Source organism: Balaenoptera ricei, chromosome 1 (genome assembly GCF_028023285.1).
Source record: "Balaenoptera ricei isolate mBalRic1 chromosome 1, mBalRic1.hap2, whole genome shotgun sequence".
Classification (NCBI taxonomy): Eukaryota; Metazoa; Chordata; class Mammalia; order Artiodactyla; family Balaenopteridae; genus Balaenoptera; species Balaenoptera ricei.
Window position 1 is genome coordinate 17,101,759 of NC_082639.1, and position 69,898 is coordinate 17,171,656.

Sequence of the window (69,898 nt, forward strand, 5' to 3'; positions counted from 1 at the left end):
AGTTTTCCATCCAGACTCCTCATTCTGACTGGGCTCCGATCTTGGAGTTTACTTTTAGCCACAGGCCTTGAATCCTTGTGTGCTTGGGCAGGAACTAAATTCTTTTCTATTTGTCCCCCACCTCCTCAATCTACAACCACTTTACCACACCCTCCTCTGTCATCGTGTCTGTCCCTCCTTTCCAAATCAATGCCCAAGAAGGGTTCTGAGACCTTGGATTAGGCCAAGGTTTGAACAGCTGATCATGGCTCAGTGAAATGCGGATACAGCCTCTGGGTGTTAATGGTGAATTCAAACTAGTTATTGAGAAGGAGAGGGGGCAAGGAGTGTCCCCATATCTAGAATTTGATAATGTTTATCTGCTTTTCCCATGTCCTTCCCCAAGTCTCTCTTCTCCCTCTTCTACAAAAAAGTCACTGCCACAATTGCAAGGTAAAGAAATAATCATTTTATCGTGCACCAGACTATTTCATGGGGACGTCACAAAGGCAAGGTGCCTAGTATAAAAATTGGGATGAGGTGGGGGCAGCAGAGGGGTAGCAGCATCCAGAGCTGGGGCTTGTCCAGCCCTAGGCCTCCGAGGACACCTTTGCCTTGCGTTAAGACTAGTGGAGAGGGTCTCGGGCAGGGCTTGAACCCTCTGGCCAGCTTCCAGGGTGGGTGGCTATGTCAGTCCTGTGCTGGTTCCTCTTTAAACTGTTCTGCTGGACAGTTTAGAGCTGGGTGTGTCCAAGAAAACTCCATTTTCCTGCAGCTGTGGATCCCTTTGGCCTTTGGGGTGCTGGTGGCAGTGGTGGTAGGGCTGGGCAGAGGTTCCTAGAATCTAGTCTCCTTCACCGGGGCTACACCCTTCAGAACCCCGGGAGGATCAGCTTTGAGGAGCCCCCTGGTAGGTGGAGAGGTGAGGCCTATGAATAAGCAGAGATCCTCTCCCTTCTCCCTGGGGCAGTGCCCATCATACCAGCATCCAGCCTGAATCTACTAGTCCTCTGGCTCTGGGGACAGGACTTAGGGGTGGGGGAGGGGTCTCCACTGCTTCCTTTGTGTGGGTCGGGCCTCTGCCAGTGAGGGATAGTATTTTCCCTGGCTCTGAGCAGACAGCTGAACAGAGCCCGCCAGAGGAGCAGTGAGCCCAGCTGGGCAGCTGTGGGGACACTTAGTCGGCTCAGCTTTCATCCACATCAGAGCCTGCCTGCCCCAAGATTATCCCCACATTTGAATGTGGGTCCAGCATCTCACTTGGTTTTGGCCTTCTTCTTGGATGGACACTGAGCAGAGAGCTTGGCTGGGGGCCGAGGGTGTTGACCCTGTCTTCGTGAGGGAGCCAACACCAGGAGGCACAAACCGCAAGGCCTGGAGGAGAGCGTCTACAGGCTGGAGCCCGTATTCTGGATCTGGGACCTTGAATTCAGACGCTGAACCCTGGAGCCAAGAACCTGGAGTCTGAGAACCTGGAGCCTGGAGCTTAAGACCTCAGACCAGGAGCCGAAAGCCCCAGTGTTGGTGCAGCTTGGAGAGAGGGCTGAGAGTGAGGTCCTCTGGTGGTCGGGAGCCCACCTGAGCAGCAGTTGGGTCAGGCCAGGGCTTGCTGTGTGCAGGTCCTGCTCACAGAAGTTTGGGCTGGGCTCCTGATGGTTTGGCTGGTGCACAGGGCCAGGCCCGGGCTGCTGGTGCTGGCTCTGGGGGGCTCTGCTTCAGTACCCACGGTACCTGGGGGCAGGGGTGCCTCTGCTGCGGAGACCTCACTTCGTCAGCCTTCCCACTGTCCACCTCTTCCCTCAGAGCCTGCTCTGCCCTCCCTTGGGAACCAAGTGGGCTCTGGCTCAGCCTGTGGTCTGTGGCTCCTGCTGCTTCCCAGCCCCTTTTCCTCCAGCCAGAGCTCCATCCCCAAGGCTCAGACCCAGGGGGACCTACAGTTTCTGGGCCTTTGGGTACAGGAGTCCAGGAGGAGCCTTGGCTGGGGGGGCTCTTCTGGCTCTGCCTCTGCCTCTACTGGCTCTGGGACCCAGCTGAGCCTTGCCCTTCCTCTTGTAAAATGGGCACAAGCATGCATCCCTGTCTTGTTGGCCTCCCAGGACTGCTGTGGTCATCCAGTGAGATGGCCCAGTACAGGGCCTAGAACAGTATTTGCTCAGTAGATTTGGTTAAGGGAGTGAAATAAAAGTTGGGAGATGGCTTTTTCACGTGGCCCTCTCCTGTGTGCGTGTGGCGTTTCCATTCTTAGTTTCATGGAGGAGCAGCACCGTGGAGTGACGCTCACGGCGTCACCGTGAAGGCCCAGCTGGGGTCTCTGATCCAGGACGCAGCCGTATTCCTGCCTGGGAGGGACCAGGGAGTGAGGGTCTCCCTCTCTGAGGGGAGGCCTGGCGGCTGGGCTAGGGGTGGGGGCACTGCAGCCTTCACCGGCTCTCGCCTCATCTGCTGTTCTTGCCTGGAGGGTCCCACAGAGATTGAACCTCTGGCTGCTCATGGAGGCCTGAAATTAACCCTCTGCCCTGGACCTGGTGTCTGCCCATTCCTTTTCCAGGGGGCTTGAGAGACAAAGCTACCAGGCTGAAGCTGCCCGAGGTGCGTGTGTAAGTGTGGGGTGCAACTGCCGTCAAGATGGCACCATTCCCCTGCCATAGGGCTGCCCCTTTCCCTAGATGGCAGGGTCAGTAGGCATGTGGCTGTAACACTTCGTTACCCACCTTAAGTCTGCAAGTGGAAAAACAGGTACAGATAAAAAGTGAGTGGTCAGCAGTGGCCACATGTGGGCAGCCAGAAGCATGAGCAAAGTCCCTTTGGTCAGTGGCAGCCGCAAAGGCCCAGGCTTCAGGGAGGCCCCAGTTGGTGCCCTTGGGGTCGCCTGGCTGGTTCCGGCAATAAATAACATGAGGACCCAAAAACCAAACCAAAATAAAAAATACAGCCAGTATCTTTTGGGGTGGGTGGTGCGGGACTGTTTAAATTATCGGCCTTCCCTGGGCCACTAGGTGGTTGCGGGCGCAGGGCTGGGCGGCGGTCACCGGCACGTGTGCAGCTCCACGAGCCGCTGGCACTGCCGGCACTTGACGAAGCAGCACCAGTGGAACTTGCAGCTGCAGCGCTCGGCCAGCTCTACCTGTGCTGTGTGGAAGCCGCGGCCGCAGCACAGCAGCTCACAGCCGTCGATGGCCTTGGACGTCTTGTTGCACGTGCGGCCCCTCGTGCCCAGCACGCCGCTGCGCATGTCCTGCTCGCAGAAGTCCGGGCTGGGCTCCAAGTACACCAGGTCCTCATCTGTGTGCGGCTTGAACTGCGCGTTGCGCGGCACCAGCGCCCTGGAGGAGCCCACACGGCGTGGCTCCACCTCCGTGGCGCCGTCAAACTTCTCCTTCAGCGCGTGGCCCACCTGGCGGAAGGGCGGCACGGCTCGCCAGCACGTCTTTACCTCGCAGGAGCCCGACACCCCGTGGCACTTGCACTCCACCCGCATGTGAGTCAGGATAGCCTGCGGGGGGCGGGGAGGGGAGAGGGGCCATCAGGAGATGTCAGGGGAGGCCAGGGAGGGGCTGCTGGGGGGCGGACGAGCGGGGGCAGGGACGGGGGCATGGCGCAGAATTGGAGAAAGATGTACGGTCATGCTTCCTCTGTATTAAGCTCCTGCTGTATGCCACGGTGGGCTGGTAAGCTGTGTTGGGAACAAAGATACTGTCCTTGCCCTTGGGGCACTCGGAGTTGATGGAGGAGAGACATGTTAAAGGGCAGTGTCACACGAAACAGTGAAAAGTGACGTGTTGGGGAAGAACACGGCTGCATTGAACCTGCACAGGAACCTTGACGAGTAGGTACTGAGACAGCAGACGGTACTGCAGTTAAGCACACGGTCTTCGCAGTGACACGGAGAAATCCTAACCCTGCTACTTATTAGGGGTGTGTGTGCGTGACAAAGAGGGATGGAGACACACCTGTGTGCACATATATGTGTGGGTGGGGGCGTGTTGGGGCACGTGTGTGCTACACTGGGGGCCGCTCACACTGTTCTGTGACGCCTGCTTACCTGTCCACTCCCTCCCCGCGTCCCCCGCCCCATAGGAGGTGCCTGGTACTGGAGCCCAACAAGTGTTTTCTGAGGGGCAGGTGGGTGGGGGAGAGTGTCTGGGGACCTTGCCGAGCCCGCCCTTTCCCGGCCGGCCGTGAGGGTGCTAGGGCCGCACGCACTACCTTCCTGCCGGCCTCGTTGTTGTGGAGGTTCATGAGGGCCCGGCTGGACGAGGCCCCCTTGCTCCTCTCCCGCACGTCCACAAATGACTGTGAGAAGGCCACGCCGTAGGCGATGTTGTCCGAGCATCCCGACCACTGGAAGCCTGGGTGGGGTGGGCATGCGGAGTCCGCGGGTGAGTGAGGGCCCGGGCCCCGGCCCCTGCCTTGCCACGCATGCCCTCCCCACCGCCCGCACTTACCCTGTGGGCTGACCCCGTGTACCGTCCGGTCACAGCCGCACTTTTCCAGCTCCCCACTGCTGCACGCCCGCGTCACCGCAAAGGCCACACCTGCCGAAGAGATGGCGTACACGAAGGCCGCCTCCCGAGTCCCTGTGGGAGGGAGGCAGAGGGAGGGCAGGGCTGGGTCCCAGTGCTCCTCCCCGCACCCTCCTTTTTAGAGGAGAGGCATAGATGGGACTCCTAAACGATGGAGGCCCAGGGAGAGAGCAAGGCAGGCTGACTCCTGTGGGGCAGGAGTCACGCTGTGCTGGCGCTTATTCTTACCCACCAATGGCCAACATACTTACACACGCCGGACACTGCCCTGCGGTCTTCACGTGTGCTGGTCATGTATCCTCCCCGCACCCGTCAGGTGAGTACAATTATTATCCCCGCTTTCAGGGGGATCAGCCAACTTGTCCCAGGCCACACAGCATGTGGTTGAGCAGCCAGATGGTGCAGCTTCAGTGCTCTGAGCACCGTCAGTTACTGTTCTCACAACCTCTCCGGGAGGTTAGTGACGTTAACGTCATTTTATGAGAGACAAGACAGGCGTGGGAGAGGTGAATTAACTTACCAAGACTGCAGAAGTAGCAGGCTGGCCTGTCAACCCAGCTCTTTTTTGTGCTTATTCCCCAGCTGGCCCCTCTAGGCTCTGATGGGGTCCCCCGCCCGAGGAACCTGCCCCAGCCCTTCCTGCTGAGGCTGGGCCCATTTCTGAGACCACCTTGCTTCCTTGTACCTCTAAGAGTAAACTGTAATGACAGTGGCCCCACCGCTTACCAGGATCACTGCTGTAGAGGGGGTGCCCTCTACCATCGGAAGCTTTATCCGTGCCCATTTCACAGATGGCACAGTGCAGGTTTGGGGAGGGGAAGTGGGTCGCAGTCGTCCAGTCAGGAAGTGATAGAACCAGGACTCAAACTCCGGTCTGTCCGCCTCTGCTGCCTGTCTTTCCCTTCCGCCCCATGACTTCTTGGTGGTTCTATTTTGGTGCCTGCCCTGTCTCTTGCCTGAATGGGTGTTTTTATCCTCCTAGGAACTGTGCCTCAGGGGGTGTAGCTGCTATGTAGCCCCTTTCTGGGGGTGTGGGTGGTGGGAGGGAGTGTCTTTGTGTGCGTTGTGTGTGTGTGTGTGGTGCGTGTGCACACGGCTGGCTGGGTGTGTGACCAGACGGGCCCTGCTCCTCTCTGGGCCCTGTGAGGGCCTCTGTGTGCCCGTGACTGTCCTTCTGTCTCTTGCTGGAGTGTCTGTGTCCACAGGAGCAGAGGGGGGAGGCTTTGGCCTCGTGGTTGGCAATTACCTCTGTGACACCCAGGCCGGTGCTCTCGGCTGCCCTGGGGAGCAGTCGCCGTGGTCAGACAGAAACAATCACCTCCTCTGTGCCCGTGTCTGTGGACAGGCAGCGGAGCCCGAGCACTGGGGCTGGGGGCAGCTCAGGCCCCCATGGCCCAGGACGCCCTGTTCTCGGTTCGGCCCTTGAGCTGGGGATACTGCCCGCCACCCACTTTCTACGGCCCACCCTCTGCCCTGGCCTGGACACTTTGGGCCGGCATGAGGGGGCTTGGCTGGAGCCACGGGGGCCTTGACAGCCTGAGATGGAATCCTCTCCAAGTTAATCGAGGTTAATAGCAGGATCATGTTGGTTGGTTTTGTGCTGTGGCCGCCCAAAGAGAGACGACTTTAGTTTCTGGTATTTCTGGTATTTCCAGGCCTGAACCAGCACAAATCTTTGCCCCAAAGACCAAGGGGGAAGGGAAAGCAGGAGATAGTAGGGTGGATGGGACTGGCAGTGTGGCCCCAGCTCCTGGCCTGGCATGTTCCTTTCTCCTCTGCTTCTCTGGCCCCTCAGGCAGCCCCCGGCCTGCCCCAAGCTCTGGGCCCACCTCCTCCCCTGAGCGCTAGTAGCCTTGGGTGCAGGGCTCCCTGTGAGGTGGCTCAGGGAGACCCCTGCCTCATCCCCAACCAACACCCATCTGCCAGGACTACAGGCCCCCTTGTCCTGGCCTCGGGAGCAAGGGCGCTATAGTTCTCTCCACTTGGGCCTGAAGGAAGAGGTTCTGGAAGGAAGATAATAACACGAGCTAAAGCTCAGAGAGAGCTCACTCTGTGCTGGGCACTGTCTGAGCACTTGACATAATTTATATACTCTTCACAACAACCCTGCGAAGTAGAGACTTTTACTCCCCATTTTACAGATAAGGAAACTGAGGCACTGAGCCATGAAGCACCTGTCCAAGGACACCCAGCCAGGAAGTGGTGGAGCCAGAATTCGGACTCAGACAGCCTAGCTCCAGAGTTTCAACCTTGACATGATCCTGCCGCCTGGAGCCCCCAGGAATATATGCACATCTCTTCCCACCTCCATGTGTGAAGCCACGAGCTGTGGGACATGTCCAGTTCCTTTTGTGGGTTCTTCACTGGGGGATGGTGAGCAGTGGGCCTGTGCTCAGCACAGGAGGCCCCAGAAGGCCTGAAGAATGTGGCTGAGTCACTGTGTCCCGAGAGCCGATGGCAGCGGCTCCTCCAGCCTTTTATGACTGGCCCTGGGTCCCGATCCCTTGACTCCAGGGCTGTGGCCCCTCCTGGCTCATCCCCTCTGCCTGGCTGGAGCCTTGCTCACCAGTGGGGCGCCTGGCAGAGACCGCTGAGACACAGAAAAAGGATTGTGGTGTGGCTGTGAGGGTGGCAGAGGGGAGTTCCCCAGCGACCTGGTCGATAACTGCTCCCTGGTCTGGGGGTTTGCCTGTTCCAGCTGCAGGGGGAGGACAGTCCTGACTCTGTCCTCCTGGGACAGCAGAGCCGGCCGAGGGAAAGGCAGAGCTCTCGAAGGTGCTAGCAGCTGCCCTACAGCCTTCTGCCTTTTCCGTAATGCCATTTGCCCCATTCCACACCCAACTCCTTTCTTCCTGCTCTTTCTTCTTCCCTGAGCACCTCCTTCCCTGGCTCCATTGGTCTAAATCCTGAGCGTCCTCTAGGTCCCGCCTCACTGCCATCTTTTCCAAGGTGCTAAGGCTGCCTGGGGCTGGGAATTCAGAGTTGTCCTGGGGATCCAGTGATAACTACCCTTTCTGAGGGCCTACGGTGTGCCAGGGCCTTTCCATGAGCTTATGGCGACCTGAGCAACCAGCTCTCTCCAGCTCTGCTCTGTGGAGGAAAAAGTGAGGCTCGGGGGCTTGTCTGGGGTCCCTCAGCCAGTCAGTGGCCAAGAGGGAATTGGAACCGCGGCCTGCCTGACTCGAGGCCGGTGCTCTTCTGAGCACATCACATGCGCTGTCTCCCCAGATGCTGGATGGAAGGACATTTGAGCAGGAAGGAGTGTTTGGAGGAGAAACAGATGAGGCTGAGTTGGGCTAGAAAGGAAGCCACAGGCGTCGGGATCCCCGGGGCATCAGGCAGGTGTCCTGGTGGCGGTGTCATTCCGAACATAACTTACATGTTTCCAAAGCAGACCCAGCGGGAGTCCTAGGGAGGAGGGGCGGGAGAGGCACTGCCCTTGTCCTCTCCCCATCCCTGCCCCCCAGCCTGCCTTGCCAATTTCCTTTGCTCTCTTGTCTGCAAAGGCTCACCTTTTCTTGAAACCACCTCCAGGAAGCCTCTTTGGATTTAAGAGACAATGTAGGGCAGGGGAAAGAGTAAAGGCTTTGGAGTTGGACAAAGCCATGTTAAGACTCTTACTAGTGTAGTGACCTTTCCCAGTTCTAACATGGGGAAAGTAACGCTGGCCCAGCAGGCCAGGCCCTGGCACTTCTGCACATCCCTCCCACCATCAGGGATTCGGGGGACCCCGGGTGCTCTGGCTGGCCTGGCCTGCCCTCCCCACGCAGTCAGAGTTGCACTCGGACTGTTTCATCTTCTAAGTGTCTTGTGTGCTTGTCTGCAGCCAGACTGGAAGCTCCAGGGGCCACACTGTCCCTCACCACCTCCTCTGCCCGCCTCGAGCCCAGTACACAGCTGGCAAGAACAGGCCTTTCCCAGCTCCCTGGAGACAGAGGCGGGTATTGGGAGGAGCGTGGATGCTCAGCCTGGCAGGCCTGAGATCTAGTCCTGGTTCTGCCACTTCCTAAATGTGTGATTTCAGTTTTTATGTCCGTAGAATGGGGCTGACAATAGTTCTGACCTCTTCAGGTGGGTATGGAAATCTAATGACGTAAAACATGGAAGTGCTTAGCCACTGGTCTGGAGTAGGAGCTTGAGACATGGTAGCTACTGTGAATGTTACTGTTGGGTGATTAATGCCATTTTATTCATTCGCTAACAAATATCGGTAGGGCACTTACCCCCTGAGGGCCACTTGTCCGCATATTTGCCATTGGGCTAAAGGTTTCCTTAGCCCAGAGACACCTCCTCCCTCACCAGACGTTTATTAGCCGCCTGCTGTGAGCCAGGCCCTATGCCAGCACGAGGGAGACGGACGTGAGTCTGTCCTCAAGGAACCCCCAGTGCAAAGTGTCTCTGGGGTAACCCCTCCCCAGACCTCCTGTGATGTATCTGATGGCACCAAAAGCTGGCCTGAGAGGTCCCCAGAAGAAAGGCATGTTGTCACCCTCATTGGGTCCAAAGTGATGCCAACACTGAGGACAAAGGTGAGAGCACAGGTGTTAGGGAATCACAGCCCAGGACTGAAAAGCATCCACTTCATAGATCCAGCCTGAAGTTACCGTCAGTCAGGTGCCCTGAGGTTAGACACGCGGGGACTGCAAACACAGCCTGGGCTGGATCCTCTCTTGGCTACGACCAGTGCACCACATCACCTCCCGGCATGGCAGCCAGAGCCCAGAGGGGCCTCAGGGCTCATGGAGTCCCCTCTCTCGGGACAGGGACATGATCAAGCTCACAGAGCGAGGTGTGAGAAGGCAGGGGCACGCCCAGCGTTGGCTACAGATGGAGGGAAGCAGGAGCAGAGGAGTCTGCATGGCCTTCCCCACCCCTCCCTGTCCTGCTCGGGCCAGCCCACCCTGAGACCCCACCACATCCTGCTCACGGCCACACTGAACTTTCGCCAGACCCCCTGGCCTCTCCCTCCCACCCTCAAACCCTCGTCATTCATTCCACAAATACTTATCAGTTACCTACCTTGTGCAGGTGCTGCCCCAGGCACAGGGATTAAGCAGTGACCAAACCGCACAGAGGCCGTCCCACATCTGGCCCTGCACGCCTGCTCAGCCAAGAACCACCGCCTGCCCCATTCCTGGCTGCCCCCGATGCCAACTTCACCAAATTTCTGGCAGATTCTCAGCCTAGAGCACACAGTTTGGCCCTGACTTGCACACGGTCCTCACCAGTCACCATTATGTCACCGTCTGTCTTGCCTCTGTAGGCCAGGAGCAGGGGGTCTCCACTGCCCGGGAGGGGAGGGGGTGCGGGTTGGAGCTGTATGGCCTCGGGCAGTGCTGGCCGTAAGAGAGCTGCTCCCACCCCCGGGGGCCCTGGGAGTCAGGCAGGCCTTTGGAGACATCGTCTCTGAATCCTGATGGGAAGTCCAGGAGCTGGGGCCTGGGGTTGCCCCCCATCCAGGGAGGAGGACGCTGAGGCTAGGACAGGGGATGGACCTTGCCCGGGGTCTCATGCCAAGAGCCGGCAGGTCCCGGATCTAGGTGCATCACACCCTCTGTCTGCTGGGCCTCCTTTCTCAGCTGTAACGTGGGAACAATACTACACACTTGGACTTGTCGTGAGGGTGGTCGATGCAAGGCAGCACCGAGGAGGCCCTCAACAAATGGGGCTCCTTTTCTTCTCCAAGTATGGCCTGGCTCCTGGAGGGATCTGTGAGCTATTACCTTTCCAGGTCTGAGGTCAGGACCCCAGCCAGGCAGCCCATGAATGCGGGCACTGGCCTAGCCCCCCAACCCCTAAACCCTGGGGGCTGTGAGAGAGGCCTGCCCACCGGCTGCTGCCCAAAATCACAGCAGCTGGTGAGGACGGATGGCTTTTCTGGGGTCAAGGTCCACCCTAAATGGTGACGCCCTTATGAGGTAAGCACACGTGCAGGTCCCACTGACAGGTGAGGGTACGGAGGCTCGGAGGAGTGAGGTCCCTCCCCCAAGGTCACGCTGCCCGTGCTCTCCCCGCACGGCCTCATCAACCCTGGACCCTCCAAGAGCAGCACTGTGGCCTCGGGAGGGGCAAGTCCCGTCTCTTGTTCAGTGGAGATAAATTGAGACTTTTCCAGGAGGAATTTTACTAGGGAAGAAAACGGAAAATGCAAAAGTGAGGGGATGGATGAATGGGAAGAGTTCAGACTCCTCCAAACACGACTGCCCTTGCCTGGCATGTGGCTGGCTTGGCAAGTGCATGCCCTGACTCAGCCCCGAGGAGACTGGATGCTTGACCAAGTCACTTGGACTTTAGTCCAGAGCAGGTTCCAGCCAAGCCCGGTAGGATTCTCAGCATCTCCCTGAACTTGATGAGCCGGGGCTGGGCCCCCTCCCTGGTTCCTGGTGCAAACACAGGTGAGGAAAGCACTTCTCGACGGGGTCCCTCTCCTGCGTCAGGCCGCACTGACCCATGCCTCCCCTCTTCTGCCCCTTGAGTCCTTGCCCCGACTTGCTCTCTGCCACTGATGACATCCCTTGACTGTCTCCTCCATGCCAGGCTCTGCCACGCGCTGGGAAACCGGTAAATGAGACATTACCCTTGCCTTGGAAGAGTTCAAGGTTTAGGGATGGGGGAGTGGGGTGGGGGAGACAGGCATCACAGTTCAGTGTGAAAGGTGTAATGAAAGCCACGTGGACACAAATGGTTTAGACAGAAGTGTGTGTGTGTGTGTACACGTGTGTGTATTAAGGGAGGGAGAGAGTGAGAGAGAAAGGAGAGAGAGAGAAATGGATAAGTCAAATGGGTTAAAATGTAAACAGCTGGTGAATCTAGGTAAAGAGTATATGGCAATTCTTCACAGGAAAAACTGAACTCATATATTCAGAGAACAAACTGGTGGTGCCAGAGGCAGAAGCAGGGATGGGGGGTGGGCAAAATGGGTGAAGGGGTCAACAAGTACCAACTTCCAGTTATAAAATAAATATGTCATGAGGATGTGATGTACAGCATAGTGACCATAGTTAATAATACTGTATTGCATATTTGAAAGTTGCTAAGAAAGTAGATCTTAAAAGTTCTCACCAGAAGGAAAAAAAAGTTTGCAACTGTGTGGTGATGGACGGTAACTAGACTTACTGAATCATTATATTGTACACCTGAAACTAATATAATGTCAATTATACCTCATTTAAAAAAGAAGAAAATGAAAGTAGCTGACTGAATAAACCCATCACATAGAGATTTTTAAAAAAAGAGTACATGGGAATTCCTTGTACTATTTTTGCAACTTTTCTGTAAGTTTGAAATTATATCAAAACAATTACCAAAAAAAAGGGAAAAAACCCCAGCATGAACAAAGAGCTTTGGAGCCCAGTGGAAAAAAGCAACCACCTGCTTGCAGGAGCTGGGCAGACTGGAGGAGGGAGCTGCTGAGCTGGTGGAGAAAGAGGGTTGGGTGTTTGGGGGTGGAGGAAATAGCATGTGCAAAGGCACGGGGGTATGAAGGGCCTGGCACATGTAACCCTGCCAGTCTATTCATCAGTCCACCTGAAACACGGAACACCTACTGTGTGCAAGGGGCTTCCTGTGCCCAGGATCTGCTGTTTGAGCCTAGTGTCTGGGCCTCATCAGACAGACAGCCCTGGGTCCTCGGCAGGGGCACCGTGGTCCCGGAAGGGCCTCCGCTCCCAGGCCGCTCACTGGGCCTTTGCTTCTTCTCCGAAGCAGCAATGTTCAGTCATGCCAAGCATAATCGTGCCTTTTTGGCCCCTGCCAACTCCCAGGAGAATGGCTTCCAAATTTCTATCCCAGTTGGTTTCCAACAACATCCAAATGGCTTTGCCACAAGCCCAGCAGCCCTCGCTGTCCAGGACCACAGGTGCCAAGACAAAGGTTGGCCCAGGAACGCTTTCCTGCTGCCTGAGCGAGTCAAGGGGCCTGTGGACTATTGGTGGCTCTGAGTGTCAGTTTCACACTCAGGAAGTAGAAAAAGGGGCAGCTGGTTTAGAGCACTCCCTTGAGGGCAGCGGCTTGACCCGGTGACCTCTTAAGGAGCCTTCCAGTTGCATGGAACGTTCTCTATGCCCTGGCCCATCTTCCTCTGGCTTGATGCCTTCTCATATTTCTGGTGTCAGCCGAGGACCCACTCCTTGGGAAAGCTTTCCCTGAGCACCCGCCCTGGCTGGGGCAGGGGTCCACCCTCGTGCTCCGAGGATCCTGTGTCCCCTCTCATCGTGGGTAAGAGCAAGACCCTGGAGCTGGGCTGCACGGGCTCAAGTCCTGGCTTGGCCACTTTTTGGTTCTGTGACTTTGGGCGAGTTACTTAACCTCTGTGTGCCTCAGTTTCGTCATTTGCAATACGGAAGCCTATCTCAAAGGGCCAGGTGAGTTAATATCACTTAAAGCACTTAAACAGTGTCTGGTCCCTAGCTGGTGCTACAGGTGTGAGAGCCACTGCCCCTAGTGAGGTGTCATCGTTGCTTCAACTGTGAGCCCAGGAGGACAGGGTCTGGGTGCTGCTCTTCCCGCGGACTCAGGGCTGGGCAAGTGAGGCTCAACGTGGTTCGTCAAAGGTACAGACGAACGAGATGCGCTTGCATAGGTGAGGCCAGTGCTAAGGTAAAAATAGCACGGGGCTGGGGGGCTGGAAGCCCAGGTCTGAATTCTTTTCTGCTGTTCACCCTCTGAGGAGCCCCGGGCCACTCCGTCCTTTCCCCTGCCTGAGTCTCAGTTTCTGACTAAAACGGGATGGTGGCTCCAGGACTGAAAACACGGCACACCGTATTGTGCTGCACAGCCAGAGAACGGCATCCTTCTCCGTCGGCCCTCCCGCAGGGGACTGCCGCCCGCTGGGCCCTGCCTGCTCCCATGCCTCCATCTGCATCCTGTGATGAGTGATGGACCCGTCAGGCCACTCATGAGCACATGATTCCCCACCCCAGGAAACAGTGGTCCTTCCGGGGTCCCCAGCACCCCCGCGAGCCCCTCCCTCACCTTGCGTCACCACCTTGCCGAAAACAGGCAGCGAGTCGAGCGTGGAGCAGTTCCAGCGCCGGTTCCGGAACTGGTACTGGCACTCCTCGATGGCGAGCTGGGCGCCGCGGCGCACCGAGTCCATCACCTCCAGGTTCCGCTTGCACATCTGCACCTGCCTCTGGATCAGGCCCTTGAGCTTCTCGCACGTCTCCTCCTCTGAGATGCTCCCCACTGATGACAGCTTGGCCAGGTACCTGGGGAGAGGGGGGTTGGGGATGGGGGTGGGACGTGGTGCTGAGCCCCTTCCCTCCTCCTTCCACCCCCCCCCGGCTGAGGCCACGCCCTGCCCAGGTCTCTGGGAGCCAGTTTGTACCAGGGATGGGTCCTGGAGGTCGGCTTCTCTCTGGATCCAGTGACGGCCCTGCTGCCTGGTTCCCAGAGCCAGAAGGGCGGAACTGCTGTCTTGCACAAGGCCTCCATCTCAAGTTAGCCAAAGCAGGGAGAGCACTGGGAGGGCGGCTGACAGACCCCCATGGGATCCCTCCCTGCCTGGGTGGCCCCTGCACTGGTATCTGTGCCCCGATGTTACCCTAGACCTCGCCCATGGGCTCCGAGCCCTTCATGTCGAAACGCCCTCTAGATGGGAGGCTGGAGCCGCTGTCTGCCCTGGTGTGTCTCTTTCCCCTCCCAAGGCAGAGACCCCAGTGACCTAAGCCCACCTCTGGCTACAAGGTCACGATCCTCACTGCCAGCCATATCCCAGGGCCACCAGGCAGAGACCAGCGTCACTGCTGTAGCACTTAGGACAATAAGGGCAGTGAGGGCTGGGGGGCTGGGGATGGTGTTGGGGGAAGGGGCTTTGAAAACAAAGTGTGCCATGCTCTCCCCTCAGCCCCTGGAGTCTTTATAGCCAGAGAACAGGGCACCAGTGCTTGCCCCACTTCACAGGGTTATAGTGAGGATCACAATCCAGATGAGACAGCTTATGTCAAGGCACTCTGGGGCCAGGCACATGTGGGAAGGGGCTTTACTGCATCCCTTTCAGCAGAGGACAGAGAACACTACCGTTGATTGGACACCTACCATGTGCTGTGCATGGCGGCAGGCACTTCTTCCTGTTGCCAGCTCACCCCAAATCTATCAGGTGACAATTACTACGACCATTTTATGGATTCCAAAATAAAGGCTAAGAGGGAAACATGCCCAAGGTGACCCAGGTAGCAAGTGTCAGAGCCAAGCTTCAAACCCCTCCAAACCCCATGGGCCTTTCCCCTGCCAACCCCCTCCATGAGGGCGCTGGAAGGCTCTGCCCTGTCTAATGACGGCCACTTTGTTTTTTTGTGTGTTTTTTTTGGCCGTGCTGCATGGCATGTGGGATCTTAGTTCCCCGATCAGGGTTCGAACCCGCGCCCACTGCACTGGAAGCATGGCGTCTTAACCACTAGACCACCAGGGAAGTCCCTAATGATGGCCACTTTGCAATCTGGGCCAGGAGGCAAGGGGGCCAGGAGTAAGACACAAAAATACTCACCGGGGTGGGAGCAGAGGTAGGGAAAGACCCTGTGAAGAAGAAACTGGTTTTTCTCTCAAGGGAAGGGTGTGCATTAACAGAACACCTACTAAGTGCCAGGCATGTTTCAGAGCAGTGAGATGACCATCAAGGTCACCCAACTTGTAGGGGCAGACCTGGATTGGAGCCCGGGTCTGGATGACCCTGAGGCTTGTGCTCCAACCACTGCTCCTCAACCTGTCCCCTCACCCCATCCCAGCATCCCTGGCCAGGGCCCAGTGCACATAGTAGGCACACAAGTAGCAGCCTAATGGTGGAAGGAGAGCTGAGTGGTGACTCTGGAAGGCCTCCTCTCCCTCCCCTGCCTCCCTTTCCCCCCTCTTCAGTGGGAGATGCACCTGCCACCTCCCAGGGCAGGCAGGGCTGCCTGGCGCTGCCTTCCAGATTCTTGGAGGAGCAGCAGGGTGCACAGAATCACAGCCTTAAGGAATGTTCCCTGACACGTGGTCTGGTCCAGACTCCTTATTTTACAGGTAAGCTCAGAGAAGGAGAGGGGCCTTCCCACCACCTCCCAGCAGGAGACGCAGACCCTGGCTCTACCCTCAGCCTCAGCCCCATAGATCAGGGGCTCTGAACAAAAGCAGAGCAAGTGTCCCACTGCCCCAGAGACCACAGTGAACCAGCCCAGCAACCCAGGTCTGCTTGATGCGGGGGCAATGGCTCTCTGGGTGGTAGAGGTGAAGATGCCAGTGCATCTTTACCGGGGAAACTGCACAGATTTCTTGTCCAAAGAAGGACAAAGGCTACTGCTCTCTGGGACTCAGTTTTTCCACCTGTAATGTGAGAGGGAGACCACCGATTGTGGCCAAGTCAGGGAACTGTTGTCAGGCTCTAAAGGGATCCTGTATGTGAAAGGTGGTCTTACGTGGGGCCTCAGGCAATGGGGCAGGAACTCGACATCTGTTTACTTAGTGAAGGAATGAATAAATGCATGGTACCCAGATAGAAAAGCACACAGAAAGCCTAGTAAGATATGGGAGATTTTTATGACAATGACAATAAGAATAGCTAACTTGTATGGCCCTTAATCAGTAAAGCCTAAGACTTTACTTGCACGATTGCATTTAATCCTCCCAGCAAGCCAATGAACCCCCATTTATAGAGGAGGAAACTGAGGCACAGACAAGTTAAGTACTTCGCTTTGTGTGCGAGGTCACACAGCTAGTAAAGGCAGAGCCAGGACTTGAACCTGGTTTTGCCCAACTTCAGAACCTTTGGTAGAGACAATATTCTTTTATGTGGCTCAAGGACTTGAACGTCACCCGTGGGCAGAGGTTGCTGGGAGCTGGGTTCGTTTGACGTAAGGATGCGGGCCACGGTGCAGTGGGTGGGCTGCCTGCGGGTTGCTGAGCTCTCCACCCCCGGGGGTGTACAATCAGCAGCTGGGTTCTATTTGTCAGGCACGTGGGCTGGACCAGAGTGATGGTTCTCGTATCTGGCTGCGCATCGAAACGTTTGTGGGGTTTGCTGAAAGTGCAGGTGTCTGGGCCCCACTCCAGGCAGGGCTTGGTGGGCATCTGGGCTTTTCACACATTCCCAGCAGCAGCTGTGAAGCCAGGCTGGCAATGGCCTGGAGGGCACTTTAGGGGAAGTCTGTGAGTACCCACTGGGGATGTTTCTTTCCAAGTTCCAAGGAATCTGATTCTGGGACCCTCTCTCCTCCTCAAAGCTGCGGGGCCTCTCTGCATCTGGCTTTCTTGATCTGGCAATCCCACAGGCTGCTGTGAGAAGTTAACGTGACTTGACGTGGCTGGTGCATCTGGCTCTCGGCCGGCACATCTTGGGTGCGCCGTAGCTGTGAGGATCTCGCCCTTCCCTGGCAGCTCGGGCTGGTGGGAGGTGGGTGGTCTCGGGCTGAGGCAGTCCCACCTCCCCTCACTTTTCCTGAATTCCTTGCCTCCCGGGAGCCTCACGGTCTTCTCTACCAGGTCCTGCCCAGAGGATGCACAGAGGCTGGTAGTGTCCCGACGAGGCCTGGGCAGAAGCCTGAGCTTCTCAGAAGGGAGACAAAGGTGGGAAGATGGCTGGGGGTCCGGGGAGGGTGTATCTGCAAGGGGAGGGGCTGACTTGGCTCCTCAGCTCTACCTAGGTGCATCCCCCGCCTCTGCCAGCTATGGAGCTAGTCCCACCTGGCGCTTTTGGCCTGCAGGGGGCACCAAGAGCCCGGCTACTGGCCGTGGGCCAGGTCCACGTTTGGGAAGCCATGGGTGAGGGGACTAGCAACTGGGCCTAAAGCTGGATCCTTTCCTGCTCAGATGGCAGGGTTGGTCTCTAGGAGAAGGTGGGGCCCCCTATTCCCTCTGTGACATGGGGGCACAGAGCTGGCCTGTCCCCATCTCAGCCTCTGCTCCCTCTGTGCCCTGCCAAGGGGCCAGGTGGGGCTGTGCTGGGCCCTGGCTTCTGTGTTCAAGGCAGGGGTTCTCTGGGCAGGAGGAACAAGCTGGGGAGGCCTGGCTGAGCCACCAACCCACCGTGGGACCTTGGGCAAGTCCCCGCCCCACTTGGAGCCTGTCTCCTCACGGTACCATAAATGAATGGGTCTGTGTCAGAGTCCGCTGGGATGGGGGGGTGGGTTCAAGCCTCAAAGTCCCCCTGGCCCCATGCCAGGCAGATAGACGGAGCCCCTGCCATTGAAGAGGCGTGAGATGGGCCAGAGGGGCCACCCACCGCTGCCTCCCGTAAGCTCAGGACTCAACGAGGGACACGGGCTGAAATAACAGTAATAGGGATTTAGGGGTGAGCTGCTGGCCTGCCACGGGTGTGAGTCACCGGGACGGCTTCCAGGAAGAGGCTGAGAACCCTCTTCCGCTGAGGAGTGTCCCTGCCCCCAAGGTTGGCACCAATGCCCACCGCCCCCAGCCCCTGCCTTCATCTGGCTCCACAGCTGTCCCCTTCCATGCCACAGGAGGCAGGGCCCCAACTCACTCTGGTTCTCTTAGATCCCAGGGTCTTGCCTGGGAAGGGCTGGGTATCAGAACTGGAAATGGAACTGGGAATGGAGTGGGGAGAGTTAGGACCCCAGACATCACGCACCCTTGCCCACACTGCTTGCTCGTTCTGGTATCTGGTTAGGGTGCCTGGCCTCATTTTACAGATGAGCAAACTGAGGCCCAGAGAGGTGGAGTGACTCCCCAAAGTCACACAGCTAGTGAGTGGCAAAGCTGGAACGCAAACCCAGCTCAAACTGGGACCTCTCTTTCCCCTGTACCCTGGTTGTGGATCTGCCTTGTTTGACAGCGGCAGGGGGCTAACACCACCCTCGGTGTCACGTCCAGTCCGTGGCCTCCTCGATGCCTAGCACAGGGTGTGGCACCTAGAAGGTGCTCAATACATGCTTGCAGCATAAATGGATGGCTCTGTCCTGACTAGGTCCCCTCTGCTCCCCTCCTGGCAGAGGGCTCAGGGTTGGGGGCGGGGCGGTGAGGGGAGAAAGTGGAGGCTCTGTGGCTTTTTGGTCTGCTGAGGACTTGGAGACCCTTAGGGGCAAGGCCCAGCTGGTTCCAGGGGCCTCAGGAATCCCCTCTCTGCACCCTCAGGTGGCTCAACCTTTCCTCCAGAGACACGCGTGCCACTTGCTGACCAGGAGCCGGGCCCGGCTCAAATGTCAACTGCACAAGCCATTCCTGGAGGAGACCAAGAGCCTGGGCGTGTGCGGGGGTGCTGATTGCGTTGCGCTGGGCCGGCCTGTGGAGGGCCTCGGCCATCCCTGCTTCTTCTCTCATTCTGGTTGCATCGCCCCAATTTAGGCTTCTTCCTGCCACTGCTGAGCACAGGCTTAGCCATTTGCTACCCGCTGCCCCGGCCACGCAGGACTCCAGCCACAGCCGTGCCATCGATCAGGTTACCCCCCAACCCCGGGCCGCCCCGCTGCCAGGCAGCTCGTGCCCTGTCTTCTCCAGCGGGGGCTCCGGTCCTTCAGGCTCCTCCCAGGAGGCCCTCCCCACGCCCGGCCCGTGCCTGCAGCCTGCGAGGCTGGAGGGCCCTGGCCCTGCCAGGGAGATCAGATCCTCTCGGCCACCTGCTGTTTTCATTAGAAACTAAAATTAGCTGGGCTTGTCCCAAGCTTTTCCAGGTTTGCTTGCTTTTCAAAAAAAATATACAAATTCCTAGAGGAAAATCCGCACCTCTTCGTGACTCCTGCCCAGCTCTTGCTCTGCGCGTCAAGAGGACAGGGGACGGGAAATAGCTGGAGCGTTTGGGAGGCCAAGCAGATCAGCGTCGTGGGTCCTGGCCCCACGGTCTCCAGGTGGGGGCTGGGACGCCAGCCCAGGCCTCTCTACCCCCTCCCTCTGGCCTCCCCACCCGGCCCGGCCACATTTAGAGCCTCCTCAGGAGCGGTCGTGCCTGCCGGCGACACCAGGGAGGAAGGAGGCCAGGCGGCAGGAGGAGGAGCCGGAAGGAAATGAGCCCCTGATGAGCCGAGAGCCGCCTGGGGAGACGTGGCCGGGTGAGGGCGAGAGGGACCCAGACCCATCCGGGACTGTGTGCTCGTGGCAGGCGGGGCGCACCTGGTTCCCCAGGAGCCTTCCACACCCGCAGTTGTTCTCAGACCTTTGAGGGTTTCTGTACCCGTGGTCTTAGTCTCCTGCTGTCCTCTTCCCTACAGTGTCCCGGTCCCGGAGACTCTTATCCCTTCGCGTGGCAGGCAGCGTGGTGCGCTGTGCAGGAGAGAGGGACCGTCTGGGTCAGCGTCCCATCTCTGTGTTACTGAGGCAAGAGAGGGAACATCTTTGAGCCTCAGTGTCTTCACCTCTAGAATGGGGAGAATAGTTCTGATCTCAGGAGGCTTAAGCGAATTAAATAGCCACATAGGAGGCACTCTTCCCCTGTTGGCAACAGTATTACATAATCATCATTAAGATGTTTATCATCATCACTGCCCTCTCCAAGCCTCTTCATAGTCCATTGAGCTGGACCCTCTTCTGGACCCCAGAGAGTTCTGCTCGTTTGTCTTCTTTGGCTTGGTTCCATCAGCTCTCTTCCACCTGGGTTCCCAGCCTGTTTTTCAGCTGAGCACTCCGGAGGGCAGGGCACACGCCCATGGGGCACAGTGGATCACTTCAGCCTCGATCCCAACTGTCGATTTTTTTTTTTTTTTGGCCACGCAGCATTCGGGATCCCAGTTCCCTGACCAGCGATCGAACCCGTGCCCCCGGCAGTGGGAGTGTGGAGTCTTAACCACTGGACCACCAGGGAAGTACCCCCAACTGTAGATTCTTGATAGTCCCTGGATGGAGTGTGCAGAATTAGAGAACGTATTTCCAGTGATTCTGGCCCATCAGGTGGATCCTCCAAGGACTGGGAGTATGAGGGATGGGATGGGGGGCAATGGTCCTGTTAGGAGATTAGGAGCTGGGGACACTGGGGTGAGGAGGGCAGGGACAGTGGGGACCTAGGACTAGCTCAGGTGTGCCCAGGGGACTTGGAAACCGTTCATGGCACTAGATGACTAGAAGAAAGGGACCTCATGTCCCTTGTCACTTGTGCTCTTCAAACAACAGCCACATGCTTTACTATATCCTTATATGGATATATATCCATATATCCATGCAGGGTTGTCCAGGTGGGTATCATCCCCTCCATTTTTAAAAAAAAATAAATTTATTTATTTTTGGCTCTGTTGGGTCTTCGTTGCTGCGCAAACGCCTTCTCTAGTTGCGGTGAGCAGGGGTTACTCTTTGTTGTGGTACGTGGTCTTCTCACTGTGGTGGCTTCTCTTGTTGTGGAGCACGAGCTGTAGGTGTGCGGGCTTCAGTAGTTGTGGCTCACGGGCTCTCGAGCGCAGGCTCAGTAGTTGTGGCACACGGGCTTAGTTGCTCCGCGGCAGGTGGGATCTTCCAGGACCAGGTCTCGAACCCGTGTCCCCTGCATTGGCAGGCGGATTCTTAACCACTGCGCCACCAAGGAAGCCCCATCCCCTCCATTTTACAGATGAGGAAACTGAGGTTCAGAGAGGCATGTGTTCAAGGCCGTGTCAGTGGTGGTCAGGATTTGAAAACAGGTCATACTGGCTCCTAAGCCCGGGCTGGCTGATCAGGCTCCAGAGATGGCCCAGGGCATCGAGGGCATGATGGTTTGGCATCAGTGGACAATGATTTGAGGAAGGTGGTCTTCTTCTTCGATTGATGAGTCTTTCTAGAGCCCCATGTCTCTTCTGAACTATGGTGAAGGCATCTTTCAGGGCTGCTTTCAGGAGTGAGGGGTGCTGGGGAGGGCAATGTCTCAGGGGTTATGTGGCTGCCTGGACAGCATCCGGGCCGGTGGTCTCTGCAGCTACTCAGGCCATGGAAGGAGTTGCTGTCACTGGCCTGAACCCCCTGGAGGGGCAGCCAGCGAGGAGGGGCTGGTCTTGGAGACATTCCCAGTGGTGGTGGGGTGGCGGGTGCTGCCTCCACGCCACCTTCTTCCCAGATGTAGCATAACTCTAGAGTTCTCAATGCCCAGGTCACGTTCTCTCTGTCCCCAGTGCATTTCCCCAGCTGGGGGGAAATGACAGCCTCCTCTGGAGCCCAAGGCCCCACTCCTGTACCTTAGGGTGCTAATTCCCCCTCTACCTGTCTCCTGGGATCCCTAGCTCCCTTTACTCCCCATCCGCAGAAGCCTCAGCACCCGTATTTTCCGTCTCTTGACATCCCAGTTTCCATTATTTTCAGCTCCTTAGATTTCTTTCCTGTCCCCCACCTCTTATTTGGGAGCCCCCCCATTTCCCATCTCACAGTATTTGTTCCCAGGGGAGCTGGTGGCTGACTCAGGGCCAGGAAGTAGCCTCTCAGACCTGAACTTGGATGGTTCCAGAGCTGTGCCAGAGGTGAGAATTCTTCTCTCTCTGGGGCAGGTGTGCTTGTGGGGTGAGTGGGTGTCGAATTTAAGGCACTTCCTCACCTTGCCTTGCCCCCCTAATTTACCAACAGAGAGCTTCTCCCTTGCAAAGAACCCATCCAACCCTCATCCCCAGGGTACCTTTCTTGCCCTTGGAGCCATCGAACCATTGCACTGTCCTCCCTAGCTCGGCTGAGGGAGCCCTGGGGATGAGGACCAGGGAGGCATGGGGAAGCTGCATGAGCTGTCCAGGGCCGGCGCTGGCTTCCTGGAGTGAGGCTCATGCTCTGGTGGCTTCAGGTTTCTAGCGAGTTCCTTGGCCTTGGTGCACCCCTTCTAAAGGCCCAGTCCTGGGAGAGCCTGTGGCTGAGCCCGCACGCCCACCCCAACAGGGCGGATGGGAAAACGTGGGTTCCTCCCTCGTTGCTCATCACCTCCAGCAGAGATGACTGGCTAGGTGTATGGGCTGCAGCTCTGCTTTCACCTGCTGCAGGGAAAGTTCTGGGAAGACAGTCAGGAGACCTGGGGTAGAGTTCCAGCTCTACCACTAATATGCTCTGTGACCCCAAGTGCCTAGCACGGTGCCTGACGGAGCGTAGGTCTGGACAAGTAAGTGCTTGACATGACTGAATAGGGCTTACCCGGCACTCACTCTCCTGCTTGGAGGCTCTGTGTCCCGGGAGCGGGCAGAGCTGATCACTTCTGAGACCCCCTCTGACTCTGATGGCTGTGATTCCGCCCTCTATGCCTGGGGTGCCAGGAAAGCAGGGCATCACTGACTCAAGAGGAATACCCTGCTGGCTCCAGTCCTTGGCAAAGAGTTCCTGGGACCCAACCCTGCGATGATATGACTTGTGTGTGAACAGAGTGAGAAACAGGGTCTGAAAGCCTCCAGGGTCATGGCAGGAAAGAGGCCCCTCTAGTTTCATCAGCAATTTCATGCTGCTCCCAGTGGGCCGCTCCAAAGTTCCCCCGTGAACTGCGAGCTGTCATGAGGTTCCTTCCCTCCCAGGACACATCCCTCCCTCCTTCCACCCTCCCCGCCCAGCCTCTCTTCTCAGACCAGGTCCCCTCTGGCTGTGGGGGTTCTGACTTGGCCAGGGAACTTTTAAAACAGAGTTTGGTTTCAAGTTTGCCAGGAGATGGGGGAGGTGGAGAGGGGTTTGGAGCAGGGAAGGGGGAGCTGGGGGTGGTCACGGCAGGGAGCGTGCCTTCTCCCGGGTTTGGCCGAATCACAGAAGACGCAGTTCAGGACTCAGAGATAAAACCTGGCAACTCCTGTAGAAATCTGGACAGCCACCATGGGGTCGCAGCTTCGCCTCCCAGCTGAGTTTGCCGAGCAGCTCTTGCAAGCTCCTTTGGAGCGGGGGTGACTGGGGTGGGGGCAGCTGTGACGCACCCCCAACCCCCATCAGCGGCTCCCCGGCCAACTCCGTGCCCAGTTGGCTCAGGCCAAAGCCCTTCTTCCCAGAGGGAGGAACAAGAGGAGGAGCCGTGGTACAATTGCTCAGCTTTCCAAATGCACCCACAGGGCCCGAGTTGGGCGAGTTTCAACAGGTTTGGGGAGCACTGTCTTGTCAGATGCTGAGTTGCTCAATTGCTAATCCAGGGTTGAGGGAAGAAAGTCAAGCCACAGCAGACAGCTGGGTCGTGACTGCTGCCTGAGCAAACCCCTCGGGCAGAGCCTGGTCCCGGGGCCCTGGGAAGAGGGTGAGGGGAATGAGCGCTTAGCCTGGCTCTGAGCGGGTGGCCTGGCCGGGAGCTGCGGGCCAGGGCAGCGCATCTGCCGGGTGACAGCCACACGTCCTGACACCCGCTTTGGCACATCTTAGCATCACCTGAGGCTCAAGGCAGTAGAGCAGAGCCTCCCTCCCATTCGAGGTCTTTGAAAGTAGGGCATGATGTGACAGCAACTTACAACCCTCTGGAGCGAACAGGCCTGTCCTTCTTTTGTTTATCAAATGTTGACTGAGCACCTACTACATGCCAGACATATGCCAGGCACTGCGGCTGCTGAGCAGTGTTGATGCCACAGCCTCGGCCTCCAGAGGTTTATAACCTTGTAGAAGGAGCCGCATTATTAGACTATAGTTATATACAATACGAGACAGTTCTATAGGCAGGGGATAAAAACCATGAGATCTGGACATGTGAGAGCAAGTCAAGTTCAAGTCCTGCTTCTGACGTGCAGAATGTCCTTGGGGAAGTCACTGCACCTCTGGGTCTCAGAAGTGGGGCTGAAGAGAATACAGACTCCCTCCTCTGAAGGGGGAGGTGGAGAGGTTATGTGGTTCTCATAGGGAAATGGCTGTGGAAATGCTTTGTCAGCCACCGATTCTCAACCAGGGGTGATTTTGCCCTCCAGGGGACATTTGGCAATGTCTGGGGACATTTTTGGTGGTCACCTGGTTGGGGGGGGGTGCTACTGGTGTCTAGTGGGTAGAGAGGCCAGGGATGCTGCTAAACGTTTTACAGTGCACAGGACGGGCCCCAAATATCAATGGTGGATTTGAGAAATCCGGGTGTAGACTGTAAAGAGCTGTGGGTGTGTAGTGATTATGATTCAATGCCCAGAGCCATGGGAGGTGATCCAAGGGGGTGGGTTTTTGCTATTTAGAAGGGAGCGAGGGATCCTTTATAGCTGGAAACTAGGCGGACACTTCTTGGGGGAGACAGACCACACCTTTACCTGTGGGGCTGGCACTGCACATCTTGGCTGGCTCTGCCCACACCTGGTCCAGCAAGTTGCACCCAGAGTGCCAGGCCTCACTCTGCTCACGGGCAGGGCAGTTACACACCTCTGCTGCGTGAGCAGGCACACGGGAGCTTGGCCCGGAGACGGAGGTGCACACCTGTGGGGAGTCAGATCCAGTGCGCAGGGAGATGCCTCCCCCAGGGGCACCGAAGGGCACTCCCAGCAGCAACTCCTCTGGCTGGCAGGATTTGCCCGGGAGCCCGGCTGGTCTCCCTGGCTCTGTGAGGCTCTTGCAGGGGCCCTGGTTGAAGAGCAGGGAGGCAGCAGCCTAGGATCCTACCTGTGTGGCCTGTGTAAGATCACAGGGTCTGGACAGCACAGTTTTGGGTAGATGGCGCTTGGGGGCAGAAGCCTGAAGGCCCGTTCCCTCCATCATCTCTGTAACCAGGGGCACAGCTCCCCCAGTTCAGTGACAGCTGCCCTCCACGTCCTGCAGCAGCCATGGCTGCAGTTTCTATCGCTGTGCCTGGCACTGTTCTCAGCGTGCCACATGCACGGGCTCTCTCTGGCCTCATCACCCCCAAGCATGGGTACCATTTTACAGATGAGGAACCCGAGGCTCAGAGAGGTTGAGTAACATGTCCAAGGTCACTACTCTTGTCGGTGGCAGACCTGGGATGGAACTGCATACAATCTGTCCTAGCCACTCTGCTGGACTACCTTTGAGTGTAGCACAGGCCCCCTGCCCTCGCCTACTGGGCCTCCACTGGGGCCCCAGCATAGTGCGTCACTACCTTTCTTCAGGAAACCCACAATGACGAAACTTTAGTTTATCTATTCTCTAACTCTTCCAGTACTTCCATTTGGGGTTCAGAACAATCTGCTGAGGATTGTGGCCCAGAGGGAAAAAGAGGCCCATCCAAGGCCGCCCAGCACTGGGGACCAAGCTGGGACTGGAACCCTGGTCTCCCGACTTCCAGCATAGCCCCAGTGCCGGGGGGAACATTCAGAGACATTTATGAGCCCAGGTCTGTGGCAGAGTCCAGGCCTTCCACCGATGGACTGTTTTTATCCCTCCATCCCTCCCTCGGTGGGAGCTGCCACAAGCTGTCAACTCACTCCTGGTGCCAGACACAAGTCTAATCAACAGCTTCCAGCTTCTCTGGGCTTGCCCAGGCCTCAGGCTGCAGAGCCCTCCCATCTCCAAGCTCCATCCTGCCCAACAGCTGCACGCAGCGGGACACCTGGCCTCCCCTCCAGGCCACCCGCCCTTCGGAAACAACAGATAGCACTGGCTCTTGCAACCGGCCAGCCAGCAGACCCTGGACGGAAGCCTGACTCCAGGTATTGGAAGGGGAGTGGACACCCAGGCCTTGCCCCTCTGAGAGTGCTGCCAGCCATCCTCTTGTGGCCAGACCTCCAGCGTGGCTCACACTTGAAAAAACACAGTGCCAGCTACCATGCCTGGATGGACATCTGCCCGCCAGAAGCTTTTCCTTCTAGAGGCAGCTTTTGGGTCAGATGCCTCTGTCATTTACTAGCTAGGTGACTCGGGGCAATTGCCTCTGTGATCCCCAATTTTCTCATATGTAAAATGGGATTCAGATGTTGTCAGGATTTAGATAGTACAGGGGGAGCTACTATAATCTTTATTGTCATGATTCTACAACCTCCAGGCCAAGTCCCCTCCATGACCGCTCCAGCTCACACTCAACTCTTTCCTCTGATAGCAATAGCATGTTCATGGTCTCATCCATTCGTGATCTGCTTTTATCTTGTCTTCCTCTTAGAGACCAGGCTGTGACATCTATTTCCCCCAGAGCTGGACCAGTCCCTGGCCTGGGGATGGACCCTGTCTTGGAATGTGCCCAGAGATCTCTTCTCCATCATAGCCTCTCTGGTTTGGCAGCGTCCTGGGAAGCCCCTTGTTCTTCCTGCCTTGGGCTGAGCAGAGAGACCCTTGGCTCGAAGCCCAGGGTGGAGCAGGAGTGAGCTGGGTCATCCGGAGACCTGCTTCGTGGCAACCTGAACCATCACGGCTGCAGAGAACAGGTTTGCCAACCTCTCTTCTCTCGAGAAGGCCGCTGCTCCTCACCCCCCACCCCACGGCGCAGCACGAGAACTGAGCTGTTGGAATTCCCCATGGTTTGCGTGACCCAAAGCTGGGGCTGCCTCCCTGGCTGGGATTTCGGGCTGGGATGTGGCTGAGGGTGGGTGGTGACACCACCTGGGCCACACTGGCTCAACCTTGGGACGGCTTCAGGGAAGGGCGTGTGTCACTGGCTGGGAGTCAGAGCACCTGGGTTCAGTTCTCAGCTCTGAGTTTGAGCAAGTAGCTTCCCCTCCTGGGGCCTCAGTTTCCTCATCTGTAAAATGAGCCAAAATGCTAGATGCTCTTTGAAGGACTTTCCACTGTGGATGTCACGCTCTTTCCCGATGGCCTGGGTCAGACCCTTGAACTGCCGCTTCCTCCTCTGCCTTTTAGTGGCCTTCAGCCCTGGGCCGGTCATACCCAGTTCTTGCTTACGCTCGCTTTGGAGACCCCGGCTCTGAACCCATGCTTTCCAGAGTCAGCTCCAGGGACCCCGGACTTCCCCAAGTCCAAATCAGCTCCCCTCCTCGGCTCTGCGACCCAGGCCCCTCTCAGGGGGACGGCCTGCTAGGGGGTAGTGGGAGGGAGGTAGTGGTGCCCTGGTTTTTGTACACTTTGCCACTGCCCCTGAAGTGTTAATCAAATTAAGTCTCCAAGAAAAACAAAAGCTCCGCAGCCACTTCAGCCTGCCTTGGAGTCGCTCACTCTTGCTCTCAGAACAGCTGGGAGAATTCCACATCACCTCCGTCCCCCAAGCCCTGGGTGGCTCTGACCCCAACGAACACACTCCTTCCAGCCTGCGGGGCCCTGGCGGCTGCAATGACCTCATAGCAACAGCCATTGGACACTCGGGGCAATTTCATGGGAGATATTTGTTCTTTGGTCTTGATGCAGAGAGAATTTTTTTTCCTCTCCTGCTGTCTCCATGGAAACCCCAGCTACACTGTTGGCTATCCCCCTTCCCACCTCATGCTTTTCAGATCAATATTGGATCTTGGCTCCCCACTGGCTGCCCACAGCCGATGGGGGCAGAGCTCTGCGCAGAAGGAATTGGGACCAGGGTTAAGCCTGGGACTGGGGGAATGGTCACTGAGGGAGATGAAGAAGGGGTCCAGGGTCCTCTTGCTTCCCTGTTCACCCACTCATGGAAGCTCATCCTTTAGAATCCCCCCACCTCCCGAGCCAATCTTCCCAGGGAGTCCCCTGAGTCAGGCCCAGTCAAGGAGAAACAGACAGGTCACCAGCGGTCACTACCCCTCCCTCCTTAGGTGAGACTGAGGGAGGTGGAGGGCTGCTGTGCTCTTTAAGGTCTGGACGGAGTTTCTTCCTGCCCCAGGGAGAACCAAGGCCGTCCAGCGTCAGCTGCGGTCTCTCGGATGCCGGGCGTCCCGTCCCCTCCCTCCTTCTCTCCCGGCTCCCACCCCCCAAGCAGAAACAGGTCTCTGCACGCCTCCAGCCCAGCCCGCAGCGCCGCGCGGGGCAGCTCGGCGCGGGGAACTCGCCCCTGGACTTCTGGGGATTAACCTGTTATTAGGAGCCAGGGTTCTTCCCCGTAATGGGCTTCCTCGGCGACCTGTCAGCCCAGCCCGGTCTGCGCCCCGCGCCCGGCACCCCACGCCGGCCGCGGTCCCGCTCTCGCACCCCTTGCGCTCTCGGGCTCCCGAGGCCGCCTAGGGGTGCGGAAGCCGCCGCCACCCTTGCAGCCTCTGGGCTGGGACGCGGGCAGAGGGGTGTCCGGAGGGAGGCCCGGGCGGTGTCGGCTGCAGTGCAGAGGGCGAACGAGCCTCGCGTCCCGCGGCCGAGACACCTGCCGGGCGCCCCCGCGCCCGCTGCCCCGCGCTGCCTGGCACCGACTGCTGCCCCCGGGGCCTGCGCCGCCCCGCCCCGCCCGGCCCCCGCCCGGCCCAGCCGGGTCCCGGCCCGACTTACAGCCAGTTGCTCGCGGCGGCCGAGAAGACGGCGAAGACCAGGAGGCGCAGCGAACGCAGGCACGAGCGGGGACTCATGGTGCCGCCGCGGGCGCCCGGCCCCGGGCAGCGGCTGCGGCCGCCGGGGGCCTCCCGTCGGGGCGGCAGGTGGGCGCCCCGCGGGCTGGCTGGGGCGCGGCGCCGGGCGCGGGCCGGGGCGCGCGCGCGCGGCGGGGCTCTGCCTCCGTGCCTGCCGGCAGCCCTGCCCGCTGCTGCGCCCGCTGCCCGGCGCGGACCAGACTGTCAGCGCCGCCCCAGAGCCGGGATGCGGCGACGGCGGCGGAGGGAGGCGGGCGGCCGGGGGGGCGGGCCGGGGGCGGGCCGAGGATGGGGTTACCTGGGCGGGCCCAGCGGCCCGGGACACCCCCCGGGGGCGGGCCGGAGCGGCGGCGGCCGCGGCCGCCGTGGCCCGCAGGACTGGCTTCTCCGGGGGCCTCCCCGGCCGGGCGCCCGAGAGGACTTGGGGCCGGAGTCCGCTCCAGGCACGCCTGGCTGCGCGTCGCCTAGCTCGGCCGGGCTAGAGGCGCGGCGACCCAGCTGCCCGGTCCCCGCCCGAGCCTGGGGGACAGGCGGGCACAGCTCCCCCAGCCCGCCGCTGCGGGCACTGCAGCGCCGCCCTCTCCGTCCCGCCTCGCCCCCCGCCGGCGCCTCGGAACCCGACCCCGGCCCGACCGTGGCGGACTGGCCCGAGCGCGGCTGCCGCTCGCGCGCACCCAGCCGCTTGCGCTCCGGGCGCCAGGAGCTGCGCACCCGGGCTGCGCACCAAGGAGTTCGGTGCCGCCCGGCCGCCCCCCGCCAGGCCCCTCCCTGCCTCCCGGCCGGCGCGTCCTCTGGCCCAGCCCCTCCCTGGCGCTCACCTCCCTCCAGCCTTCCGGGAGCTGGACGGGGCCTCCCCAGCTTCGGGCAGCTTGGGACAGTGGCCGGAGACTGCCGGAATCCGAAACCTCGCTTCTGGCTGGCCACAAGATCTGGGCGCGCCCTAAGCAGCAGGGTCTTGACCGAGCCCCTTACCTCTCCAGTCCTCCGTTTTCTCCTCCAAGAAATGGACATAAGACCTGGGGGTTGTGAGGATGGAAGGAGATTAGGGAAGGTCTCTTTAGCACACTCTCCAAGTCTTGCTTTGCGTTTGCGTTTTCTGTGTGCTTGTTTTATTTATCCTTCCAGATCCGGCAGATCAGCCCCTAGCTGGCACAGCGTGGGTGGCTGCAATGTTTGTGGAATGAATGAATGAAATGAAATGGGCTGCAGCCTGTGCCTCCCTGGTGCGAAGTGCTCAGTTCCATACCTTACTGACCGGTGAGAGCTATTTGCCCATCCCCAGGTCACGCCCTCTCCAGGTCCCTGATCTAATTGTGTCCTTCCTCACCCTACCTTAGCCTGGGTACCAGAGCCTCTCAGGGCTGGAGAGATCTCTTGTCTAAATGGGGGAAACGAAGGCCCAGAGAGGGGCAGGGAGCTGCCCACCTCACTCGGGTTGGGGCAGAGCCGTAGACCAGGCTCACACCCTCACCCCTGACACTGTGCTCTTCACTGTTTTAGGGGCAAGAGGTTTGCTCCCACGTAGATGGTCACGTTTGGGTGCCAGGAGGGTGCCCTTCACTCCATGGAGTCCCCTGGGCTCAGCACAGAGGAGGGGCTCAGTAACCATTCGGTGTTGAGAGTGGGCAGGAGGTGGCAGGGATTTGTGGGGCTGAGCAAGAGTACAGGTGGAGGTTCACATACCATATGTCTAAATATTTGCAAGTTATAAATCAAGCTAACAAAATGTGAAATAAAATATGTTCTATTCTCCTACCTTGACAAGCACACTTTCATAACAACCTGGAAGGCTAGCTCTGAATGTAGAATTCTCAGACTCCTCAGAGCCTGCACTGGAGCATGGTGGTGCAGGGGCCCTGTGCACACACGTGTGAACATCTCAGCCTGCATACACAAGCTCGGACCACCCCACCCCACCTCCAAGAGAGCTGCCCCTGGCCACCCCTCGGCCGCAGGGCAGGGCATATCAGCGGTGCCATCTGATCTCAGGGGTTGATCTGCAGAAGAGACCCACCCAGGTCTTGGAATTGGGCTTAGGGCCATCCGGGTAGGGAATCTCAGGGCCCTGGGCACCCAGAGTGTGACCCAGAGGGGGCACAGTCTCCAGATGACACGTCCCTTTGGCCCCATGGTCTCTTCTCCCTGTGGTGAGAGCTTAGCTGGAGGACCAGAGTTTGGGGTCCCCAGGGCAGGGACCACTTTCACCTAAGAGCAGTACTGAATTACAGAACTACTTTGAGCCAACATATTTACTCTTAGAGTCTCAGCATGGTATGGTGGAAAATAATAATAATAATAATAATAATAATGATTTAAACAGCAACGGGCAATTATTTTAGGGTGGCCATATAATTTTCTTCCAAACCAGGACATTTTTGAGAGTGACTGGTGATTCTAACTGGAAGATTTGCTGGGGTATCAGGCATAAAGCAGGACTGTGCCAGGCAAACTAGAATGTCTTGTTTTGCTAAAATATTGAGCCCTCATATGCCAGGCGTTGTTCTAAATGCTTTACATGCTGTCACTCATTCCATCCTCACAATAAGTCGAGGAAGAAGGTACTGTTCTTTTCTCAGTTTTACAGATGAGGAAATGAGGGTTAGAGAAGTGACTTGCCCAAGGAAAGTGGTGTACCCAGTGCTGCCTGGTGCCTGGGGCTCTGGTGTTTGGGTCCCTGTCCCTCAGCACATGCCTCTGACATTTGGGGAGCTGCTGGACCTCCAGTGTCTGTACCGTCAGGTGGGGACAACGTTACCTGACTCACCTTCTCCTGGGGCTGCTGGGAGACACACGTGAAGCAGTGGGTGTGAGTCCTGTGAGCTGGAAAGAGATGAGCCCAGGAGGGAGGGAGGGAGGGAACTGAGGCCCCCGGCCAGAAAGGCACGCCCTGATCATGATAAGGGAGAGGAGGAGTCCTTTGGTCTGAGTCAGTGGAAAGTCTTAATGTGAAAGTCTCTTTGAGAAAATGCTCTTCTAACTTTCAAGAGCGCCTCAGTTGTGAAGATATAAATACAAATTAATAAAAAGTTCAATCATCAATAGCTCTTTCATATAATAATAGCAACCGTGTATCTAGTGCTTTCTACGTGCCAGCCACTGTTCCAGATGATTTGCTCATGTTAACTCATTTCATCCTGGCCACAGCCCTAGGAAGTAGGTGCAGTTATTATTCCCATTTACACGTGGTGAAACCCAGGTGCTGCTCTAAAGTGGTTTAAGATATATCAGTGACCCTCTGACATCGGCACTGTTGTTCTTACTCCCATTTTACATATGGAGAAACTGAGGCACAGAGGGGTAAAATGGCTTGCTTAAAGTAAGTGGCACAGCCAAGGTTTGGACACAGGTGTTCTGGGTGCTGAATGACCCACTACATTGTTTAGTAGACAAGAGTCTGCCACATGTAAGGATTAATGCCTGGGTCCAGAAGGGGAAAGTCATGGGGTTTCTCTAGGCTCCTCCTGGCACTTACTGTAAATCCTCTAGGACTGAGGTGGGTCTCCCCATCTGTAGCTCATCTCTGTGTCCAGTGTGTTGAGTGCCCCACACAAATGGAATCTGAACGTGTATTGGTTGTTTCCTGTTCCTTGGTTGAAGGAAACGATTCCTTAACTTTTGGAGTGTCTTCTTTTTTTTTTTAATTGGCGTATAGTTGATTTACAATGTGACGAGTTATACATATATATACATATTCTTTTCCATTATGGTTTATGACAGGATATTGAATATAGTTCCCTGTGCTATACAGTAGGAGCTGTTTATCTATTTTACATATAGTAGTTTGTATCTGCTAAACCCAAACTCCTAACTTATCCCTCCCCCTCTTCCCCTTTGGTAACCATTAGTTTGTTTTCTATGTCTGTGAGTCTGTTTCTGTTTCGTAAATAAGGTTCTTTGTGTCATATTTTAGATTCCACATATAAGTGATCTCATATGGTATTTGTCTTCCTCTTTCTGACTTACTTCACTTAGTATGATAATCTCTAGGTCCATCCATGTTGCTGCAAATGGCATGATTTCATTCTTTTTTATGGATGAGTAGTACTCCATTGTAGATATATACCACATCTTCTTTATCCATTCATCTGTTGATGGACATTTAGGTTGCTTCCAAGTCTTGGCTATTGTAAATAGTGCTGCTATGGACATTGGGGTGCATGTTTCTTTTAGAATTACAGTTTTCTCTGGATATATACCAAGGAGGGGGATTGCTGGATCACATAGCAACTCTATTTTTAGTTTTTTAAGGAACCTCCATACTGTTTTCCATAGTGGCTGCACCAGTTTACATTCCCACCAACAGTGTAGGAGGGTTCCGTTTTCTCCTGGAGTGGCCCTTTTTTGGAGTGAATTCTCCTTCTTCATTGGTAAAACTATGAAAATTCACCAAGGACAGGAATCCTGGCCAAGTTTTTAATCAGAAAGAATCACATACTGCATGTCTAAATTATTGCCAGCTCTGGGTGAACTAGCCCAAAGCAGGGTGATTGGCTGTGTCTCCAGCCCAGTCTTAGAAGCACTGAGGAGTGGAGCAGCTGATGACTGGGGTTTCCTGTCCAACTTCCAGGTTTTTGAGATGGAGAAACCAAGGGCCTAGGCTTGTGGTCTAGAGCATTCTTAAGCCTATACATACATTGTTCAAGGAGATAAAAAGTAGAGGGTGCCTTTCCTGCACCATCTCAGGCTTGGCTGGCTGGATCTGATTTGTCACCTTTTCTAGAGCTGTCCGCCCTGGGGCCCCGTTCCAGAAGAGCACAGGAAACCTGGTCAGTCTCAGCCAGCCAGGTGTGTCTGTGTGGCCCTGGGCAGTTCCCTGCCCCTCTCTGGGCCTGGCGTTTGCTTCCTAAAGACCCTTCTAGGAATCTAGAGAGGGGGTAAAGTGGAACTTCGAGTTCTCAGGAAGACCTATATTTGTTTCCAGCCCTGCCAGAACTCTTCACCAAGCTGAGCCTCAGTTTCCTCATCTGTACACTGGGGATCATAAGGGATATTGTGAGGAATCAGTGTGATTCTGTGTGTAAAGCCTTCTACGCCTGGGGCCCGGCTTCAGTGAAGGTTAGCACTTCATCGTGTTCTATGGTTTAAATCAGAAGTCACACTCCAGTGGTCTGCAGGTGTGTTTTGCTTGGCTTGCCCAAGGTTTTTAAATATATGAATTTGTTGACAACATTTCAAGATCGGGAGATTTCACATAAGAAGCGGGATCCCCAGGTTCTCTTGAATAATGGGGCGATTTGGCAACAGGACACCGACATTCTCTGATGAAGAAAGTGACCTCTGCACACCTTTAACGGCTCACGCGTGTCCCTGCAGCACCCCAGCAGAGCCCTAGGGGAAGGAAGGAAGCCAGTATTTCCTGAGCATCCTACTGTGTGTCAGGGATCATGTCAGGAGTTGTGCCTACGAACTGCAATTTAATTCTCACCATAGGTTACTCATACCCTTATTTTGCCAACGAGGAAATAGGGGCTCAGAGAGTTGGGTTAAGTTGCCCATTCTGTCAGCAGACGGTACAAACCCAGGACTTCCAATCAGGCCCTGTGTCACTTTTCTCTTTTGGGGGCTCTCCTTCCACCCTCAGCCTAGCACAGGGTCCATGGAGACATCTTGCTTATTACCTGTTGATGGATTGATAGATGGATTTAGGCATGTGGTGTCAATGCCTGTGGTTCCCATTCTTTATTCAGATCCCTGGGGGGCTGTGGAGTTAGGAGTAGGAGTCCAGGAATCAGTGTGCATACCTAGAAGTCTTGGAATAAAGCTCTCTCACCTATATATAAGATGATTGTAGTTTTAAATGTTTTATTATGATAACGTTCCAATATACACAATAGAAGAAAATTGTAGTATAATAAACTCTCATGTATGCATCACCCAGATTCAGCCATTATCAATATTTTGTTCCATTTGCTTCATCTACTCTTTTGTTGTTGTTGTTTGTTTCTCTTTTTCTTTAGGGCATTATTTCAAAACACATTCCAGATATCTTGTCATGTCTCCTGCACATACTTCAGTGTAGATCTCTAAAACCAGTGGAGGGTTGGAGCCAGCAGGTTCTGGCTGCTGAGAGCTGATTGTGTGGTCTCTTCTCAACTTGGCGTTCAGTGATGTCATGTTGGTAGCTTGAAATCATCTGTGGTGGGAGTATTTACACCATGGAAATTGACAAAGGCTACAAACCAGGGCTCCCTCCACACCCCCACCCCCCAAGAGCTGGTTGTTAAACATTTACCAGTACACCACTGTCAAAAATACATGAACATTTTCTTACATAACCACCATGCTATTATCTCCCCTAATGAAATGAATGCTCACATCCCAATCAAATGTCCCCATTAGTTTCAAAAATATCTGTTTACAGATTGTTCATCTAATCAGGGCTCAGACAAGGTCAAATAACTAGCTATGATATTTAGTTGTTACATTTCTTAATTTTTCTTAATCCAGGGCATGCCCCTTTATCCCCCACCTGTGTTTATTTTTCTGGCCTTGATCGTTGGAGACATCAGGTTGGCTGATCTGTAGTCAGTCCCCATTCTGCTTTGGCTGGATGTTCTGTAAGTTAATGTGCTCCTCCATCCCTGTATATCCGGTCTTGAAAGGCTGAATAGATTCAGCTTTTTTTTTTTCCATTTGTCTGTTTTTTTTGGAGGAGTGGGGACAGAAGACTTCATAGATAGTGCTGGGCTGTACAATTAATTGTTTGATGCTTGTAGGTGATTTTGTGATGAACAAAATGCTAAGTCACAGACAAGCATTAAAACATTTATGGTAGCTCTTTGCTATTTCACCATCACCGTAGACAACAAATACACCCACTATGGAATCTTTTGCTCTGCAGGAGGGGTCGTCAGATTCAGGAAAGCTGGGCCTCTCTGATTGGGCCTCACCAGTCTGGGCAGGTCTTTCTACATTCCGCTCTCAGGGACGAAGAACTGCCGTTGGGAGTTCATTCCAGGATGCTGTCACTCGGATGGTCAGCTATTCCTATCTCATGTCAAACTGCAGTCTTTCCTGCTTTAGGTCAAGCCCATTTTCTCTACCTGGAACCCTGGAGTTTCTTTTGTTTTGTTTTGTTTTGAATTTTATTTTATTTATATTTTATACAGCAGATTCTTATTAGTTATTCCTTTTATACATAGTGTATATATGTCAATCCCAACCTCCCAATTCATCCCCCTGCCCCGCTTTCCCCCCTTGGTGTCCATACTTTTGTTCTCTACATCTGTGTCTCTATTCCTGCCTTGCAAACTGGTTCATCTGTACCATTTTTCTAGATTCCACATATATACATTAATGTACGATATTTGTTTTTTTCTTTCTGACTTGCTTCACTCTCTGTGACAGTCTCTAGGTCCATCCATATCTCTACAGATGACCCAATTTCGTTCTTTTTTATGGCTGAGTAATATCCCATTGTATATATATACCACATCTTCTTTATCCATTTGTCCGTTGATGGACATTTAGGTTGCTTCCATGACCTGGCTATTGTAAATAGTGCTGCAATGAACATTCGGGTGCATGTGTCTTTTTGAATTATGGTTTTCTCTGGGTATATGCCCAGTAGTGGGATTGCTGGGTCATATGGTAATTCTATGTTTAGTTTTTTAAGGAACCTCCATACAGTTCTCCATAGTGAAACCCTGGAATTTCTTAATCTCTCCATTCTCCAGTCTCTTCTAGAGCTGAGGAGAAAAACAAACCAAAATACCATGTGATTCCAGGAATCTAAATCCTATACCTGAAGTGGTAGTCATTTTACCCCAGAGTGGTTCTAACTTTGCTGTGCCCTCAGCCCCTGCCCAGGAGAAGTTGTGCATACCTTCTCCACCCACCTGCAGGATGGGGGTCCTTACGGATCAGGGCAGAGGGCATTCTCCTTTACCCATCATCCTGGGGTCCCCCTGCGTTCCCTGGCTGGCAGGCCTGGGGTCTTGTCCACCGACCCAGCCTTAAGTTGTGTCTCTGGTCCCCGACAGGGTTCTTGTCCTGGGCCACTCTTCCCATCTGGACCAAATCCCGGAAGCTGATTCCTCTCCGCCTTCGTCCTCTGGTCTGCTCCTTCGGGCCCCGACCCCACCTTACTGAGTCAGCTGGGAGCTTGCTCCTTCCTTCCAGAAACAGGGCTGGGGTGAAAACACTTCTTGAGGCTGAGCCTTCTGCTTGACTCTTGAAAATGGCTTGAGCTAGAAGTGATGCTGGTAACTTCAGGAAGCCAAGCGGCATCTGGGGAACGTGGAAGCTTCGTTAGCGTGCTGCCTTGTGCCAGAAGTTTGAATCTGAGTTTGTGTTGAAGCTGCTGTTAGGACCCAACCCAGGAAGCAAACTCTTCAGGGGTGGGAAGGCCCCGTGGGACCCCTCCCTTGCGCATTGTGGAACTGTAAAGCAGCTCATTGACCTGAAGGGAACTTGGGGGTGGGCAGTATGAACTTCACTTTTTCTCAATTCACATTACCTACAAGTCCTTGGATACCTGTAATCCTGAAGTCTCAGAAAAAAGGTCTGATTTGTAGAAAACTATCCAAGGTAAGTTAGAAGAGACATTCTGTTAAGGTCATGGTAACAGGGAATGTAACTGACAGCTAAGGATTTCTGCATGTGGTGCCAAGTTGCTCTGGAATGTTTATTTTCTTGAGTTGTTTTTATTAGGGCTTAAAAAAATGGGTGGCTAAGATGTCTTCATAGAGGACTTAATTTTCTCAAACATTCTCTAGCAGAATAAGTGATACTAATCTCTGTGTCATGCTCACATCTGAAATCCAACTTTCTGGCCAAGGAGGCAGTAAAGGAGGCAGCTCTCGTGCTGTTTTCCTTCAGCAGCAATCTGCCCTCATGTTGGGGAGGCATGAGCAAAGGCCCTGGGGTCAGCTAGCCTTGGGATCTGACTTAGGCTTGTCCCTTACTGGCTGTGTGGCTTTCACCAAACCGTCTATTTTGTCCCTCCTTCTCCCCTCCAGGCCTTTGCATGTGCTGTTTCCCCTGCTGGAATGCTCCTCAACTTGCCTTTTACTGGGCTCATTCCTTTCAGGTCTTGGTGTACACATCATGTCTGAGAAGGCTTCCTTGGTCTCCTGGTTACATATATTCTCTCAACCCCCTGGATTTTTCCTTTGAAGCCCTATCAGCCTAATCACAATGGTTATTAAATAGTTCTATGTAATATTATCTGTGTAATGTGTCTCTTCCAGTGGATTATGATTTCCAAGAGGGTGGGGATCATGCCTGTCTCGCTCACTGCTGTGTTCCTAGTGCCACTGTATGCCTGGCACATGGTGAGAGCTCAGTTAATAAGTGCTGAATGAATAAATGAAGTGCAATTCCCTAAGGCTCAGTTTCTTCATCCAAAAAATGGGCTTATGAGTATCTTTCTTTTGAATGGGAATAGATATACCTCACAGACATTAGTTCCTTCCGTATCTTCACGCCTTGCAAAAAACTCAGAAGAAATAAATGGTCTTTTGAATTGTTCACCTGAAAAACCCACCTGAAAAGGAGTTTCATAAAGTTGGAATTGTAATTCTGGAATGACTGAGATATCCCTGGTTTCTGCCACAGGGGGATGGACTAAATGACTCGCTCAGATCCCGAGGGGAAGGAGCATTTTCTCCTGGGGATGAGAGAGCTGGTTTGCCTGTGTGTGCTCCCCTTCTGCTGGTCAGGGGAGACCTCCCGGCTGAGGTGATATCTAAGTTCAGGCCTGAAGGGGTAGTAAGGTTAGTTTAGCAAAGGGTGAGAGGAAAAGTATTCTAGGCTAAGGGAATAGCAGATGCAAAGGTCTGGAGGTGAGATGGCATGATGTGTTGGAGGAATGAAAGAAGTTCAGAGTGGTGGGTGGGCAGAGATGGAGGAGTGGGTGGGTCCTGTGATGAAGCTGGAAGAGGTCAGCAGGGGTCAGGGCAAGGGTAGAGAGGGAGGAGGCCACCAACACGTGAGGGATGTCCTGGAGGAGACTGCAGCTTGCAGGACACCGTATGCATGTGTGAGTGTGTGCACGTGTGTACACGTATGTGTGTACATGTGAGTTTATGAGGGGGCAGTTTTGGGGGCAAGGGCAGCACCCTTGGCCTCCAGCCAGGAACCATGCACACAGGTGCCCAGCTGGCATCCCCACAAATTCAGACACCCCGGCCCTGGAGTGTCAGAAACCCGCCAGGGCAGGAGCAGCTGCTTCTAAATCAAGGCCAAAGGCAGCCGAGGGGCCGGGTTGGGTTTGGTGGCTCTGCCCTGTGGGCTGATGTGAAGGCTGGGGCTGCAGGGGGCTCTCCGTTAGGGGCTCTGGGCCAGAATGAGCCCGGCTGGTTTGGGGAAGTTTATTTTGGAAGCTGGGATGATGCAAAATTAAGTGGGGAGGAAAAAATAGATGAGGCGGCGGTGAGGGTCTGTCTGTGGCTGGCGGGGCTGAAAGCGTCCAGCTAGAAGAGCGCTGTTGGGTAAACAGATGGGGGTGGCAGCTTTTCTGCATGTCCGCTATAAATACCCGGCAGCTCGGCCGCCCTGCTGGGGTTTCCTGGCATCGTGGGTGTGGAGATCAAGGTGCAGACGCAGGGCACTTCTGGGAGCAGCAGAGGGTGGCCAGGGCACTGCTCAGATCCTAGTCTCTTGAGGGGTGGAGGTCTGAGCCTGAGGCCCTGGGCAGGGGCAGGAGGTGCTCCTTTGTTACTAACTGGCTGTGGACCTCAGGCAAGCCCATTACCTCTGCGAGTCTGAGCTTCCTCATCTGTAAGACGGGGTGATAAAATAAGGCAAAGGAAGTGTCTCTCCTGGCAGTGACAGGTCCACTGCACACACTCAGGAAATGCTCTCTCCCGGGGTCAAACCTCTTAGGCGCTCTGAGACCTGGGTGAATTCTCTCATCAATCTGACCCTCAGTTTCCTCATTGAAAAGATGAGAAGAACCATGGTCTGGGAGGCTGAAATGGACTTGTGGGTGTGGCAGTGGACTGCAATGTGAGTGGTATTTCAGGGCTAGCTGTGGGCGGGGCTGGAGCTCTCCCCCAGCTCTCTGAGCCCCGGAGAGATCTCTCCCATCACTCCAATATTATAGCACTTAGTAATAATGATAACAATGATGGCAACAGCCATGCCCACTGCAGGCTTGTGATGATCCAGGAACTCTGCAGACTAAGTTATCTCAGTCCTTTGTCTTCTGAGTTTATTTTCCCAACCTCCCATCTTACAGATAAGGAACCTGAGGCTCAAGAGAAGGGACTGCCAGGAAAACAGATCTGGGATCCGCAAGATCCTCTATCCAGTCAATAAATACTCAGTGAAGATAAGCCACGTGTCAGGTGCTGGGGATTTAGAGGGTCCCTGTGTCCATGGAGCTCATAGCTTTGTGGGGGAGATGGGCTATAAATCAGTGAACAAGTGATACACAGACAAGCATCCAGTATCTGGAATGACCTGGGACCTCCTGTTCTCCTGCATCTTTAGCGGATGTGTTTGGATTCCTCCTAGGGCAGAGGAACTTTGTCATCTAGTCACCCACAGTGCTGGCCCTGGAGTTGGCAGGCACCTGCTGAAATGAAATCAAGAATAAATCAATTCAGGGACTTCCCTGGTGGTCCAGTGGTTGAGAATCTGCCTCCCAATGCAGGCAGGGCTGAGGGGCTTAGGAGTGAAGATGTCCAGGGAGATGGGGCCAGGGCCTTTGTTCTCTGTTTCCCCCCGCCCCACCTGGTCTCCATCCCACTGACCCTGGGAACAGTGATCCCAGGCAGCTGGAGTGGGGCACAGCATGTGTGTTGGCCTTAGAGCTGTTGACAAATATCCAGGTTTACCTCTTTCCGGATCCGTGGTAGGAATGCACTGTCCATTCCCTTAAAGTTAGGGATGATGATGTGACAGGCTTTGGCCGATGAAATGTGACAGCAACCAGAGACTAGCAGGATGGTGGCGGCTTGGTTCCTGAGTGAGGGCGAGATGGGGCAGAGCCCCCACCAACCCGCAAGCATGTAGTGTGAACAGGAACTAAACCGGTGCTGTTTGGAGCCATTGAGGTTTTGGAGTTGTCTGTTACTGTGACATAACCTGTGTATCCTGATTGATGGGTTCTGGGGTGGGGAAGCTATGGGACAGCAAGAGAGACTGCAGCCTTGGGATTAACTAACTGATCCTTTTTCCTTCCTTCTTTTATTTATCTAGCCATTCATCTGTCTGTCTGTCCATCCATCCATCTGTCCATCCATCTACCCATTCATTCACTTACCCATCCATCCTCCCGTCTGTCCATCTATCTGTCTGTCCCTCCATCCATCCATTTGTACATCCATCCATCCACCCATCCATCTGTCCATCTAAGGATTCACACCCAGATCTGCTTGGCCATGAAGCAGACCTCCTTTGTGCTAGGATGCCTCTTTGGAGAAGACACGTCCTTCTCTCTACCTGCCTCAAACCTCTCTGTCCACCACGGCCTGCTCAACCCTCCCTCCTCCAAGAAGACTTCCCTGACCTGCTCCCAGGCTCAGCGAGGGTGTCCAGGGGGCCGGAGAGACCACAGAGCCCTAATCACCGTGACTGGCCCACAGATGTGTCGACTGAGTCACAACCTGGAGGCACAACTGCACTTTCCCAGAGAGAGCTGAGGCATCATGGGAATTTGGCTGCAGTGACCCTGGGACCCTGATTGCCAGAATGGCCCCAAATGCACATATGTGGGGACCTTGTCCTCGGCAGGCCTCACAGGTCCATTTTGGGTTTGGCAAATGTGATCATTCTAGAAATGTGCTCCCACCACCACAGCTCCATTCTTGACCCCTCCAGGGTTCAGAGCAGCCCTGGGGTCCACCTTGAAACACAGGTCTTACTTTGAAAAAAAGGAGGAGGAGCCCTTGATGGAGGGAAATTGAGTTTTTAGTGAAATTATCACATGCTCAATGGTTAGGGGAGCCACTCAAGCCTTGCTATTTCCTCCGGGGTCTCCCTAGCAGCCCTTGCTGCAGTACGGAGAGGAGGCTTCCCTCAGCCTGGGAGGCAGTGTAGACTAGCGGTAACTGCATGGGCTTTACAGGCGGACTGTGGGGCTTGAGTTCCTTTTCACCTCCTTGTGGTCCCTGAGCAGAAACTTCACATCTCTGAGCCTCAGTTTTCGCATCTGTAAAATGGGGTTTTCCTCAGCTTGACGGGTTGTTTTGGGAATGTGATGGGATAGTGACAGAAGTGCCCGGCACATAGTAGGTGTGCAATAATGGTACCTACTATCAATGGTGGTAACACTGTGCACTGGACAGGACGTCACTTGGTAACAAATGTGCAGAGATTTGGTAGCAAGGATGAGGGTGATGGTGGTGATTTATTTTTGAACTAAGTCCAGTTCCTCTTGTGGAGGGAGCTTAGGCCCTGGGGTTAAATGTTAGGAACCGGGATCAAGGGCACAATTCAACTTACATTTATAAGAGGAAGGGAATTTTTCTTTCTAAAACTCCTACTGTGTGCCAAGTGCCGAGGTTAGCAGAGTAGGTGCATAATTTCTTGGGAGCGTCGCATGGGCTTTAAGGGGGATCATTAACCCCACTCCTCTACAGATGGTGCAACTGAGGCTTAGAGGCCAAGGGTCTGGTCAGGGCCACAGAGTGAATAAAAGATGGAGTGAAGATTCCAGCCCAGGTCCCAGCGGCCCCAACTCCTTTGCTCTTTCTTGCACAAACAGTACTCAGGCCCCTGTGCTGGTCGCTCTCTCCATTGCCAGTCAAGGTCATGTGACGGCCCAGGCAGCTTTGCCAAAGCCTCTCCTCGTGCCCACAGGAGGCCACCTTGCCCTGGGACTTGCCTTTGGCTGCTACCCTGGCCGGAGTGTGGGCTCAGGTCTGCTCTGGGTCAAGCTCCCTGGGGGCCCAAGGACAGGAAGGGGGCAGGAAGTGGGCCGCTGGGCAGCAGGTGGCAATGGCACTGGGGAGTCAGCGTGTTGCTTCCCGACACCTCATTCTTACTCCCAGGGTCCTTCCCCTACTCAGGACCACCACCACCTTCATTCTGGAGCCCTCTTTCCTCCCTCTTGTCAGGGAAGAGAATCAGCCTGGGGCTCCTGCGCTTGATTTAGGCCACGGTCCCCACCGTAAGGAAACTGAGGCCCAGGGACAGGAAGGGAGACTAGCCCAAGTGGCAGAGCCAGAACTGAGAACCTGGGCTCCAGATGCCCTGCCCAGGGCCCCTTCTCCTATGGAACTCCCAGGATGATCCTACTTCCTAACAAGTCACTAGCTAGTTCCCATGGGACATGGGAACAAACGATCTGACATCAGAACGGTCAAGGAAAATTCGAGACACAGTCAGCACAACTAAACCCCACAGAGTCCCTCCTCTTGCACCACCCCCGTCTCAGCGGCTAAATGCATCGCTTCTTCCGGGAGTGAGGATGCAGGTCAATGCTTAACCCAAATCTCCAGTTCTCACGGTGATATTTCAGGCATGGTGGCACCTGGGCAGGGCAGAGATTTTGGAACTTGGGGAGGAACATTTCTAGCTTCCCTCTTTCTTACTCCATGCGGCCTTTGGGAAGGCTGACCAGAGCCCTTGCACCAGGCCGGGCCTCCTCAGAAGACTTTTTCTGTGCCTTCCTGTTGCGGTTTTGACTTTGGGGAAATGATCTGGCCTTGAACTCATCGAGGGTCGGCCCCATGTGAAACTCGAAGTTTGTTCAGCCGTTTTGGGCTCCTGGTGGCAGGGAGCTCGGCCTTAAGCAAAGTCCAAACTGACCGCAGTCTTCCAGGGTGACTCTGGAGCGGTCGGACCTATTTATATGTGGTGGGCATTATATCACCACTTCCCTCCACGCTGAGTTTGTGAAGGTTTTTCTCTAGGGGTGGAGCGTGCTCTTCTTTCCACCATCATCCTTGCTTTTCCTGGCTTCTCAGAGTTGAGGGGCCGACCAGCCAAGGGAGGCAGTGCTGCAAAGTGGTTAAGGTGTGGACGCAGACAGATCTGGCTTTGAGTCCTTCAGGTCTCAGTTCAAATGTCACCTCCTCCAGGAGGCCTTCCCTGTCTGCTCTGCCCCTGTTTTATTGTCTTCACAGTATTTACCACTGCCTGGATGATCTCATCATATATTGATTTGTCTTACTGTCTCCCCCACCTGGATGTCAGCTCCAAGGTCAGGGGCTGTGTCTGTTCACAGATGTATCCTCAGTACCTAGCACAGTGTCAGGCCCACAGTAGGTGCTCAATCAAAGGATGCTGAATAAATGCACAAATGGGGTGTGTTCCCTCCAACAGTGGTTCTCAAATTTCAAGGAGCATCAGAGCCCCAGGGTGCTTGTTAACTATACAGACTTGGGTCCTGCCCCAGAGAATCTGATTCTGTGGGTCTGGGGTGAGCAGGAGTCTGCAGCAGGTCTGGAGGCCATCCCTCGGGAAACACGGGCCCGGGGATCCTGGTCTGCAGAAGGGCCCCGAGCACAGCAGGACTGGTGCTGAGCTGCGGGTGTGGCTCCCCTACATCCTGCCTTGAGGGTCTTGGGAAGGGGCTGTGCAGCAGGAGGGGCCTTAGGCCCTCAGTGAGGGTAGCAGAGGGTGTACCCCCTGCCCCCCACAAGTGAAGCCAGGCTCTCTCTCCTTTCAGGCATCCGTATCAGGGTCCCGCTTTCATATAATTCCTTGCTTAACGTCTATTTTCTCTGCTAGACTATAAGTGTCCCAAGGGCAGGGATCAAGTCAGTTCTTAACTGCCCTTACACGTAGGCAAGCGAGGTCCTGACCTTGCTCCTGGACCCTGATCTGGTCCTCTTTTGCCTGCGCTGCATCCCACAGAGTGAGGCACCAAGGGGATGTGCCCACCCAGAGCTCATACTGTTGATACATTCCCCCTGTAGACCACCCTCCAGATGCTGGAACCCCTGCCGTGCTTGAAGACGCCTGAGCCTGCTTCCAGGGTCTGTGTGGGCCCCTTCCCCAGGCCTATTCTCCCGAGGGTGGACTGCACTGTGGGTGTGAGCCCTGCTAGGCCGAGGTGGCCACGGAGCAGATGTCTGGGGGGCATGGGACAGAGTTTGGACATGCGGGCTGAGGTGTCCACACACTGAAACCAGGGTGGGAAGAGAAGGGGCCAGGCCATGACTGGAAAGTTGCAAAGCTTCGTCTTGTGCCCACTCATATTCCAGGGCCATTCAGGGCATGGCAGCGGCCTCACCCTCTTCTTACTTCACCGCCGGCTTCTCTGCTTTAAGCCTGCCCCCTCCTTAGACAGCGAGCAAGGGAAGGGTGGGGGGGAATGCCAATATGTGTCATTTCCTTGCCACGTATGTTCATCATTTACTTAGGGCCTGCCATGTCCAGAGCTTCCTTAAGTTTCCATGTCTAATCCTCACAGTGTCCAGGGGCTTAGGTAATGTTTTCCCCATCCTATGGTGCTCAGAGAGGCCAGGTGACTTGTCCAAGTCCACACAGCCAGTAGAACATCCTCACTTGCTGACTCCAAAGCTAGTGTTCACAGGCTGGGGAACAGATGTTTTAGGAAAGAGTAGCACTCTGGGGAAATTGGATGGGTGCATGTGCTGTGTTTCTGGAGTGGTGACAGGGTGATGGGGAAGGAGGTGGGTATGGCTCTGAAGATCCTCAAGAGGGCAAGGGGGGGGGGCGGGTCCCCATCACAAAGGAGGACTGGGACCACCAGGGCGTCAGCAGTGTCCAGGGACAACTTGGGAGCCCTTCAGACCCCCAAACCACAGTTGGACATCCCAGAGCCTCCCCCCAAATAAACACCAGTCAAGTTAATGCAGGGTGCTGGCTACACAAATGAGGCACCAGCTCAAACCCGCTGGTTGTCTCCCAGCCAGGTGGCCGCCCCTAAAACAGGACTTGCCACGGGGTGAGGCAGGACTCTCCCAGCACAGCATCCCCCCAGGAAAGGGTTGAGCCCTCCCTGTCCCCCCAGGAGAGGGCTGAGCCCCTGGAACAGAGCCCCTCCAGTCAGTCAGTGTCCAGTCACATGCCAGGCACTAAGCCGATTTCATTGTCACAACAGCCCAAAGGGGAGGCCACAGTTGTTACCCTCATGCTACATAGGGAGAAATGGAGGCTCAGAGAGATGCAGTGCCCGGCTTGAGGTCACAAGGCAGCAGGTGGACGGGGGATTTGGACCCAGGGCTCTGTGACTCCAGAGCCCAAGGGCTTGACCTCCTCCATCTGCCTGGTGTTTGCTGATGCCTTGGGCCGTGTGTCTGGAGGAGCAAGAAGAGGTGAGTTCTGACTCTCGCTCCCCTTGGCTCCCAGACAGACCAGAAGGTGAGTGTGTGGTGCACTGGGGCTGCGGGGAGCCAGGGTGGACGGGAGCAGTAGGGCGTGCGGATGGGTAGGAAACCCAGCCTGGCAATGCCAGCCCCAGCAGGAAACACCTTTGCTTGTTCGGCCAGGCTGTGGGCAGAGGGCAGCTGTGTTGGGTGCCTACTGCCACAAGCCAGAGATGGTTTCTAAGGGCAGAGGGTAAACAGTTGCCTTGGCTACTTGGGTGTGCACCTGGGTGATAGGTCAGCTCTGGAGTATTCTGGTAAGTGAAGGAGGGAAACCAGAGGCCTCGTGCTCTGAGAGTGAGGTGGAGGGCACCAAAGGGAGGGCCCAAGACGAGTCTGCTGTCACAGAAGCTGGCCCTGGCTGGGCTGGCTTGGGGGCTGGCATTGTCTGCTCCCCAGGGAGGAGGGTCCTGGAGTCGGGACATCAGGGAGGCTCTGCTCTGGTCAACCTGGCAGCATCTGTGTGATAAACTTTATTGAAGTATAGTTGATTTACAGCACAGTGATTCAGTTACACACACACACACACACACACACACATACGCATATTTTCTTTTTCAGATTCTTTTCCCTTATAGGTTATTACAAAATATTGAGTATAGTTCCCTGTGCTATACAGTAGGTCCTTGTTGGTTATCTGTGTACATCTCCTTTCTTTCTTTCTTTTTTTTTTTTTTTACAGTAAGCAGCCATTCAGTGCTGATTCATTCTGTTTTATTTTTTTTAATTTTTTAAAAAACTTTTTACTATAGAATGTAAAAACGACACCAAAGTAGAGACAATTGCTGTTTCCATTTCCCTCCTTCAACAGTCATCAATACGTGACCAGTCTTGTTTCATCTGTACTCTGACCCACTCTCCACTCTTCACAGATTGTTTCGAATCAAATCTCAGACATCAAATATTTCATCTGTAAATATGTACATCACCTTTCTTAATCATCACTACTCCTTTCTGTCCCACACTATGGGCTGTCTACTTGCTATTTCATTTCTCATCCAACAAACGGTAATCAATCAGGCTCTGAGCTTGGGGTACAGCCCCGAAGTTGCCAAACTCACAGTCTTCACCTCCATGGAGCTTCAGTCTAGAAAGCTCCATATATTGGCTTCCTCTCATCTGTTATTTGCAAGGTGAAACCAGCTCAAGCAAAGCAAAACAAAACAAAACACAGCGGGGGAGGGCATCCTGTGATCAGAAGACTTTCCCATGCTGCTGGCTCTAGGGCAAAAGAACATTTCAGGCTCAACTGCTCTGTCTCCATCTCTTGGTTGTACCTTCTCTGCCTGGGGCTTCATTCACCCTGAGCATTCCTTTTTTTTTTTTTTTTTTCTAATAAATTTATTTATTTACTTATTTATTTTTGGCTGTGTTGGGTCTTCGTTGCTGCATGTGGGCTTCCTCTAGTTGCAGCAAGCAGGGGCTACTCTTCATTTCGGTGTGTGGGCTTCTCATTGCAGCGGCTTCTCTTGTTGCGGAGCACGGGCTCTAGGTGCACGGGCTTCAGTAGTTGCAGCACATGGACTCAGTAGTTGTGGCTCGTGGGCTCAGTAGTTGTGGCTCACGGGCTCTAGAGCGCAGGCTCAGCAGTTGTGGCGCACGGGCTTAGTTGCTCCACGGAATGTGGGATCTTCCCGGACCAGGGATTGAACCTGTGTCCCCTGCATTGGCAGGCGGATTCTTAACCACTGCGCCACCAGGGAAGCCCCTCACCTGAGCATTCTTGATGGGTCCCTGAAGATGCCTGCCCCAACCAGGATCCCTACAGCTTCCCCTTCTCTAGCAACACCCACATAGCCAATCTAATTTCGGACCCACTTCTGAGACAACTGGTGGGGGGCGTTCTCTTGAGCAAGAGGCAAAAATAATGTGTCCATGACTGAGAAGACAGATGTTCAAGGACCAATGTGACCAATACTTATATAATTGTAATTGTGATTGGTGTCACAAAGAAGTACAGGGTGAGATCAGTAAATGAGGGAATCTGATCTGGTCTGAGAAATCAAGGAAGGCTTCCTGGAGGAACTAGCCTTTGAATAAGGGTTTGACACAGAAGTGGGAATTAACTGGCATAGAATGGGGAAGAGTGTTTGAGACAGAAGGAGCAGAACAGCTGCGAGGTTGGGTGCAGAGAGCCCTGGGGAGAGAGCAAGAGATGAGTGAGTATGTTGGCAGTCAGCCCATGCGGACCTCTCTGTGGAGGCAACAGTAGGAATTTTGGCCTTTCCTTGAGAGCCATAGGAAGCCCTTGGAGAGTTGTAACTCGGGGTGGCATCACAGAATATATGCTCTATAAAGATCTCTTTGGGTACGCTATGGAGAATGGACTGAAGGGGGCAAGTAGGCACCGAGAGACAGTTGGCTACAGCAGTCATCCAGGCAGGAGGCGATGGTGGCTTAAGTGAAGGAATTGACATAGGAGACAGGATGAATTTGAAATACATTTTGGAGCTAAAATTAATAGAATTGGGGACCTGATTGAATGGTGGAGGGGTGGGAAGAGATAAACATTTGAAGGACAGCTTCTAGGTTCCTGGCTTACACGGAAACCTATGGAGTGGGGATTATCGGCTCTCATTTAACTGGCTCTGAAAACTGAGGCTCAGAGACAGGAAATGACTTGCTCAAGGTCACACAGCATGTGAGCGGCCGAGCCTGGATTCCGACTCAAGTCTGCCTGTCTTCAAAACCCGTGTTCTTCTTCTCCATGTTTTTTTCTCTGCAATTATCTCTTCCACGACGGCTTTGAGAAATGAGTGGCAGGTTTAGAGAGGCTTGGGGAACCCAGCTCCCTGTTGAGGGAACATCTGTAGTGAGGTGCCTGAGGCTTCTAGAATGTCCATAGCTAGGAGCCCAAGCCAGAGGGCTGGACAGAGAGAAGCCTACAGGAGGGTGACTCAGGATGAACACAGCCTCCTCCGCCCCTGACGGCCAGGATATGTACAGCCTGAGGAACTTCAGCATCTCAGGACGAGCAAGGACCCTAAAGTCAGGTCTGGGGGGTGTATTCTGGCCCCGTGACTTCTGACCTCTGTCTCTAGGACTCAATTTTCTTTGCTTGTAAAATGATGTCTACATTCCTACCTTGCAGGGTGATCAGAAGACAGGTGAAGCCTTGGCACCGAGAAGGGGTGTAAACTGTAGCTATTAAAATTCTCTTATGCTAACCTTGGGGTTTGAGCAATATGGAGAGAGTCAAGCAGGTTTGAGATTCTGGGATGGGAATTCCCAGAGGTGGGAATATTGCAAAAACAAATCCCCAGAGCATGCGGGGGAAGTGGTCGGCACCAGTGCCAGCCTGGGTACCTTGAATTTGTACCCTTACTCTCCATGCTCAGAAAAATGTGTTCCTCTCCAGCCCACCCCAATCCACAGCACATCTCCCCTCCTCCAGGCCATGAATTCTCAGTGAACTTGTACCTGTCATGGCTGTCTTCTTGCTGATCTGACCTTTGTGAGTGACCCCTCAGCTTCCAGAAAGTGAGACCAGGTAGAGTTGCCCAGGCAGCTGAGTGACCTGGAGTGACTTAAACTTACTGTCCCCCTGCTAACTCAGGAATGCAGAAGTGATAAGACCATCTTTCCCAGAGTGTATTTAAGGATTCAATGAGATAATGTATGTGAAATGCCCACCATAGCAATAAATAGTGCTTCCCACTGGGTTGTCATTATGGGTTTGTGCCCGTCTCTTTCTAGGCCATGAACCTCATACCTCTCTGACCTCTGAGTACTCGGAGGCCGGCAGGGTGCCTGACACATAATCGGTGCTCAGTTAAGCCCTGTTAAATAAGTGTGCTCCCTTTTTGGAGTCCCCAGCAGTGACTTCCACATTATTAAGAGGACGATGGGGTACAGGTTAGGAGAATGGATTGGGGGATCAGACAGATTTTGGGTTCATATCTTGTCTCTGACTCATACCAGCTACGATGCTTCAAGTCACTTCACTTAACCTGCTTCCTTCTCTGCAAAATAGGATTAAAAGGCCACCTCCCAGGATTCTGTGATCACATAACTCATGCATGTGAAGTGCTTAATGCAGTTCATGATGGGAGCTGCAATTACGATGATTAATCAACTAACTCCCATGTATTGGGTTGGCCAAAATTTCGTTTGGTTTTTTCCATAACATCTTATGGAAAAACCCGAATGAACTTTTTTGGCCAACCCAATAGGTGGCTGCCCAATGCAGTGGGCCGAGTGCGTGGCGTTCTCAGCACCCCTCTGCCCTCCCAGATAACCTTGATTGTGGTTTGGGGAGCCATGTAGTTGCCGGGACTGATTCCACTGCTGGTGCTAGGCAGGAGCAGGGCTAAAGCAACAAGTGCATTTCAACCCCCTGGCTCAGTGATTGGTTTTGTGTTGGGCATGTGATCTAGACCTGTCACATCAGAGTGAACCTTAGGACTTTTGCTGGGAATTCTGGAACAAAGATGCTTCTCTGATACCCTACTGATCACGAATGAAGCGATCTTTTTCTTGGGAACTGCTGGGAGGTGTCCTGGGACGATAAGGGAAGCCAGTTTTGAAAAAGGCAAGTTGAGTAAGAGAAAGAAACTGAGTCCTTGCTAGCACTGTTAAGCTGCTGGATCAAGCCTTTCCTGAAGGACTTTTCAAAAAATGTGAGCCAATAAATCGCCTTTATTATTTATGGCTGTTTGAATTGAGTTTTCTGTTCCTAGTAACCAAAGTCACCCTTACAGATTCAACACATACACTTCTCCACCTTGTGTAGCTGTCACTTCCTTTCTGTGGGTGTGGTGACATCAGCTCAGGCCACATTTCCTCCATGAGCACATGGGCTCTGTGAGAACCAGCTGACAGTGCTGCCTGTCGGAAACCAGACCACCCAGGAGCCGAAAGATTATGGAAACATAAAGAAAACCAGAGCAGGGAAAAATCCAAATGAATGCTTCCAGAATAACCAAAAAGAAAAAAAAAAAAAAAAAAAACCAACCAAAAGTGGTGGCAACTCTAATAGCAAAATAATTGACAGCCACACTCCTGACTGAGGAGGGTGTATCCCAATCTAAACCACCTGAAGGGAGTATCATCCCTGCAGGGAATATTCCTTGCTTCTGGCTGTCAGCATCTCCTCCCCTGCAGGCCAGCACTCTGGTTTCTTTTCCTGGAATTATGGCAGGGGTCCCACCTTCCCTAGCCAAAGGTGGGCTAAACAAAAGCTCCTTTACTGAGATGGAATCTTGAGTGGAAGAGGCTGGTCCATCTATCTCTGTGTCAGGATCCTCACCATACTATTCCAGTCGTGAACCCGATGTACCTTTTGCTATCTAACTTCTGCAGCATCCTTGGTTCCCAAGCCGGTGCTCTGGCCCCCTGTGGATCCTGTGAACTCCCAGTAGCAGCCTTCCAATATTTTTCCTTTTGCTGAAGCTAGCAAGATTCATTTCTATTGTTTACAACCAAAGAGCCTTCAGTGATACACCTGCTGAAGGGTCTGCAGCAAGGTGGGAGAAAAGTCTGTCATTCATTGAGAAGCCTCGTCAAACACAGGCTGGGCGATTTCCCACAAGGCTCTGGCGATGCACTCTGTGGGTCCATTCTTGGGGAGGCAGACTGGGTAATTGTGAAGGGTGTCCTCAAAGCCGTAGTGCATTGTCAGGCATTGTCTGCAGGCTGAATACATACATATATAATGATGCTGAAGGGATGAATAAAATACAAATTAGTTTCAAGGAATTTCTGAATTCACATGTTAAAAAACCATTAGGTGGTTTATCGTCTAATCAATACTAAATGTAAAATCTGGGAAAACGTTTATATGGAAAAGGCGTGCTCCTCTTGAAAATGTTACAATCACAGCTGTGAGGGTGTGATGAGGCGAGGGTGTGTATTGCAGGACCATAGCGGTCATCTGTCCTTCCTGCCTCCAGGACCCATTTTTCCTCCCTGCAAGACTGCACCCTGATAAAGCTCCGGGAGACTGGCTGCTCCCACTGGTTCCAAAGGTGGCCTGTGACTCAGATCTGGCCAATCAGAGCGTTGGATTTCCCTGGCCACACTGATTGGCTCAGGGATGGCGAAGTGACCCAATCAGAGCCAATGAGAAGCAATGGGAGTTTCGCTGGGGCTTCTGGGAACGAGCCACCCACCGTGACTTGGAGGATTTAAATCTGAAGAGGCGCGGAGGTCTGTAGTGGCCGAAGGTGATAAGTTCTGAGGGCAAACTTGCCTGTGAAGGGGGTCAGCACGCAGGAGAGGGGAGCTGAACTGGGGAGGGAGGAGCTGGGTCCTTGGAGAGCGGTTTGGGCCTCTGCTGAGGCCTCACAGAGCCAGCCCGCCCCTGGACTCCTCAGTGACAGGAGCCAAAGAATCCCCATTTCCTTAAGCCGTTCAGGGGTCCCAGCGGACACATGGGAGAGGTGGTGCTGGAATTCTGAGACTCATCCAGTTGTCATCACCCCAGAGAGACCTGCTTCTCGAAAGGGCACATTCAGTGTAATTCAACCGAGGTGTATCTCACCCCTGGCGGGGTGAGAATTCCACTGGGACCCGCCTCACCGTGGGGACTCATTTTAGAGTTGCCAGGTTTAGCACATAAAAATATAGGACATCTCCTTAAATTTGAATTTCAGACAAACAACAAATCCTTTTTTTTTTTTTTTTTGGTAGTATAAGTATGTCTCATGCGCTATTTGGGACATACTTATACTAAATAATTATTGTGTATCTGAACTTCAAATTTAACTGAGCTTCCCGTATTTAATCTGGAAAACCTACCCCAGACTTCCTCTGAAGTCACCCTGGACAGGTTCATTCACAAGGTGAGGAGGAGGAGGAGGAGGAGACAGGCATGGTGCATGGCGAGCTGTCACTGGATGGACGGGGAGCCTGGAGATGTGAGAGGTGACTGGGGAGGAGCGAAAGGAGGGGAGGGAGGAGAGCAGAGAGGAGTGGGGTCACCGAGGGTGTCAGCAGATGGGGACCCTGAGGCCCTGCAGGGGAAGTATACTTTGCATGGCCATCACTGTGCCTGCAGTGGCTACCACCCCCTGGGAGAGGAAGCTCTCCCATCCTCACCCCTGCTCAAGGAGTCCACGTTTGCCCCTCATGACGCCCGCCAGCCACAGTTAATTGGACAAGAATGGGTCCTGAGCCAAAGGCAGCCAATCCAGGGCCAGAATCTCATTGTGACTCAATGAGAAGAGCTAAACTGGCCTGAGCAGATCCCAGACCTGAGCTTCGAGATGAGGAGAGATCGAGGCAGCCAGAAGGGGGATCTGAAGCTGGAGGAGATATGGAGAGAGGCTGAGAGGCCATGAGGGGCTGTGCAAAGGGGAGTCATGAGGGAGGGAAGCTGTGTGAAAGAAGAGGCTGAGAGGTCAGGAAACTAGGTCCTGAGCTAGGTCTTAGGGCTCCAGATAAGACCCCACTCTTGAGAAGCTCTCAGTCTAGTGGGATCAGACCCCTAAGGAATGAAGACTGGGACTCAGTGTACAGATAGATACACAATATACTTCTGGGACTTAGAGGAAGAAAACTTCAACTCTGCCTGGCAAGAAAACTTCAACTCTGCCTGGAAAATTGAGGAGGGCTTCTTAGGGGAGGTGGCCCTTGAGCAGGGCCATGAAGGATGAATAGAAGTTTACTGGGAAAGAAGGCAGGAATGGGGGTGAAGGCACTAAAAAACAAGAGTTCCTGATGTGGTGAGGTTGGATTAGAGATGAGGACTTGGAAGTTTCCTGTCTTGAGGTTACAAGTGGGATGAGGCTGGCCAAGGAGGGAGCAGAGACCAGGGTCACAGGCTGCTGCTTTTGGGGGCCAGGCGGGCACATGAGTGAGCTAAGTTGGTCAGGTGTGAGAGAGACCTTATGGCTTTGTGGGTCTGCTTCTATTTCCCATTTTTAAAAGGGCAGGGATCCAACAATTGCTCTCTAATTAAAACAAACCAGTGAAATGATGAAGAACAAATGTCCCCATGGCCAACTGGAAAGTCCACAGTCTGCCTAAAACAAACTAGACTAGCCACTAGAATCACCAGGGACACTTTTACAAAATAGGATTCCTGGACCCCATCCATGGAGAATATGACTTTATTGGTCCAGGGTGGGGCCTGGACAGCAAAATATTTTAATAGCTACCCAGGTGATTCTGTGGTTCTAAGGTATCACCAGAGGTGAAAACCAGTGGTCCAAAAGGAATGCCACTTGGTGCTTTCAGGAATGTGTCTTCCCAAATTTTTGATTTTTCTTTTCCTTTCTTTTTAAAAAATATTTATTTATTTATTTGGTTGTGCTGGGTCTTAGTTGTGGCCTCCAGGCTCCTTAGTTGCGGCAGGCGGGCTCCTTAGTTGTGGCTCGAGGGCTCCTTAGTTGTGGCTCACCAGCTCCTTAGTTGCAGTTTGTGGGCTCCTTAGTTGCAGCTCACCGGCTGCTTAGCTGCATCATGCAGGCTCCTTAGTTGTGGCATGCAAACTCTTAGTTGCGGCGTGCGTGTGGGATCTAGTTCCTTGATCAGGGATCGAACCCGGGCCCCCTGCATTGGGAGTGTGGAGTCTTAACTACTGTGCCACCAGGAAAGTCCCTTGATTTTTCAAGAAAAGCCAGAAATCTGGATTTTTCTGTGAAATAGCCTTATTTTAAAATGTTGGCTCAACTTCAAAGGCAAAATTGGGTAGTACATCTATGGGTTGCTCTAAGCTCCTTTTCCTTACAACAACTCTATGAGGAATTTATCTTGTTTTGCAGATGAGGAAACAGAGGCATGGAGAGGCTGTGTAACTCACCCAAGGACCCGAGCTGGATAGGGTCAGAACAAGATGCATACTCAGGCAAGTCTGGTTCCAGAGCCCATGCGTTTATCCACAGAACCCATCTGCAGCCTGGCCGTGGCGCCCCCAGCAGTTTGTGACCTCTGGTGGGTGAGTAAGAGGAGAGAAGGGCCGGGGGCAATCTTGGTCCTGATGAGAAAGAAGGCAGAGTGGCCAGAGGACGGGTGAGCCGCATGGTGGCTGCCATCAGAGCCCCTTTGAATGAATGGAAGGATGGAGCCCTTTGCCATCTGTAATGGCCTCCAGCATCTCTGAAGCCCCACGTGGCCCTGCCCAGGGAGTGGAGCCCAGCGGCTCTGCTTCCTATGAGGCCTGGCAGGTTCAGACTTAGGTCTTCATCAAGTACCCTGCCGGCTCTGGCAGCGCCGGCGGCGCTGGCTCTGCCGAGATGCTGCCGGTAAATGGGCTTACCTGGTGGTGGGGCCGTTGCCAGGGGAAACTTCAGGCTTTGTTTGTTGCTGTGACTCAGGGTAGGTCATCATCTGGCAGCCATCACACCTCATGCCGTGAGCTCCAGGCTGGGGCCCTGGACGTGTCTCCTTCTGAGGCTGGTTGGACCCATCTAATGAGCCCTGCTCCAGGAGTCACCTTATAAGGGAATTTTACCTTCCCACAGGCTTTGAGGATGGGGCCTGGGGCGGGCTGGGGGTGGGCATTCTGGGAAGGCAAGAGAATGGATTCAACTAACCAGCAGGATTGATTAAGGACAGGAAAGTGGCCATATCCTATGGATCTACTATGTGTGCTGTGTCTTGCTAGGTGCCTTTGCATCCGATTTCTTAACATTTACAACAATTCTGAGGGGTCAATGTTGTTATCTCCATTTTATAGATGAGGAAGTTGAAACTCAGAAAGGTGAGGTGATTTGGCCAAGTTTTCATGGCTTGTAAGTGGAGCTGTGATTTGAGTCCAGGTTGTTCCCTGGTCATTCACCTTCTCTAGATATGTCCTGAGGCCTCTCCTTAAGACCCACCCCAGTCCCACTCACTCCAGACCCCAAAGCTTGATTGTCCTGCCCTCGTGGGTCAGGCTGTGTACGCCTCAGTAGCATATTCACAGGTCGCAGGCATCTTGGACTGACTGGACCAAGAGATGACAAATCTATGGAGACATGTGGGCATCTGTACAGATCAATTGCAGAGAGATTTGGGGCTGGTGATTGTTAATGCACCGGTCAAATCATAGAACGAATCTGTGGCCACCAGGCAAAGAATCATCTTAGCTGAGTTAAAACTAAGAACAATGTTGTATGTCTTTAGCTAAAAAAGCAGTGATTATTTTGCTTTGCAGCTCATTTTTAACTCTATAAAAGTAGTTTAAAAATCAACATTGTTGTCTTTTCATCTCTGCTCAGCACTCTCTTCCTGCCCTTCTGCAGACAGGCTGCCCAGGTGGCATCTGGGCTTGTGTCTTTTGTTGCTTGTCTCTCCTCGCTTGTCTGTTCAGCCCCACTGGGCGTGGGCATAGGCTGTATCCGGATGCAGGCCTCACCAGGAGGAGGGTCTGAACCTGGGTGATGGGGAGTTCCCACCATGGCCCAGGCAGGAGCACTTCTTAGGAGGGTCTTATTTTGTGGGGTGGCTGGACTCTGGGCCCCACTGGGAGGGAGGAGACCACGCCAAGCCCCAGTGGCTGCCCAGTCTTTAGTGAGAGGCCAGTTTTTTGGCCTGGTGTTCCAGGCCCTTCCCAGTCAGACCCTGGTCCACCCCTCCGGCCTCCTCCCCTGCCTTACCTCCCTGGCTTCAGTCCTGAGCCACTCTGCAGTCTCACTGTGTCACGCCTCCATACCTTTGCACAGGCTATTTGCTCTCCTAGGATCACCCTCCCTTACTTGCAGGGATACCCTGTGTGAAAGAGGCCAGCACTGGGTTAAATGCATAATCAGTGCTTAAAAGTGCACCTTCCATCCTCCCTTCCTCCTCTCTCCCTCCCTCTAACGTGGAAACATGGCCCTTCCTGCTCTAGGGGAACAATTAGTATGATGTGAGAGGCACAGTACCAAGCCAGAGAAGCCTCTAGTCTACGTGGATGGAAGAAACAATGCCTACAGCACCCAGGATCCCTGGGCATTGTCCCCTGCCCTCTCAGTCCACTGTCTTGTGTGACTCTTCCCCCTTAGAGGTGGAACGCGTGAGTTGCCTGAGCCAGCCTGGTCATCGTGTTCCCTCAGCCACAGGGGTTGGTTCATTCAGAGCCAGTGGGACGTGATGAGATGCTGCTGGGACTGCTGGACAGACCCAAGCCCTCTTCTCCTGACTTGAGTCTGGACCTGGTTCTCCAGCCTGCCTGCCACTCTGTGTGAGCTCTCCACAACCCCCAGTAAACACCCTTCAAGCTTAAGGAAGCCAAATTGGAGTCTGTGGCTGGCAGTCAATGCACACACCCTGCAAATCTACAAACTCCTGGGATAGAGGAGCTGAGAGTCAGGGCCCCAGTGGGGAGGAGAAGGTGGTGGTGAGAGTGTCTGGACGGAGGGGGATCCCATCTTGGCCCTGGATGGGACCACAGGGATCAGCTGTTCAGTCCCTGAGTGGTGCCCAATGTCCAACTCGAGGGGCTGCCTGGGCCAGGCAGCCAGGACTTTACCCAGAGGGGCCTCCTAACACCAAACCTAGTCCTTTTTGCTGAGACCGGGGAGTGGGGATGGTGGGGCGCAGGGGAGGGAAGGGGGGGACTACCCCTTCTAGGCTGGCACCATGACCATAACCACATTCCAGTGCCCAGAAGTGAATCCACGAGTGGAGGGGGAAAAAGGCCCTAAAGCTGGTGCGAGGCCGAGGAGAGAGGCAGGCACAGGCCTTTGTGTCTACACCTGTCCTTCCACAGCAGAAAGGGGGGTGATGAGGGCCCTGGGGAAAGGGGAATGGAAAGAACATTGGCTTGGAGCCAGATGGATCTAGGTTTGAATCTACCTCTGCCGCTAATCAGCTGTGAGAGCTTGGGCATATCACCTTACCTCTCTGAGTCTCAGTTTCCTTGTGTGTAAAATGGGAATAATCCTACATGCATCCTGGGATTATTGTGAAGAGTAAACAAGGATGAATCATGTAAAATTTCATATGGGTGCTTGGCACAAGCAAAGAGTCCACCAATGTTTGCTTTTATTGTGATGAAAAATAAGAACCCTGCTTCAGACCAAGCTCGGTCAGTTTCCTAAAGAGTTGGCTTTGGTTTAATTCCAGTTCTGAACTGGTGAACCTTGGGCAACTGACCGTGGGCTTCCTCTTCAGGTGTCAATTTGCTCATCTGTAAAACGGGGATAATAGCATTTCCCATTTCAAAAGTAGATGTGAGGATTAAATGATGTAATGCACATAAAGTGCTTGGCATCATGCCTGGCACATAGTAGGTGCTCAGTAAATGTCAGGTCCCTCCTGCCCACCTCCCGGCTTTGTACTGGATATGAAGGAGCAGGTGGTGAGGGGAGCAGAGAAGCCCCAGACCTGGAATCAGAGAACTAGGTTCTGCCCCAGGCTTGGCACTGAATTGCTGGGCTTTCTTTGGGTGAGATCCTGACCCCTGGGTCTCTGTCGACCTCTCATCTGTTAAATGATGACCTTGGACTTGATGGTCCTGCTTCTGACTCTAAAATTCCATTCTAGGAAAACAAGAACATTGCTACTTAAATAAAGGACTGAGGGCAGCTGCTCCTCGCTTGAGATGGGGCTGTAACAGAAGGAGGCTGCACTTTCACTTCAGAAACCCCCCCTTTTTTTTTTAATAATTTTTAAAAATTTTATTTATTTATTTATTTATTTATTTATTTATGGCTGTGTTGGGTCTTCGTTTCTGTGCGAGGGCTTTCTCTAGTTGTGGCAAGCGGGGGCCACTCTTCATCGCAGTGTGCGGGCCTCTCACTGCTGCGGCCTCTCTGTTGCGGAGCACAGGCTCCAGACGCGCAGGCTCAGTAGTTGTGGCTCATGGGCCCAGCCGCTCCGCGACATGTGGGATCCTCCCAGACCAGGGCTCGAACCCGCGTCCCATGCACTGGCAGGCAGACTCTCAACCACTGCGCCACCAGGGAAGCCCTGCCCCCTTTTTTTCTTTCTTAAATGTTTTTTTTTAAAATAAATTTATTTACTTATTTATTTTTGGCTGCATTGGGTCTTGTTGCTGCATGCGGGCTTTTCTCCAATTGTGGTGAGCAGGAGCTACTCTTCATTGTGGTGCGCAGGCTTCTCATTGCGGTGGCTTCTCTTTGCTGCGGAGCACTGGCTCTAGGCGTGCGGGCTTCAATAGTTGTGGCGCGCGGGCTTAGTAGTTGTGGCTCGTGGGCTTAGTTGCTGTGCGGCATGTGGGATCTTCCCGGACCAGGGCTCGAACCCATGTCCCCTGCATTGGCAGGTGGATTCCTAACCACTGTGCCAAAACCCCTTGAGAGGCCCATTTTGGTTATGAAAGGGCAGGGTCTCCTCACCCCACCCCCCATCGGGCCTGGTCTAGAAGAGGAAGTTCCTTGTAAAGTGAAGGACGTGGGTCTGTGTAACGAGGAGGAGTTTGGGAGTCATCTCTGGGCCGCTGGAGAGAGACTTTGGGAGGCCCGGGACTCAAAGCAGGGTGGGGACGAGCAGCGGGCTCTTTGGGAGAGAGGGGCTTGGGAATGTGGGAGCAGCCAGAGGCAGGGAACGGGCTGGCAGCGAGGGCCCGAATGTCCCAAACAGTAAGTGAACTGGTCACTTTGGTGGTGTTGCTGGTTAGGTCCAGGAGTCTCCCTTCTTTCCCTGACCCTTCAGTGGGTTCTGTTGCACACACAGCCTTGTGTCTGTGGCCTTCGGGGGTGAAGGAGTCATGGCGGAGGCTGCACACAGGAGCAGAGAGGGGCGGCAGACAGCACGATGCAGTGGAGACGTGGCTCAGGCCAAGAGCAGATGTAGGAGTGGAGGGAGACAGGAACCACAAACCCTCTCACAAGGTCCCAGGAGCATCAAGAAGGGCTTTGGGCTTTCTGAAGTATGGGGCATAGGGTTTTGAATGATTTTATTTTGAAATTAAGGCCACGGTGAACCTAGAGGACATGGTGACATTGGGGTTTTGGTTTTACATTTGTATGATTTGGATCAGCAGAGAGGAAACGCTATTCCCTGTTGGCGGGGGAACGGCACGACCCAGGCCTGGAGCTGAGAAGCATGGGTTGGAGTGGAGGACTCTTGGATGGTGTTGCTGTGGAGGGCAATGGGTTTGGGTCACAAGGGCCTGGCATGCTAGGTAAGAAGCTGATTTTTTATACAGGAAATGGGGGCGCTATGGAAGACCACAGCAGGAGAGGGACGAGAAGCAAGCCGTGGGAGGATGGCTCCAGAGGCAGGTAGAGGAACTGGGCTGGGATGAAGACAGGCAGGGAGCTGGGGAACAAGCCTTTGGTATCGAGGACCATTCACTGTACAGGGCTTGTTGTGGCCAGATCAACACAGGTGGGTTACAGGGTGGGTGTGATGCCACCTCTTGGGAGAGAGGGCACCTGTGTGATGGTCCTGGCGGCAGCCCGATTTCACCTGCACCAACCACCAGCTTCCTTGTAGTCTCCACCTTTCCTGTGACTCAGTTCCCCTGAGGACCTAACACAGAGCTGGGGGAATTTTTAAAGTTCTGTCATTTCGGAGGTGACTCAGTTAAATGGGCAGGGCTGGGAGAAGGGGATCTCTCACCGCAAGAACTTTTGTGTAACCCCCAAATCTTCATGGGCTGCGGCTGAGATCTAGCCACCACACCTGCTGATCTTGTTTGATGGATGGGGAAACTGAGGCCTAGAGATGTGAAGGGATCTGTGTAGGCTTGAGTGGCCGGAGCAAAGGCCTGGGTCCAGTTCAAGTTCAGTCACTTTCTGTGTGACCCTGAGTGAGTCTTCTCTCTGGGCCTCCGTTTTCTCATCTGTGTGGTAGGATAATGCAGTCTCATCCTCCCATTTTCTTGCCTTCCTTCCCCTCACCATAGACGCCATCCTTGCCCAGGCCTTTGGTCCCCTGTGCAGGTCCTGGATGTCTTTATAGCTCACAGATGCTCCACCACCTTCTCAGCCTGACACCAGCTCCCTTCCCCTCCTAGGACCCTGCTTTCCTTGGGGACACTCCTTCCTAACCCTGCCACGCTCTGGCAGGCTGGGGTCCTTCTCACTGCTGTCGCCCTGACCTCCCTGCCACCCTGCACATTCCCTGAAGACTTGGCTCACGCCCTTCCCTCCACTCCATCCTACTGTCATCCAGGGTGACTTTAGTGACTTCATGGATGGCCTATCTAGCACCTGGTCACTCAGTTCCTGGACTGTCTTGTCTCCAGTGACTCATTCCCTCCACCTGCCCACCCCGTGGCCACCCTGGGCCTCATCGTCCCCCAGGACTGCCTCCTCTGAACCCCTACTCCGAGCCCCACTGCCTGTAGGTGAGCAGCTCCCGTACTCCTGGATCCTCCTGCACTGACACCTGCGCTGAGCTGGCAGCTTCCTGAGCCCTTCCTTTCCCTCCCCCAGGCCTCCATCTGCCCCCAGAGCCCCTGGTCCTGATCACCCCACCCTCCTCCCTCTGCTGCTTGCTTACTTGAGCATCACTGAAGAAAATCGCTGCCTGGTGGGTCACAGCTGCTACAGATGCACGGTTTCCAGTCATAGCTGGGCCCTCAGCACCTCCTTTCAGGCCCTTTTCTTGAGTGGGTGGTCCCCTCTCCAGGCCCTCATCACCTCACCTGGCCTTCATCACCCTCCTCGGGGCCCCTGGCTGTTTCCCGCCCTCTCACATGGAAGGGGTGATCTTGCCTGTTGCCTCATCAAGACCCCCAGGCCTTGGTGGGAACGTCCTTGATTTCCCACCCCCTCACCCCTGTCCACACCATCTTCACCTTCTGTCCTCTCGCCCCCAGGCTGAGGCCTTCTGCCTGGTGAGGGCTGCTCCCTCCACTCTCTTTTGGACCCTTGTTCTCTCCCATCTCCCCTGGGGCCTTGCACCTTCAATAATTCCCATTCTCTTTGACCCCTTCACCCCACTTCTCTGGCTCAGGCTATAATAGGCTACTTCTCTTGTAGCCTATTATTATGTTTAAGTCCTCATATCTCAAGATAAAGGACCCTTGATCCCGTGTCTTGTCTCTAGGTACCAAGCTCATCCCTTCACCTGGAACCTCCCAAGTGTGGTCAGCTAACATGCCTTCATTTCCCCCTTTCATGCTTCAAGGCATTGCCATCCACCCTCCCAAGTCATCCTGCAGGAGGACGTCAGTAACCTCATTGCTAAATCCAGTGGTTAACCCTTTATGCCTCAGCTAATGCATGCTACCATTTTTTTTTTTTCCTTTCTGGAAAGTTCCCCCTTCTGTTTTAGAGTCTGCCAATGGCCTCCCCTAGAGCCATTCTCCCCTGGTTCCTTACTAATAGAAGCCAGGTTTTCTTTTGGAAAGCAATGTGCTCTGCTAAAAGGCCACATTTCCCAACCTCCCTTGCACCTGGGGTAGCCAATGAGGTATAAGTGAAAGCTATGGGAAAGGATGGGAAAGGGCTTCCAGGACATCTGTTTTAAAGAGTCTGAGCAGTATCCGCAAGGAGGCAAATTTCCTACTCTTGTTTCTTCCTCTTTCTTGCTTCTGGAACATGAACGTGATGGCTAGAGCTGCAGCAGCAATCTTTTGGTGATGAAGTGAACTTGAATGTGGAAATCAGGACTAAAAATAGCAGAGCAAGAGACAGAAAGAGCCTGAGTCTCTGATGATGGTGGGTTGCCTCCCTCCAAAGTTCTTTTTATGTAGGAGCAAATAGAACCTGTATCTTGATTAAGCCACTGATTGGGTTTTCTGTTGCTTACAGCAGAATCTAATCCTAGGCTATGCAACTTCAGAATGGTTTCCTGGCTTTCCTATCTTTCAGACTGTTACCCCTCTGTCTCCATTTGTGGGTGTCTTCATTGTCCTGCTCCTAAAATGTGGGGACCCCCAGGCCTCTGTTCTGGGCCTCCCTTTTTTTCTGTATCCCATATTTCCTAAGTAATCTTGTTCTTGCTCCTGGCTTCACATCATATGCTGGTGACTTACAATTTTCAGCACAGACCTCCAGACTCCAATATTCAACCAGAACCCTCAGTTCTGTGGCCCCTGAGTTCTTCCTCCTGCCAATGTCTCCTCCCAGGCCCCCCAGCTCAGCTGGTGAATCTTCATCCACTTATTTGGCCAAGTTGCAAACCCTGAAGTCATTCTCCTCTTTTTCCTCGTCTTCCTACTGCCTAAACTCCTCACATGCAGTCATTCATCCAGATCTAGTAAGTTACCACTTCATACCCATCAGGATGGCTGTTATCCAAAAACAAGAAATAACAAGTGTTGGCAAGGATATGGAGAAGTTGGAACCCTTGTGCATTGCTGGGTGGGAATGTGAAATGGTGCAGTCACTGTGGAAGACAGTATGGCGATTCCTCAAAAAGTTGAGCAAAGAATTACCATATGATCCAGCAATTCTACTTCTGGGTGTATACCCCAAAGAATTAAAACAGGGTCTTGAAGAGATATTTGTACACCCAAGTTCACAGCAGCATTATTCACAATAGCATAAATGTGGAAGCAACCCAAAAGTCCACTGATGGATGAATGGATAAACAAACTGTGGTATATCCGTACAATGGGATGTTGTACAGCTTTAAGAAAGAAGGAGATTCAGATACTTGTTACAACATGGATGAACCTTGAAGATATTATGGTAAGTGAAATAAGCCAGTCACAAAAGGACAAGTGGGATCCTGTGATTCCACTTAAATGAGGTACCTCGCGTAGTCAAATTCATAGAGACAGAAAGTAGAACGGTGGTTGCCAGGGCCTTGGTGGAGGGGAAATGGGGAGTCAGCGTTTAATGGCTATAGAGTTTCCGTCGTGGAAGAAGAAAAAGTTCTGGAGATGGATGGTGGTGATGGCTACAAAACAATAGGAATGTACTCAACACCATAGAACCGTACACTTAAAAGTGGTTAAAATGTAAATTCTATGTTATGTATATTTTACTACAAAAAATTTAGCAATTTTATTTTCTAAATTGTCTTATTCTCCGTCACACCTTTGATTCTCAGTGGGACCACTGCAAAACCTTCTCTCTGGTCTCCCTGCCTCTGATTTCACTCTGTGTCCATAGCCCAGCCCCCTCTTAATCAGAGTGTTGTTTCTAAACCTCAAATCTTGTCATGTCAGTTCCCCCCATAGGGCCATCCAGGGTCCCCACTAATTCTAAGCCCCTTAGCCTGGCCTTTAAGGGTCCCCCTGATCTGCCCTCTGTCTCTCTTTCTAACCAACACCTGCCTTTATTTGGGTCCAGTAATTCATCGAGTGCCCTGGTCTGGTTCATACCTCCGTGCCTTTGCAGGTACTGTTCCCTCTGCCTACTCACAGTGACATCCCACCTTCCCTCCTTTGCATAGCCCATTCATCCTTTAAAACTCTGCTCTGGAGTCTCCTCCCTTGTGATGCCTTCACTAAACTGTCTCTTCTGGCCTTTGTACCACTCCTTTGCCGTCTCCATTTATTGCTGTACACATCACGCTGCACTGTGATTATCTGCTTACATGTCTGTCTTCAGGCAGCCCTTCAGCTTCCCTACTCTTCCTCCAGGAAGTCCTTTTTGACTCCTCCAGCCCACGGTGCCATCCACCTTCTCTGTGCTCACAATCTCTCGCAACCCACTGGCCGTATCATTTCAGTGTTTGATTGGACACTGTCTTGTCTTCAGTTCTCTCATGAGGATTGTCTTGCCTCTGATGAGCTGGTACAAAAAGCTCCTGGGGTGCAGGGACCACGGCCTCAGTTCTCCTGTTCTCTGGCCCCCAGTATAGGGCTGGCTGCCTGAAAGAAAGGCAGGAGTGGACATCTAGGGAGCAAGTTGGTGCCACGTACTCTGGCCCCTGCCATGTCATTTCATCCTCCCGAGGACTCTGAAATGAGGGTTATCATTCCCATTTTACAGATGAGGAAGCTGCAGCTCAGAAGGTCAAGGGGCTGGGATCACGCAGCATGGCAGTGGGAGAGCAAGGATTTGAACCCAAGGGGATCAAGCTCGTGCTCTGCTCCTAGCCAGAGGCTGGGTCCCAGAAAGACTCACTGGGTTGGACTGAGTTGAGTGAGCATGTCTCCCACACACGTGGCAGTGTTTGATTTTTCCAGCAAACTCAAGTACATGCAAGGTGGAGGCGGCATCCAGGGGAAACAGCTTGTGTTGGTCCTGGCTCTGCATGTGGGGACGTGTCCAGGGTTGTCGAGGCCAGGTGGGGAGTTGGGTGGCCTTGGGGGCAGTAGGTGAGTTTCCCTGGTGTCCCAGGAAACTCTCAGTCTATGGTGGCTGCCCCAGGGGCACGGCCATCCTCTGCAGTAACAACTCTTTGCATATTTCTGGATTTTATTTTACTTTTTTTGCTGAGATCGTGGGCATCTCCTGTCACCTCCCTGGCTCTCATTTTCCTCATCTAAAAAAATAGGAATTAAAATAGTGTCTCTCTTTTAGATTCTGGGGACAGATCCTTTGCAAGGCTGGCTGTGGCAGTGCCTTGATTACAAAAAAAGTCCTATGAGTTTTGAGAGACTTTGCATCCTCTCGGGGAGCCTGTGGCAGAGAGGTCGGGGAAGGATCACCAGTCCCAGTCTACAGATAAGAAGGACAGGGCCTCTGGCCATGAACAGATTTGCTCTCTTCCCACAGCTGGTGAGAGAAGAAGCTGGGACCACTGAGGTTTTTGAAGCAAGTCCAACAGCCTTTCTACTTGACTTTGCCTGATAGATGGAAGCCAGCAAATAAGAGGCTAAATAATTGGAATTTAGGGCTAAGGGATGGGATGGAGAGTTTAATGCTGAGGGAGTGAGCACTGGGGAAAGATCATTGCATTACTAGTTTAGAGGACCAGAGAGGGAAAGTTAGTTGCCCAAAGTCACAGAGCAGGTTGGTGGAGCTGAGTCTAGAATTTAGCTACAGTGACAGGGCAATAACAAAAAAACAAAAAAAAAGAAGAAGAAGAAGAAGAAGAAAACAAAGAAACCAACTATCACTATTTTCTCTATCTGTTCAGTAAGGTAATAGGTGCTCTATATGTAACAAATGCAGTTAATCTTCCCAGCAGCCTGCAGCCTGTACTGCTATGATTGTTTTCAGATGTAGAACTGGAAGCTCAGTGAGGTGGTCTGAACTGTCCAGAGCTTACGCTTGGTTAATGGGAAGCCAACATTTGAACCCGGTCCGGCACCAAAGCTGGTGTTCTCAGCCACTCTGTCCCACCTCCACACTTGCCCATGTGTGTGAGTCGGTAAACGTAGCATATTGACCAGGGGCTTTGAGGCCCCAGAGAGCTGAGTCAGGGCAGACGGCCAGGCTGGTTGCTGGGTGCCAGCTGTCAGGTGCTCAGCTCATGGGCAGCCAGGTGTGCAAAGACTCCATTAAAAGGAGCGTAGGGTGTAGGGTGTGGGGAGCGCACTGGTCAGGGGGTCAGGAGGCATATACTCCCCACGCAGACCTTGGTTTCCCCCTCACGAAATGTAGATGTTAACTAATTTCCAAGGTGCTTCCCAACCCCACATTCCTGGCCTCCCTGCTCAAGGGGGTTCTGGGTTGAGGTTTGGTGGGGGTGAGCCAGCTGAGCCCCTCCTCCTCCTCCAAGGTGTGAGCCACCCGGGAACGTGGGGCCGGCTGTCATGGCAACCCTGTGTTGCGAAGTGACGTAATTGGAGTTCCAAACGTGTGAAATCAAATACAACATCCGCAAACACAGCCTGGGGGTCGGCATGGCAACCGCGGGCACCAGGATGGGCAGGCGCTCTCTGCCCCGCAGCAGCCAGCCTGTCTCTGCCACCAGGCGAGAGAGCACTCTGCCCCCTCTCCACACAGGCCACACCACCTCCCTCTCCTAGGGCCTCTGCAAGACCCTCTGCTGCTGCCCCCTCCTCTCCTCTTCTTCCTTCTTCCTCTTTTGGCTTCTCTGGGAAGCAGTTCTGCCAGGTGGTTAGGGAGTTGACACTAGCATCAGACAGATCTGGGTTCACATTCTGACACAGCAGCTCTGAGGTTGGGCAATGGGCTTTACCTCCGGAGACTTACTTGCCTTAAATGTGACTGTTATCCTATACTTTCCCTTCTTTCTTCCCCTTTGTTGTTCCTTGTCCTGCCTTCCACCCTTAGGGCACCTGCAGGCCCCAGGAGTGACAGTGGCCTGGAGCCTGGACACCCAGGCTATGAGTTAGACCCTATATGGCTTTGCCTGTGATCTCAATCTTAAGTCTTCCCTTCCTTGGACCTGGGTCGTCTCCTCTGTAAAATAAAGATGTGGTCCATCTGTCTCTTTCAAAGAGTGGCCCACAGGCCATCTGCATCAGCATCACGGAGGTGCCAGGTTAGCAGTGCAAATTCCTGGACTGTCCCCCTTGATATTTTGATCCAAGTAGGTTTGGGATGGGATCCAGGGCTCTGTTTTAACAGGCTCTCCAGGTGAACTGAGAGATACCCCAATGTGAGGATCCCTGGACTAGATGGTTCCTGTGGCTCCTATGCCTGGCTCTGATTGGCCCCCAAGACCCAATGCCTGGCTCTGGTTGGCTACCTTCCAGGATCCTCTTTTTATTTTGTAGCACTGTTGCTGCCAGGCTGAGGCAGCCTTCCTCTGGTTTCTATCTTGTTCTCTCCCATTTGTTCAAGCAACAGATGTTTCTTGTGCTAGATACTTACCTTTCCCACATGAGTGAAGGACTGGGGCTGCTGTGTGTGTTTGGGGGCGGGACTGAGAAAGGAGAGACTAAGAAGCCACTCGCCACTCTGTGACTCAGTTTCTTCGTGTGTAAATGGGGATAATGATTTGTTAATGAGAGTGTCCTGCCCTTCCTGAGCTGGAGTGGGGCTCAGGCGTGAGGATGACAAAGACACACCTGGGAACCTGTGGCATGCCAGGCACTGTGCTAGGTGCTTTGCATGGTTAACTCACTCAGTGCTCCCATCCCTTGTAAGGTGGGAGCTCTTTCCCTTTACAGTTGAGAAAACTGAGGCTCAGAGAGGTGACTTGACTCATCTGAGGTCACTCAGCAAGTAACCAATTTGGATTTAAACCATTTCTTGGCCTCACGCTCTCCTTCAGCTACTGTTTTTCTCCTTCTCGCCTCCCTGCTCCTTCCCCTTCTCCCTCTTCCTCCTCTACTTTCTTTTTTTTTTAAGATTTTTTTTTTTTGATGTGGACCGTTTTTAAAGTCTTTATTGAATTTGTTACAATATTGCTTCTGTTTTTTGTTTTGGGTTTTTTTGGCCACAGGCACGTGGGATCTTAGCTCCCCGACCAGGGATTGAACCCACACCCCCTGCAGTGGAAGGCAAAGTCTTAACCACTGGACCGCCAGGGAAGTCCCTCCTCCTCTATTTTCCATCAAAAGGTCTAGAAGAGTCTTCTGCATTCACAGTCGGTCTCCGTGTCTTCACTTGCCAGCCACTCCTTACCCCCCTGCGGTCTGTTTTCCCCACCTCCCAATCCCACCAAGCATACCGAGGAGTATCCTGGGACAAAACCCCATGGTCTTGACGTCTCAGCAGCACTGAAGCTGGAGGTTGCTCTCTCCTCCTGGAAGTCCACTCTCCTCCCCGGACTTTCTGTCCCCCCACCTCTCCTGGGTTTCCTTAATCTCTTAATTTAAATCCTTTAAAAAACCCAAACGTTTGTTGGGCATGTGTCCGTTCTGTGCTGAGTGGGGGGATATGTGGGAAACAGACCCTCCAGGTCCTCGTTCTCTTGGGCGGGCAGCACACTGGGGAGCATGGTCCCTGGCCTGCACCTCCTCTTCCTGCTCCCGGCTGGTGGATGCTTGGCTGGTTCTCCCACCTCCCTCCTCTGCCAGCTGCTCCTCTCGGTACACTCTTTCTGTACAATTTTGTCTGTTCCCATGACTTTGGCCCCCACCTGCAGCCTGAGGAGTCCCCAGCCCCTAGTCCAGAACATTCTGTAATGAACTCCAACCTGGGATGTCCGCAGGCCACCTGGATCCCATCACCTGCCCCTAACTGTTCTCTGGACTCCAGATGTCCCCTCTAGTCCCTGCTCCACTGAGTTGCCATGGTGCTTTCTCTGTCACACTAGTCTGACTGTGACTGCTCAGTACCACAAGGTGGAATCCTCACTCTTTGGCCCATCTGACTCCTACTCATCCTGTGAGACTCAGCCCTGCCATCACCTCCTCTGGGAAGTCCTCCAGGATTGATCAAGTGACTACTCTGTATGCCCCCAGCGCAGGGACTCCCCTCCAGAACTGTGGGATCCGTGAGCCCAGGGGCCTGGCACAGAGTGAGGCACCAGTGAATATGCCTTGAATAGAGGCCAAATAGCTGTAAGCTCACAGACACCTAGTCCAAACCTCCTGTTTCACCAACAGAGACATGGAGACCCAAAGTCTCAAATGGAATTAACAGCAAAACTAGGACTCAGCCCCAAGTGCCTGGATCGCATTTCAGAGTCTGCCCCATCAGACAAGGCCAGGATGATGAGAGGCCACTAATGGGACAGAGCTTGGCATGCTGAATTATCTTGTGACCCTGTCATATTCTGGGCTTATTTTCTTCTAGACAGAGGCAATCAGTTCTTTGCACTTGTCCAGCGAGATGGTCCTCACAATAAATAGGTAGGTATTCACAAAGTGCCTACTGTGTGCCAAGCACTTGGCCTGGTGCTTTCACACACATTATCTAGCTTCTGTTGTTTTGGGGGAGGACCCAGGAGGGATGTGGAAGACAGAGGGTTTCCTCAAAGGCAGCATCACATGTGTGGCACCTTGACCTCTTCCCTGAGTGCTGGATGCCAGTGGGTGTTTGTTGAGGTTGGCACTACATGGAGGACTTGCTGGTTGGACCACAGGGTGCAGAGCTGAGCTTGATCAGAGAGTATTTGGAGCCCTGTGAGGGTGCAGAGCTGAGTAACTGGAACACCAAAAGCACTTGACCCCAGACCCTAGGCCTGGGGTCTCCTTCTGAGTCCCATGTGGGTGGGCGCCTTTAGGATGGGGTCTGAGGCAGTGAGGTGCTCCAGTACCCAGCACAGCCCTGGCTCTCAGGAGGCCCTCGTACATGGATGTTGTGTGGCTTTAACCACCTATGTGACCTTGGAGGTGGCCACGTCACTCGGACCACAGTCTCCTAGTGGCAAAATGGGAGTCCTTACTCTTTCCAGTGGACATGGCTTAAAGACCTTAAGGGTAAGCACTTCCTATGTGTCAGGCCCTCCTGTAAGATTTCAAATGTACAAACTCATTCAGTCCTCACGACTATCCTTTGAGGTTGGT

General features: G+C 53.8%; 1 protein-coding gene across 4 annotated transcripts; it reads right to left on the bottom strand.

Moving 5' to 3' along the window:
* Nucleotides 1-433: 433 nt before the first annotated feature.
* WNT4 (Wnt family member 4) lies at nucleotides 434-28,701 on the bottom strand. Of its 4 annotated transcripts, none has more exons than XM_059915697.1 (5): nucleotides 28,563-28,701; nucleotides 13,476-13,711; nucleotides 4,425-4,556; nucleotides 4,186-4,328; nucleotides 434-3,472 (listed from the first exon to the last, which is right to left on the bottom strand). In XM_059915697.1, exons 1-5 carry the CDS (start codon nucleotides 28,637-28,639, stop codon nucleotides 3,005-3,007), a joined length of 1,056 nt encoding a protein of 351 aa, XP_059771680.1. In that variant the 5' UTR covers nucleotides 28,640-28,701; the 3' UTR covers nucleotides 434-3,004. The 4 variants fall into 4 exon arrangements, with proteins under 4 accessions (XP_059771680.1, XP_059771692.1, XP_059771684.1 ...); XM_059915709.1 differs by lacking the exon at nucleotides 28,563-28,701 and adding an exon at nucleotides 13,831-14,581 and having other exon boundaries at nucleotides 434-3,373; XM_059915701.1 differs by lacking the exon at nucleotides 28,563-28,701 and adding an exon at nucleotides 13,831-14,579 and having other exon boundaries at nucleotides 4,425-4,514.
* Nucleotides 28,702-69,898: the final 41,197 nt, after the last annotated feature.

Coding starts and splice junctions, on each gene's coding strand:
- WNT4 (XM_059915691.1), bottom strand. CDS start 13,937: ATGGAGGCCTTGTGCAAGACAGCAGTTCCGCCCTTCTGGCTCTGGGAA. Junction 13,712..13,830: donor ACCTCCAGGACCCATCCCTG/GTACAAACTGGC, acceptor CCCTCTCCCCAG/GTACCTGGCCAAGCTGTCAT. Junction 4,557..13,475: donor CGGCAAGGTGGTGACGCAAG/GTGAGGGAGGGG, acceptor TCCCTCCCACAG/GGACTCGGGAGGCGGCCTTC.